Source organism: Pipra filicauda, unplaced genomic scaffold (assembly GCF_003945595.2).
Source record: "Pipra filicauda isolate LSUMZ 115617 unplaced genomic scaffold, ASM394559v2 scaffold595_size249610_pilon, whole genome shotgun sequence".
Classification (NCBI taxonomy): Eukaryota; Metazoa; Chordata; class Aves; order Passeriformes; family Pipridae; genus Pipra; species Pipra filicauda.
This window is the reverse complement of record NW_024104748.1, coordinates 26,327-96,276: the sequence shown is the minus strand read 5'-3', so window position 1 is coordinate 96,276 and position 69,950 is coordinate 26,327. Positions and strand designations below refer to the sequence as shown.

The window sequence follows — 69,950 nt, the reverse complement described above, 5'->3', positions numbered from 1 at the left end:
TTCCTAAGAACATCTGGGGTTGTCCCGTGCAGAGCCAGGAGCTGGACCTCGAGGATCCTTGTAGGTCCCTTCCAGCTCAGGATATTCTATGATTCTATGAATATCTTGCTCTAATTTATTTATGAAACATGACTCATTCTCTGACTGGCATTCATGGACAAATTCATCATTGTCAGCATAACTACTTGTGGGGGGGGAGCTTATATTTCCTCTGGATATCTTATAAGTGTTTTTTTCCTGCCTTTCTTTCCCTAATCAAACCAAGATCTTATTTATAGTCCTGCCATTTCTGTCTGGGTAAGCCCAGAGTGGCCCCAATGGCTTAACAGGATTTATTTACTCCAGATTTACACGGGTGTAAGGAACAGAGGGATTTGGTCCTGTGGCCCCAGTAATCCTCTTGGAGGTGGAAGCAGAGGCTTTCCCCTGAGGAACAGGAATTCCAGAGGAACAAATGAACCCCCCCAGGCCCTTCTGGAGGGGGAAGGAGCTGATGGCTCCCAAGCAGAGAGGTGGGTGGGGTGTCCCCAGGGCTGGTGCTCCCGTGTCCCCAATCCCCCCAGGGATCCCACTCAGGCTTCCACACCTTGCTGGTCCCTCCAGCTCGAGCTCTGCAGGGAAATTCGGTCCTGTTTGATAATCCAACATGTTTTTGGGCCTCAGAGCAGAGAAGGAACGAGGGAGGCTCAGTGCCCATCTCACACCCTCACATAGCAACAGCCTCCCGGGACACAGAGCCAAGGAAAGCCTTTGGGCTTTTATTTGATCAAAGATGCTGCTGAAAACAGACCATTTTCCAAGGAAATGGTCCTGAGAGGTGCCTGGAGTCTCCCTGGGGGCTCAGCTCCACATCAGAGCAGCCTCCACCAACAGGAAGATGAGCTGGAGGCAGCCAGGCTCCAGCAGGGTCCAGGTTTACCAGGGAAGCTCTTAAGGAAGGAAGCATTGTTTATACCTTTTTATTTTTAATGTATGTATATTTGGATCCAACCTTTTCCATGATGGATGGCAGAAATCGAGGCCTCTTTTGTGCTACAATTAACTCTGAGATCTTATTTGGTTCCTCAGTAAAAAAAAAAAAAAAAAAAAAAAAAAAGGGATTTATTTTTCTTTGCAGCAAAACACACCCATCTCTTATTGCAGTAGAAAAGCCAGTTTTGTTCATGACACTCACTGCCAAGGCTGCTGCCCCGATCTGGGGGAAATAAATCGTTCCTAAACCCTTGCTTTAAGTTTTGGAGCCTCATAATGATGCATCTGGAGTTTGCCCACGAGATTTGTCAGCGCTGGAGGAATCACAACTCACTTACTCGAGAGTAGAAGGGAATTTCAACTGGCTAAATAACAGCACAACACTCCTGACTGGTGTGAGAATGAGATTTAGTTCCTATTTTGTGCAGCTTTACAGCCCCTCAGAGCCCAGCAGGGGCTGGGAGGTGATGGGGTGGCTGCATTTCTGTGTGAGCAGGGCATGGAGGGGGCACAGGAGCCAAGAGCTGTGCTGGACACAGATATAGACAGAAAGATATACATATTTTATATATAAGATATATAAGACAAAAATATATATATGGTCCCTTCCAACACATACCTTTCTATGATTTTTATATATATATATTTATATATCTTTATATAAAATTATGTTTCTATACATTATAATTTATTATCATATAATAATAATTTATTATTATATTATAATACAGATTATAGATGTATTATAATATAATATATCATAATAGACTATTATAATACATAATATAATATTTTGTTATATATAAATATCAATAAACATATATAAATTTATTATATGTAAATAATATAAATCATATAATATATAATAATATAGTTTCTTATATATTATTCTATATTATATATTATTTACTACATTATAATAATATAACTTATGCATATATAATATATGCATATATTAGATAATAAAAATTATATATTTATATCTTCTTATGTGGTTTTATATATATAAATATATATTATATATATATAAAACTACATATATATATACATATATACATATATATATACATATATACTATATTCTATATACTATACTCTCTCTCTCTCCCTCCATACGTATATATATATACACATATAAAAATATATGAAATCACTGTTATTAGGTATCAGGATGGAGTCCAGGCAGTGTGGGCCTGGCATCCCCCCAGCCCCAGAGCCCGTGCCAGCTCCAGCAGGGACAGCTGCCCATCCCTCACCCCCAAACCCCAGTGCTGGGCTGTGGGGCCGAGCGGGCACAAGGGCAACACCCAGACCCATCTGCAAGCCCTGCCCATGCACACCAGTGTGTTTGCTTTCCTTATCTCCTGGGAGTTCAGTCTGAGGAGCAAATCCTGTCCCCTCGTGCCCGCCTGGCACGGGCACGGCCTCCTGCCCTGCTCCGCAGTCACCAGGGCAGGAAGGATCTCCAGGGCAGCCCCGTTACCACCAGCCTGACCCTGGCCAAGGGGCAGATAAACCCCAGAGCTGCAGGTTCCCTGGTTACCCAGGGCAAACAGTGTAATCAGCTCTCAGAACAGCCAGGCCGCTGACAAATGGGCCATTTATGGCCAGCCTGGTGTGCCAACCCCTCGCCCACACCGTGCCGTTTCCCCAGGTGGATGTTTCAAAGCTTGCACTCAACGACCCTTCCAGCTCAGGATGTTTGATGACTCTGCGATTCAACAGCTCATTTTTGAGAGTCACAGAATCCCGGGACGGAGAGGAGAGGATGAGCACAGGAGGTGCTGGCAGGGCTGGCGAACCCCGGTGCCTCCCCGGTCCCTCCCGGGGACGTGCCCCGGCAGCAGCACCCGGTGGTGACAGGACCCGTCAGCCTGGAATGCAGCACCTCACCACAACACACGGCACAGGCAGTCGAACAAGTGATTAAATGCCCTGATATCTCTGCGGTTTCTGCAACTCTGGAAATGCAAGTGCAGTTTTCTGTTATTAAGGTAACCTTAGGAGCTGCCCCCGTCACCCCACGAGCTCAGCACCCATCCTGGTTTGTCACACGGAGCAGGCGGTTCTTGGCAGACTTTTTGGCTGTTTTGAGTAAAAGTGAGATGTGGCAGATAAATACCCTCATCCCTGGCATGTTTGTTCCTTGAGAAAACAGCCCTGGGAGCACAGCTTCGTCCCAGCCCTCCCCACCCAGCAGGTACAATGCTGGGGACTTGCTCCTTGCTGCCTGATGGCTGGAGCTGGGCTCAATCCAACATCCACCCACCTATTTTTAGTGGGAAGCCAGGAGAACAGGTGCCCCCAAACCCCTGCTGTTTGCCCCCACACTGCTCATGTCATTGCTGGCCTGTGTGCTGTGGGGCCAGTGGCTCAGGTTTTTTCCCAATACCTGGCTAAATGCTGATACAACTTTTGCCCATGACATCTCAATCTTCCCCACTGTCAGGGCTACACCCACACCCTCATCAGTCACGTACAGGAGTTTGTCACTTCCAAGTGGACACGCCTCTGGAAAGCTGGAGGGTTTGGTGACCAGTGGAGAAGGAAATGAAAGCGCTGGGTGCGAGAACAAATGGCTGCACGGGTTTTGAAGGTCCGTGAGCTGAAGGAAAAGATCTTGAGGGTTTGGGATGGAAGGAAGGAGAGGAGCTGCTGCTCAGAGCAGTTGGTCACAGAGCAGTGCCAGCTGTAGCCTGTCCCGGGGTAAAGCTTCCTTCTCAGAGACAGACACTGAACCAGTCCTGCTGTGGGAGTTCAGAGTCACTCCTTGCAATATGGAAATTGTTACCAAGCTGCTTGTAGGCAATAACCCATTTCCCACCTTCGGGGCTCAGTTATTAGTCCTCTGAGGGGACAGGGGGAGGCTGCAGCTCCCTGGCCTGGCTGTGCTTTGCTCAGAGGGCTCAGGATGGAGAACAGCACTCGCCAGGCAGTGCAACAAAGGGGTCTCCAGGGCTGGCCCGGGGGGAGGCAGCGCCAGAGAAGGGGCTGGATGGAGCTGGATGGAGCTGGATGGAGCCAGCACCTCAAGCAGGGACATTCTCTAATGCCTGAAAAAAGCGGGCAAATAAACCATGCAGCACTTCGAGGATGTTCCTGCTGGCGCTGAGCCCCGGGAGGGAGCTGGGGGCTGCCCCGGGTGCCTCAGTCTGCGCGGGCAGCGAGCACCGGCAGCGGCTCCTGCAAACCATCTGCCGGCTTTCTCACTTCAGATGCGACTGTTTCCTCCTCGCTCATTTCTATTGCTAAACACGGGCTGGGAGACTGGGCTATTTGCAAACGCATCTGCTGTTATTTATGTGAACGCTTTCCTTCCAAAGGGCAGCAGAGGGAAGGTGCTGAAAAGCAAAGCACCCCCAAATGTTTTGAGGATGTAATTGGGATTTTCCACTGGGGATGCTGCTCGTGAGCTGCAGACACCATGAGTTTCCCCCTTCCCGTGATCTTTAGCTCAGAAAGGCAGATCAGTGTGTGCTGCTGAGGGTCTCTGAGCGCTGCTGGGTGACCTGCCCGGCCCTCGGTGGCAGGGGCAGCACTGACCCCCTGCCCCAGGGGCTCCAGGGGGAGAAACCTCAGGAGAAACATGAGCAAGACATTCAGCCCTTACTCAGGCAAAGTTTCCAGTCAACTGAGTCATAACTGGAGTGGAAATGACTCACGATCCGCTGAGGAGGCAACAGCTGACTCCAGGGATGAATTCACGGCGGCGTTGCCGCTTGGATGGGGACTGTGACACGCTGCCTCTGCCCAAAAGGACCCGGGATGACTGTGCTGAGATGTTCTCCTGGTGCCTTGTGTTCCCTTCTATTCACCATTTGCTTTACTGCTACCACTCCATAACAGCCTTTCTGTAGGAAAGCTCCTGCTCTTCCCCAGGAAGCAGCGTAAAGCCGGGATTATTCGCCAGTGTTCAGGAAGCAATCAGAAAACAAAGAGTGCTTTCAAAAGTCTAAGTGTTATTGTAATTGTAATTATAGTGGAGCAACTAATAAAAGAGCTGAGGAACAGCCTCTCCTGAAACAGCTGGTTTAAGACAAGCTCCCACTAACACCTGACAGCAGGAGGAGTGAGAGATGCTGGAGCTGCTGGAGGGTCTCCAAGGCCATGGGATGATTAAGTCCACTTAGGACAACACAGCAGCACTAATTAGAAACACACATCTCTTATCCAGGTCCAGGTGAGTCCATTATTACCTCACTGATGCCTTTACAAAGCCTGTCCTGCAGCCCTAGGCCTGGGTGTGCTGCTGGCCTGGGGCTTGGCTGAGGGCAGAAGGAGTGTCTGGAGAGTTGTGGTTCCTGCCATATCCAATCCCTGGATACTGGCAGTCACTAGGTCTGACCCTGGATGGGACCAGCTAGCCCCTGGGAGAGGTCAGGAATAGGTAATGAAGGAATTCCATGGATCTTAAAGGGCTTCCAGCCCCTGGCAGACAAATACCTGGATTGCTGCTTTTACCTGCTAATCAAAAATTACCCCTTGGCTACAATAGTCATTGTGTGACCATGTTTAAAGAAAACAAGTGTTTAAACTCCATGAAAGGAAAGAGGGGAGCAAGTACTGATTGAATTAGACATTCTCTCATTTCAATACATATGACATTTAATTTCAAGGCAATGTTTGTCTCATTGTGTGGCTACCAGCAAGCCTAAAGAGCCAAAGGGATGTCCCTGACTTCCTCTAGCTGCTAAAACATTAAAATTAGTTTTTATTTTATGTCTATCTTTCTTCCTTCCCCCCCATGCTTCCCTATAGTATATCACCTGAATTTTACAAAATAAAAGTAGAAAAATGGAAACTGCATCTTGCCCTAGAAAGGGGTGAGCCCAGCTGGCCGGACAAGGTTTTGGCACCAGGGTGACACACTGAGGCACCACCCAGCCACGGGGTGGGCGAGTGCCTGGCTCCCAAGAGCTGCACAGGAAGAAGTTGGGTAAGAGCAGAAAATATGTGGTTGCAGCTGCCTTCGAGCAGAGAGAGCACAGTTTGTCAGCTGAAAGAATAACACTTGTTATTGCTCATGTTGAGCTCCGTTGTCCCAGTTTTTCCTGCTGGAGACTGTGCCTCGATCAGGGAGCTCCAGTCCCCTCTCATGTCTCTTTGTCTCCTGCAAATCCAGCAGCTTTGATCAAGTCACTCTGCAAATTGTGGCCCTGGGCTGGGCTGTGTTAAGGATTTGTCAAGTATCCTACAAACCCCTGTCCCAATATGCTCCATTCCCATCAGTTATGGTGCTGGGAGTGAATCCTGGCTTGTTCTGCGTGGCCTTGTAGGGCCCTTGCCTGGGGTAACTCACTTTTCTTTCTATGGATGAGTAAAATCTTTTGTTTTTGTTGTCCTTTTCTCTTTGGCTGGCTGGCACAAGCAAGAGGGAGGTGACTTTCTGCCTGGCCATGGGGTAGTTCTGCTCTGGTGTTTCCCTTCTGCATGTTCACAAGTGGGCTGGGAGGAGGGATAAAACACCCTGGAGATGCATGGATACCAGATTTCTGGGAAGGCTAATTCAAGCATAGTTCCAGCACCAACACCTGTGATTAAAGCCAGGAGAGATGCACAGGCTCCTGTCTCTGCTCCTGGTTTAGCTCTCCAAGGGTCATTTCCTTGCCAACAGGCCCCTCTGGTAGTAAATGCCAGGCTGCTACAGCTTTGGACAAGCTAATTCTTGCTTGCAGAAAGCAAATATTAAAGGCAGCCCATTATGTTGTTGTTAGACTGAAAAATGGGAATCCCTGTGTATGATAATAAGCAGTTCCCTGCCAGAGCTGAGCAGCGGGAAGTGGGATTTGCACTTCCTTCCCCAGAGAGTTTCACAGCCTCCTATGATATTTATAAAATCCTTGAACCAGAAACCCCGATCAGGGCCTGCCTTTCTCCTGACTCTGCAGAATTGCAGGCACCAGACTGACTCCAGGCTTTTCTGGCCTCCTTGCAGGGTAGGAAGTGTTTGGGAAGCTGCATAAGAAGCCTCCATCCTACGTCCCTTCCAAAGTGACAGTCACAAAGGAGAGCCCAGGCTTGCTGGTGGTTTTGATAAAGGGAGCCCTGTTCCTGCCTCCTTACCCTTTCTGCTGTCCCTGTGCTCCCAAATGGGACATCTGTGGGGCTCAACCTGGAAAGCACCTCCATGTTTGCAGCTCCCAGTTGGGATTCAGCCTTTCCTATGTTTTCAGGCAACTTTAACCATCCTGGCTGAGCTGGGAGAGGAGAACGGCCCCGGGGTGGAGCTCATGGAAAAGCCAGTCCAGCCTTTCCCTTTGGAAACCTGTTGGACCTTTTTGTGGAGAACTGCCTTGGGACCAGCCACCCCTCCCCAGATTCCACCCCTCCCACCTCATCTGCCTAATTACCCGGTAGCTTCACCCAGGAGACAGCAGGGATGGAAAAACCCCGGGCGTGCTGCAGTCTGAGGAGGGATGGGGCTTTCAGCAGGGGAGATCTGGTCCTGTCTGCTCCGGGAACAGGCTCTGGAGCTCCCCTGCCTCCCCAGAACCGGGATGCTGGCGTGTGGTGAACGATCCGTCACGGTCACATCCCTGGCAAGGACGCGGCACCCTCTGGAATGTGGGATCGGGGCTGGAGGTGGGACGTGAGGTGTGTGCTCAGTGACCCTGCACCCACGGCCCCAGCCCAGGGAGGTGCTGGCAGCGATGTGGGTGCTCGCTGTTAATTACACCATTAAGTCATTACTCCTAATGAGACACTGCAATCTCATCTGTAAAGAAAATATTATGTTTGCACTTCAAAAGATTGTGCTGAGCTCTTTATAATGAGCGTTTCCCCCCCCCCCCCGATTCTTCCACGATTATAGTTTAAAAAACTATTATTTTAAGTTTAGAGAGGACCAGTTCCTTTTTTTTTTTTTGTGCAGACACTCAGAACAGCACCATCATGCAGTCACTACCTTTATTCTAACAGCTAGAGCAATAAAATAATGTGTTATTAGCCTGCATGGTGTCAAATACACTTTCATTTACTCTCCAGCCCTCTGATTCTATCAGCCAGGAATCCAAGGTCATTATGCAATCACAAATTGTTTCTGAATTTCATTAAATCAGCAAATGGGCCTTAGCTAGATATTTACATCAGCTGAACTTGTGATAATTTATCCAATTGGGCAATTATTATTTTGGAATCAAAGTAGTCCTGAGGGATTATGCTTCATTTTAATTTGTCTGCAGAAGTCTCAGTGCAACCCCTGCAACTTGGCTGCAAAATCAGGTGAAAAACTGCAATCCTGCTGCAGGTTTTGGGGATAAATAACGTTTTTCCTTTAGTCTTTCACTGCTGCAACACACCAGGAGTGAAATGCTGGTATAATTTAATATCAATAAATTTGAATTGGAAAGCTTAGAAAAGACATTCATGTGGAAACTCATGTTTTATAATAACAGAAGGGTTGTGATAAAGTACAATATTTTTTTATAACACTGCAGTGTGAAGGGTCACTGGATTTCTTGGGCTGTGTCCAGGACATTACAGGTTGTATCCTGTGTGTGACAGGATGTAGAGAATCAATTCTCTTTGCTTTATAACCTTGTGTTGCTGTTGAGATGGTGTGGAGCAGAAATCCACGCTCTGGGGATGTCAGAAGGTTTTACACCCCCCAAGCAGGTGTAAGTTGATGTCAGTAACACTCTGGATGTCCCAGAAATGATGGGATTTGTCATAAATTGGGAAATGCACCGAGGGAGAATCAAGGTGTGGACAAAGGATTTAACAAACCCTGTTGACAGCCTGGATTTGCTGACGAGCAATCAACTGTTGTACAAGAGATAAACTGTTGTACAAGAGATAAAGTGCAGCAGCTCAGGAGTGAAAGAGGCTCTGTCTGTGGGACTGCATTGTCCTGCTGAAGGAGGGCAGAATTTGGGGCTGGGACAAATGAAGATCCACTTTTATTCCCTGTTGGACTCATTAGGAAAAGTGCCTCTGATTGCAGCTGAACTTGGACCTCTTTCTCCTTCCCTTCTAATCGTTTCATAACCAGGTTCAGACTCATCCAGATCTAATTTCATGTACTTGCAAAGTCTGACTCAGCAATAAATGTTATCAGCTTCCACTCAAACCTGCAGAAAATGGGGAAAAAAGTCAACCTTCCCACAACAGCCATCAAATGGGAGCTCTGTCTTGCTGAGTCAGGCCCTGAGCGTGCCTGGACCCTCATTGTTTTGAAACTTAGAAGACAGTCCACAAGCCTTGCAATAGATAAGCGTGTGGTTCATTGGATACAATAAAACTCTTCAGACAGTGCTGAGTGGGAAAAAACTGCAAATGCGTTGATATTTGGGGCAAAGTTTATTAAACGTTTAATTTCAGAGGAAATTTAAAGTAAAGCCTTGCAGAATGCTCAAATATTTCCATGTACTCCGAGCCCCTCAAAGGAATTGAGTGTCCTTGTGCAGTTTCTGTCAGTAGAAATGATGTTTTTACTGACTGGCAGCTTTCAAAACACAAGTTATTGCAAATATTTTGTCTCTGCATGTTTTCCAGAAACAACCTCATGTTTTTAAACATCGAGCTTGTAACTTCCTAAGTTCACAGATTTCACGATAAGGTTTGTACTCGGAGGAAACAAGTTGCTCCACCACCAGTGTTGAATATCCTTCAAGGCAGATGATTTTGCCACACCGACTGTCCCTCTGTGAGGGGAGCAACTGAGCCTCTGCCGAGGCTGCCAAGTCCTGCAGAGACAGAAAATGTGGAAATCCCTCTGCTGACACTGCCCTGCCTCCAGCAACACAAATTAAACAGTGATTCACCTGCTCGCTCCCAGCACGGTGGTCCCCGGGGAAGGAGACACCTTGCTAGGACTTAAGCCATAAAAACAGGGATTTACAGATCAGTATCAGCAGCCACGAGTTGTACCTGGAAGCAAAATTCTCGGCTATTTATTCCTGCTGCACACAGAAAGCTGTGAGAGGGAGAACCAGAGCAGTTTCCTGTCAGTTAGAGAGGATGAGTGGGGACTCTCAGCTCTGTGTGTCTCCTGGCCACGCACTTGCTGGGGATTTTGGTAAATCGTTCAGTCTTTGTCTTAGTTTTCCCATCTGTAGAGCCACACAAGTACTATTTAGCATTTTGTTCTGGGTGGAGGGCGGTGTGAGAGCTAAAATATTGTTGCTTTTGCCTCAGACTTCAACAAATCTGCTCGTGTCCCTGAAGTCTTGTAAGTGAGGATGGAGGAGTGTGGGGAGGGCAGAGGGTGCATCGCTGCTGCCTCGGGCACAGTGCTCTGCAGGAGAGTCCCCGGGGATGGTGGCTGCAGTCCTCATCCTGTCCCTGGTTATGTAAGGAGGTGACACTGCTTGGAAACACGAGCTAAACCTCTGCATTTCAGGTAATGTCCATGGAGAGTTGGGCATTAAAGTCATGGACACAACTACAGCTCTTCCTGGGGTATTTATACACTTTGCACCAGAAACAAAAAAGCCCTGAAATTTATTAAGTGTTGACATTAGCTTTTCTTGAGTGTGTATTTTACAGCTGAATTATGGTTGAAGATGGGGCTGAGGAAACCATCTAACAGATCACGAGACCTCGTGCAGTGACTGCGCTGAACTTCTGACCTGCTCCTCTCTGTGTGGCTGCTGTCACTCCCAAACCCTCAGCCACACAAACCCACCACCGGGACATACATGTGCTATTTCCTCCTCCTGCGTTTTGCCTGTTTCTTCTTGGTTACAGATGCATTTCACGTCAACGTTACAGTTCTTTATTCTTTATGTTTTTTTTTTAAATAAATTAAAAAAAAAAATCGCACTATTAAATGCTGTGTTTGAAGACTTTTTAAGGGGTGAAGGTGATGTGATGCTGGTCCTGAGCCCCGCAGCAGTGATGTGTCAGTGCTTGGTGACCTCAAAGCTGCTGCTGCTCTTGTCTTGTCCCCTCTGTGCCCTGTGCAGCATCATCCCCTCCATATGGGAACACTCTCAGCCCAGTGATCCGCTCGGTCCCTGCTCTGTTTGCCGTCACCTGGTGACACTGTTGGCTGTCTCCATCTGTCCCTCGGTTGGGTGGTGAAGGGCAAGGAGAGGCCACGGCCAGGAGCTGCCAGGGCTCCCCTCGGGGGTCACCTTCACCTGAGGGAGGATGGGGACACCGGGGGGTGTCATAGAATCACTGAGAAAAAAACCTCTGAGATTATCGAGTCCACCCTGTGCCCCATCCCCACCTTGTCCCCCAGCCCAGAGCACTGAGTGCCACGGCCAGTCCTTCCTTGGACACTTCCAGGGATGGGGACTCCCCCACCTCCCCGGGCAGCCCCTTCCAATGTCTAATCACCCTCTCTGTGAAGAAATTCTTCCCGACGTCCAACCTAAACCTCCCCTGGTGCAGCTTAAGCCTGTGTCCTCTCGTCCTGTCTGTTGTTCCCTGGGAGCAGAGGCGGAACCCCCACAGCCCAATTTCAAGGAGTCGCAGAGAGCCAGAAGGTCCCCGCTGAGCCTCCTTTTCTCCAGGCTGAGCCCCCCCAGCTCCCCCAGTCGCTCCTGCTGCTCCAGCCCCTTCCCAGCTCCGTCCCCTTCCCTGGACACGCTCCAGCCCCTCCGTGTCCTTGTCGCGAGGGGCCCAGACCCGGACGGAGCCCCGGCGGTGCCGGGCACGGGGGGACAACCCCGCTCCTGCCGCCGCAGAAGCCGCAACACGAGGGGGAAGGGGGGAGGACGCGGCTGCCCCGCACCTGCCCCGGGCCCTTCCCCGGAACTTCTCCCGGGGCTCCCCGTCCCTGCCCGGCCGCCGGGGCCGCTCCGGCCCCGCCACCCCCGCCCGCCCCGCTGGCTCCTCCCCGGGGCCGCGGCCGCGGAGGGCGGAGCGGACGCGGCGCCGCCGCCGCGCAGAGAAGCGACCGAGCCCGGAGCGCCGAGCCCCGGAGCCCCGGAGCGCCGGAGCGGCGGCGGCGGCGGCGGGAGGAGGCGGCCCCGGGGGAGGCGGCGGTGAGCGGGGGCCGGGGGCAGCGGGGGGAGCGGCGGGAGCGGGGCGAGCGGCGGGTCCGGCCGCGGGGTGTCCCCGCTTTGGGCCTGGCGAGGCCGCGGCGGGGCGGGCGGAGCGGGGCAGGGGCCGGCGCGGGGTCCGGCGGGGTCCGGGCGGGGGCGGCGGGGACGCGGCGGGCGCTGCCGGAGCCCGGGCGGGCAGCGAGGGGGAGGCGGCTTCGCTCCGGCCCCGACCCGGCTCCGGCTCCAGCCTCCGGCCCCGTCCTGCCCCGTCCCGTCCCATCCGCGGCTGGACATCCATCTTGTGCAGCCGGGCGGGGGTGGCTGGCCCTGGGCGAGCCTCGGGGAAAATGACCGGGATTCCCGTGGTGTTCGGGGCAGTCCGGTGTGTGCGGGGCGTCCCGGGCTCGCTGCACCCCGGCGTGTCCGGGGGGACTGTGCGGTGCCGGCCCCCGGGACCACCGGAGGTAAAGGGGGAGAGAGGATGGAGGGTACCCAGGGTGGGCTGAGACAGGGGGATGGCAGGATGAGGGACAGGGGGATGGCAGGATGAGGGACAGGGGGATGGCAGGACGAGGGACAGGGGGATGGCAGGATGAGGGACAGGGGGATGGCAGGACGAGGGACAGGGGGATGGCAGGATGAGGGACAGGGGGATGGCAGGACGAGGGACAGGGGGATGGCAGGATGAGGGACAGGGGGATGGCAGGACGAGGGACAGGGGGATGGCAGGACGAGGGAGAGGCTTCACCAGCCCTCTCGCTTCTCCACCCCGGATGGACGGCAGGAGGTTTTGGGCAGGTGGGACAAGCCAAGGGGGCAGCCCCTCGTGAGCCATGTGGAGTGATGTGTTGGTCCATCCTCATCCTCTGGGTCCATTCTCGTCATCCTGGCCCACCTTCGTCATCCCAGCCCAAGGATCAGTTGTCTCAGAGCACATCAGCTCCAGAAAGGTTTCTTTGCACTTCCTTCAGTCGCTTTAAAGAGAAGCTGTTCTCTGCTTAGGGAAACTTTGGTGTTTTAGATACTTCTCGTTAGTTGGTGCCTTCGGTTGCGATATTTGAGGTGCAGTACGTGTGGTTTTGGTGCGAGGATTCCTGCGAAGCTTTCTCAGCAGGAGGGTTGGGGTTTGGACACACCGATTTTGACCAACACGGAGCTGGAATCAGCGCCTGGGTTTTGCTTTGCTCACTGGTTGGAAGGAGCTGCAAACAGGAAGGGCAAATCATGAATACTCTGGGTTGGTTTTTTTTTTCCTTTTGGTAGCTTAACAGGGGAGATAATATTTCTTAAAATAGTTGTTTGACTTGAAAACGCCTGTCTGCCTTTGGAGTATTGTATCAGCACTCTGTCATTTCTGTGGCTGTTGTGATTCTCTCTGAGTAGCTGTGTTGCTCCACGTAAAGAGACACCAGATTATTTGAAGAGTTGAGTTGAGGGAAGCGGCTGCTCAGTTGACAGTGCCTGTCTGCCGTGAAATGTGTCACTGCTGGGATTCGTGTCGTTGCTTTTTTCTTGCTGGAGTGGTGTGTCAGTAACTCCCACTGGTGTAGCAGCATTAAAACAGGGTTTTAATGTGGGAATTTGTGAGGCTTTCAGGAAGTAACGGATGGAGCTTGGAGAAACCGAAAGTGGTGCGTTAGCAGAGCTCTGTGCCTTCAACGAGAAGTTATCCAAAATCAGCCAACTTGAAGGGAAGTTCCAGATGGCACATTCTTACTTTTGCATTCATAGAAGCAACTTTTTGAGTTCGTAGAAGGGATGTATCTCACCAAGTATGAAATGCTGGCTGATTATTCTGACATCATTATCACGTTGCTATAGTGACTTCATTACGCTGGGAATGCCGTGTTCACATCCTGTTGCTATGGGGGGAAAAAAAAAAAAATCGGCGTAATAAATAAAAACATTTAACGTTCTGTTCATCACCGTGGCAGGAAAAAAAAGGCATCGATTTATTGACGCCAGCGAAGACCGGCAACATATTCCAACAGCGGCTCTTCGTGCCAAGTTAGAAACTGGGAAATCGTCACTCGGAGCTCTCGGCAGATTGTCCCTTCCCTCCCTGTGTTGTGGCAGGTAGCAGAAGTTGTGAAATCCCAGTTTTGGAGCAGGAGGGTGACAGCGTGTGCGCGTCGTTCTCCAAGGTGGAGCCGGCAGGAAGTGCCGCGCTCGCTGCTAAAAATAATCCTGTTTTCGTGCGCGGCGTTCGCCCCGCCGGGTCTGTGTGCAGCCACATCGTCCACACACGCCGAGTTAGCCTTAAAAACATATTTCTTACAGCCTTTGGGAAGGTGTGAGGCGCCCAGCGGGGCGTAGGGGGCTGGTGAAGGGACCACGGTGACGTTTGGAGGCCCAGCGGTGTCAGAGCGCAGAGTTGTCACTCTGAGGGCTCGCAGGGAGCTGAGCAGTGTCTGCCATCACGTGTCCCGGCTCTGGCGTGGCCGTTTTGAGGGTAAGTAGCTTTGCTGGAGGTTCTGAGAGGATCTGTGTGCCAAAAGGGCTGAATTACCAGCGCAGCATAAGTCCGGTGACACGTTAATGCTTTTATTTGGAGACTCGTGTTTACACAGCGTAGCAAAACAGTTTATATTTGAAACCATAAGCTGCAAATATACAGACATAGGTTATTAGTGATGCGTTTCGTGGCTGTTCATCCAGTCTGAGGGCTGTTCTTAAAAAAAAAAACCCTGAAAAGTAATTAAATAGCAGGAGTGTAACATGTGGACGTACTCGAACATAAAAGTTTTAATTGTGTATTGAATCATCGTCTTGGGCATAAACAACTCGAGACTTTGTGCTGTGTATTGCAGTGTTTTTTCTTGTGCTGTGCACGTGCACAGTGTACTCGGGGGCACTTTGAACTTGTGCTTAGCATCTAGGGAACAGATTGCTTCTGTGCAACTTCACAGGCTTCAAAAAATCATCCTGAAGAGGAATGTTAATATTCCGAGAACAGGAACGTGTTATCTGTTTTCCTGGAATAAAAGGAAGTGGCTCTTTTGAACATAATGCAAGTTCTAATCTTCAGTCTTTATATTTGAAATGTTTTTTACTTGTAGCTGTTTGAAATTCAGAATTGTCCTTGGTCTGGTGTTACTTTCAAGCCTTCAGAAATCAGCTCGGCTGGCTCTGGCTGTGGCTCCTGATGAAGACTTTGGGTTTTTAGGATAAGATGGGAGACTTCCTTTTTTATCACTTTGTTTTACTTTCTGAAGAGCCACATTAATGTTGAACATCAGTCAGATTGTAACCTTGTGTATTTAATTCTGCAGAAGCAGATTCATGAGAGACACAGCTTCTAAAACTCAGTCAAGTCCTGGGGTTGTATTTGGATTTTTTTTGGCCTTGATTTGGGGTGGGGTTTGGGTTAGTTTTTTGAAGAGATAGTGAGGATGGTGGTTAAAGTACAGCCTGAATTCATTTTATGCTGTGCTCTGAAATAGTTATTGATTTGCTTTTACTCTTTCATTTAATAGTTACTGGGAAATTAAACAGAATAGTAATGGAAGCATCTTCTTAAAAGGGTGCTAATAAATCCCAGGGACGAAATTTCACTTAGACATTTTGTGTCTGCACTTTGCAAAAACTTCTGCTGCTGGAAACATGACACCTAATGGCAGAGATAAGTAAGGATGTCCTAAAGTTTTCTGAAAGAAAAGTTAATCTTGCTGAACTGTTCTGTTTGGTCCAGTCTGTCTTGCTCAGGTGCTAAAACTTGGGTGAGGTGTTTTGGTTTGTTTGCTGCAGTACTGAAGTGTGGTGGCAGCCAGGATTTATTTGTGTTCCTAGACTGCTCTCTGGGTAGAAGTTAATGTCCTGAAAAGTTCACCTCCCAAACAGGTTTCTCCTTGGATTATATCCTTCATCGGAAGTAGGAAAGGATAAAGGAGGACTTGGCTTTTTGTTCCTACAGCACAGATTGGATCAACAGTAGAGCTGTGTCACCTCATGGCTGTTACTCAGCACACTCAAAATACAATGTGCTTCCTCCTGCTGGGATTGCAGATGTCGTGGAATGTTGTTAGGGAATCCCAGACCACCAGCCCAGGTTGCTCCAAGCTCCTTCCAACCTGGCCTTGGACACTTCTAGGGATCCAGGGGCAGCCACAGCTTCTCTGGGCACCCTGTGCCAGGGCCTCCCCACCCTCTCAGGGAAGGATTTCGTCCTAATATCCAATGTAAGCCTTCTCCCTGTCAGTGTGAAACCATTCCCCCTTGTCCTGTCCCTCCAGGCCCCTGTCAATAGTCTCTCTCCACCTTTCTGTAGGATCCCTTCAGGCACTGGAAGGTGGAATCCAGTTCCCTGTGTTTCAGTTAATGGAAATGGTGAAACAGAGCTCGAAGTTATGAAGATGAATTTATTGCAATCCTCCATACACAGGTGATAGGAGGCATTAGTCAGGCCAAGGAGAGAGGCACAATTTTCGTGGGGAAAACATGTCCCAGAATGGTTGGGCTCTGCAGTTACAACTCGTAGTAGGTTACTCACCCTCTGCAGCTGCACCCTGAGGTGAGTAAGGCAGGTCACAGATTGAACTCCTTTTTCCCCACTGTTGAATTTTTGTTCAACAAGAACCCAGCAGGAGACCAAGTGATCCAGTTTGGTGTCTCCAGCACTAATATTAGAATGAAAAAAGCCACCTGTGTTGGTTAAAGCAAGAGCTGTTGAACTATTATAGCAGAAGAGAAAGGCTTAAAATAAGTGTGAAGATGATACACTTTCGTTAATGGCTTCTGTGTAAGAAGGATATTTAAAAAAATTACCTAATGCACTTTATTTATATATAAATATGTTAAAATAGAAATAACCTTGATTAGCCTGAATATACACCTCACATTACATGTTGAAAAAATAGCATCCAGGCATATGACAGGAATTCTGTATTTCAGTGTGGCTTTTAGTTGTCTTCCCTAAAAGTCCTGTACTGCCTATGAAAGTTATTGCAGGAAGGAGAACTTATATTTTTATATTCTTTGATAGCTCAACCCAAATGTAGTTTAAATTTGTGTTTGAGACAAGTCTGTGCTCTAAATAACTGAGGATGTTGTGGCCTGGATTTAGTTTGATGACCAGTTTTGCTCTGAAGTGGCCCCTTCTCTGTTGTTTCACTACCTGTATTTATGTCCAACTTCCTCCTTAAGATTTCTTGATTTACATGTAAACAAGCTCTCCAGAATGCATGGTTGCTTTTGATTTATAAAATATACAAGATTTTAAATGCTGGCTTTTTTGGCCATACCTTGCTTTCTAAGGTTGCTGTTTAGCAAGTGGACCTGGTGTTCAACACAGCATTTATTCCAATAACATAAGATTTTTAGGAGAAACTTTGTTATAGCACATTAAAAAAACGATGTTTTGGTTGTATTTTATGGAGTATCACCAGGATTGAAAGCACCTACAAGGTTAAATGGCTTTAATGTGAGCTCTGAGGCTCCAACCGAGTGTGCTTGGAGTTGATTTGCTTTTGCTCAGGTATCAGAGCATCCTCCAAGGCCAGAGTGGGTTTGCTGTGGGTGACAGTCCTGGGAAGGCAGAGTAGGAAACTTGGGTTTCTGTAGGTCAAGGGTTCCATGAGCTAAAAAAAAAGGAGATTTTTTCAGATGGTATGTGGTGAGATGTGGCTGCCCAGGGATCTGTGTCATCAGAGAGACACAGAACTGGACTGGGCAAGGTCTTGAGTGACTGGTCTGACTTCAAAGCCCCATTTGGAGCAGGGGGGTTGTGGCAGAGGGCTTTGGAGTTCCTCCTCAGTGTGAATGACCCTCTGTTTCCTGGGATTTGCGTGGAATGGTTGTCCTGTGTGGGAGGGCGGGCGGGATGCAGTGGAAGCTCAGCGAAGGCAGAGCTGCAGGCTGTGATTCCATGGTCACCCCCCCCAGTGTCCCCTTTGCTCTCATCCTTGCACTGTACATGCTGAGGCAGCTCAGGGAGCTCAGCAAGCCGAGAACTGAGCTCATCCCAAAAATACAGACGTAATTTTCAACCAGCTCAGCTCTTGCTCTGACTCACTGTGCGGTTGTGGAGGTACCACTGCTGATGGAGGGAAGGAGCTGAGAGCAAGAAACTGCAGTTCCTGAGCAGGTCTGACTCAGGGCAGTGTCCTTTGCTCTTGTGTAGAGTAGGGGCAACCTGGTGGCTCAGCTTTGCCTGTGACAACTGGAAAGAACACGACCTGTGGCTTGTTCAGGGTGGTGGATAAATATGTGAGTGTTTGCTCTGTGTCCTCGGTGGTAACAGGTTGTTATTGGCAAGAACCAGCCTGCATTTATGGGAGTTACATCAAGCTGCCCTTCTGTTGCAACAAATTGAGGGTCTTCACTGCTTGTTTTTCAGCTGGCTTTGCTTGTTGGTGTTGGCTGTTGACGTGCTCTGTGAGCTGGTTTGACATGTCTGACTGAAACCCTTCGGAGCTAAATGGCTCATTACTAGAAGCTTCCTGTTCTTTCCTGTGATAGCATAATTTTGTTAATTAATGCCTATTTTCTGAGCTCCTTTCTGAAGACAGGGGGGTGCAGGGGGAGCTGTATAGACCCAGTGACAGCAGAGCATCAGTCAGGACACACATGTACCTGTTCAGCTGTCGGTGTTTCTGCTGAAGCACTTTGGGGCTGAACCTCTGATGCCATTTTACTCCCAGGTTTGCTATGAAACTTGTTCTGATCTGCAAAGGGACAGAAACTGGTTACTGAGAGATCACTTCTTCCCTTGCAAATACTGCAATAATTAAGGTTGTCTCAAGTAATCCATTTAACAATATTAAAATGAGGCGGCTGTGGGAAGGAGGGAGGAGCCACTGGGTGTTGCATTCCTGGTCAGAAATGCTGTGTTTAAACTTAAATTGCATTGATGTGCTGTGGGAAGATCCTCTGAGGTGTGTGTGTGGAGGGGGGAAGGAACAGGACACCAGAAACCACCCCTCTTTTGGATCACCAGTCGTTTTGGGGTTTGTAACTTCTACACTGGCAGGTTGCACTCGCAGCCCCGGAGCAGCCAGTGCTTCTGGTTAAAAAAGAGAGCTTTAAAACTCTGTGTTTCTGTCTCTCCCGTGGCAGCAGAGCCACAGGGCTCTTTCTCACCGTTGCCAGCTGCTGAAGCAGGTCGGGTGGCCCTGCCTGAATCTCGGTGTGGCCACATGAAGACGGTGTTTTGATGTTTTGATGTGTGTTCCTGCTCCTGCTGTGAGTGGTCCAGCAGGTATTGGGTGCTGGCTGTTGGGAAAGACCTGCTATACCTGAACAGGCACTTCCCCAGTGCAGCTGCAGTGGCTTGACCTGAACCCAGGGGGAGGCACGGATTGGATTTGATTTTTTTTTTTTTTTTTTGGGGGGGGATTGAGAAATCCAAATGCTGACAAAAGCAGACTCGGTGTGTTCTGAAAACTGCTGGTTGTTTGCTTTTGATGAACAAAATGATCTGTCTGAGGGGAAAGTCTGACCCTCCACAGGGCTTTTCTGGCAGGGAAGAAACAGGTAACAGGACAAACAGCAAAAAAAGAGTCCGTGGCTGCAGGTGGTGCCTTGGCTTTCTCACCTATTTCACTTTGTTTGACTTAAAATCTGGGGAGCCAGGCAATAGCCAATGGGCCTGTGGAGCAGGTGGCCTGAGTCATTATGGTCTGTTATTTATTTTGAATATTGATAAGCTGGAAAATATTTAAATCCAGCTGGGGCACTGAAGCAAGAGGTCTGGATATGCCCACAGCAGTGGCTGAAACAGATCTTTATTAATAATTAAATGAGGCAATCAAAAATACACCGGTGACGAGCAGGATGAGAGCTTCTGTAAGAGGTGGTTGTTGCCCTGTCAGAAATTACTGCAAAAAAACCTGCTTTTTGGAAATAACACTGCAACCAGCACCGTGTTTGTCAATGGGTTGTGTTGCATAACTGCTGCTTGCTGGAGCGTTACAGGAAAAACAGACACTTGCATTTCACTTGTCAGTGGCTACAACTGCAAATTCAAGGCTGGCTGGAATGTTTGAGGGTTTGGGGTTTTTTTGGGGTTTGTTTGGTTTTTTTTTTTTTAGTCGGAATATTTGTTGGATTTGATGATGATGTCGTGTTCTGCAGTGTTCTAATCCTGAAAACATTTGAACTCGTCACGTTTAAATCAGGGTTATTGCGTGTGAAGTCATGGCAGGGAGAGCTGCTCTGGGAAGGATCTGAGCATCTCTGGCTGCAGCTGGGGCTTCACTTGGTCCAAGTGGAAAATCTGTGTGGAATCAGGCATTTCTCACATTTTTATCAGGAAATAGACCTCTGGAAAGCCTGGAGAATGTGGGAGGAGCAGTTCAGCTGGATGTATGGGTTGCAGTGCCTTTTATGTTGTATTTTTATGTAATATTCTTTTCTCTCATGCAAATAAACTCGAAGTTGTAGGGAGGGGCTGCTGAGAAGAGGAAAACTTTCATTACAGACAGCTGACATGCAGAATAATATCTTTTTATGTGCCACTCACCACGTGATAGTTGGAAGTAACTCACAGTTCACTGGGTAAGGCTATTTCTGGTGCAATTCTCTGTTTTTTGGGTAAGAGTCTCATTCCAGCACATCTTGCTTTACCCTGGGATTTGATGTTAGTCCTGTGCTGTGTAACAGTGATTGGGTATCAAACCTGAAGAGCAGAAATCTTGATGGATTTATCAAATAAATACAGCTGAAGATAAATTTAGCCAATTGTTGCTTTCTACTTTGGGATAGAACAGTAATTGTAGTTGAAAATTACATTAAGATTAAAGATACAGCCTGAAGCGGTTCCAGACAGCCTTTGTCATGAAATATTTATGCATTTAGGGCTTTTAACTCATCAGATCACTTATAAAGTCATAGAGATTACAGTACTGTTATGGCTTTGCCTTGTTTTGTGAATACACTCCATTGACATATTGATCACTAGAACACAGTCAAATCTAGAGCAAAGCTTTTTCAGGAATCTCATTTGAAACGACCAAACAGATGTTTTAATGCTCCAGGGCACTTTCCTCAGTGGTGTGATTCCGAGAAAGTGTTCTTTATTCTGTATTTTCAGTACTTTGTAGCCTCTGTTAAATGAACTGTTTGCTCTAAACCCTTGTCATAAACACAATATCGAGTCCAAATCCATTTAGCACTAAGGCAAACTCGAGCTGGGTGATGGGGTGGCTCAGCAGGTGTCAGAAGAATTAAGTGATGTCTCTAAAGCTGAGATGCTGGAGCTTCTTTTGTTGTCCTTTACATGCCAGGTTCAGATCCACTGCATTTTTATGGGCAGGAGTTAAAATATATATTTAGGAACTTTTTTAAAGCGGTGGTGATGGTTCCCCTGATGAGCTCAGGGGTTTGGCTGATGTTGTATTTGTAGGTTTGCTGGAGAAAAAACAGTTGACTGGGAGTTTCTACTTGGGTGGGAAGTGTCCTCCCCAGCAGGGAAAGCACAGAAATTGTGGGTGATGGCAATTAACACTCAGATTAATTGTGGTGTGTTCTCAGGTCTTGCTCAGAGTGCAGAACCAGCTGTCTCCAGGCCGTGTGTTTAACAAATGGACATACTAATATGGGAGAGATTTTTGGTTTTCCTATTGCCCCGTGTCTTGTCATTGCAAAGGCACATTCCAAAAATCAGGCTTGTTTTTTTGTTCCTGTTTGGATGCTCTTGGTGAGGTGGAGGGGAAGGACTGGCTGATGCCAGTGGTGCTCATCTTGAAGGATGTGTCCTCCCTTCCGTGGGAGTCAAACACAGCTCTGGGAGCAGGAGCCCAACTGCCCCTGGGTTTTGTTTTTGTTGCTGTTTAAAGCCAGCTCTATAATAATCTATTTTGGTTGTAATCAAGCTTGACCTATAAATACTGAAATGGCTCATATAAAACTGATTAAACCATCAGAGCTATTTCCTTTAGTGCCACCTTTTGTTTTCCATAAAGGAAATTCCAGGATGAATTGGCCAAGTAGTTTTGCCCTTTTGAGCAGGTTCAGGAGGATTAAAAAAACTTCAGAGACCCCCCCCCAGTGCAGAGGCCAGATCTGCCAGTGGTTTGGTTATAACACTCCTGGCCTCATAGTTCTCACTTCAGCACTGGAGTGTTAATCACATATTTGAATATTCCTTCAGTTAAAACCTTCCCACAGAAGAAAGTTTCACTTTTCTTATAAAAGAAAACTCAGTTTCCACCCCCTTCTGCCCCCCCAGGAAGCAGCATTAAGGGGCTGAGCTAAATACTGGAGGATCAAGCACCATATTAAACAACTTAATTGCTTTATGAAAGGTAATGAAACTGTTACTTTTGCCTCTATTTTAAGCTAATTCTGTGCTTTTACTGCTATTCAGGCTCCTATCAAGCCTTAAAATCTGCCGTGAAACCCTTTCAAGAGGTGCAGTTGTACCTCACACATCCGTTGTTAACTGTGTTTAAGCCCTCATTACATGGATACTCGTTGCTGTAGGGGTTTTATTTAAACTGATAAACAAATGCAGTATTAATAAGTGGCCATATGGTCAGTGGGGCTTTTCATTCAAAAAAAATGGTTGTTAAAAGAGGCGTTTAATTAGCGGCGGTTGCGTGGGAACGCTCGGGCTTTGGTTGCTCGTGGCTCTCACACACACACAACTCACCAGGCATTGGCAACCTCAGGGCTGCAAATGCAAACCTGACCTTTAGATCAGCCCCCGTGGCCAAATCCAGTGTGTACACACTGATTGTCGCAGCTTTGCCAGGAAGATTTAAAGAATCTTAATATTTTCGGGAATTTGTGAATTAGTCTCCTGGAAAGCTGGGAAGTGGCCCGTGCTGACAGTGTGGGTGTAGAGGTTTGATGTTAGTCTTGGAATTTATGACTGGTGGGTAGAAATCATTGAATCACAGAATGGTTTGGGTTGGAAGGATTTTAAAGATCATCTGGTTCCACCCCCTGCCATGGGCAGGGACACCTTCCACTAGCCCAGGTTGCTCCAAGCCCCGTCCAGCCTGGCCTTGGACACTTCCAGGGATCCAGGGGCAGCCACAGCTTCTCTGGGCAACCTGTGCCAGGGCCTCCCCACCCTCACAGGGAAGGAATTTCTTCCCAATATCCAGTTTGTTCAGTTATTTAGAGCATGGTGTTCGTAACACCAATATTGTGAGTTCAATCCCTGCACGGGCCATTCACTTCAGAGCTGAACTTGATCCTTGTGGGTCCCTTCCAACTCCGAGTATTCTGTCAAATTTCTGTCAGTCTAAACCTGCTCTCTTTCAGTTTGAAATACGTTAAAAGAGCAGTTTAAACCTCTACAACTTGAGAAATTTCAAAGAACCCTTTACTCAGGGGGAAGCTTGTCTTGTTCTCTCCATCAAAGATTCGATGCTGGAGACCAAATAAAGGCAAACTGGGCTTTATGACCAGTGTCTGGGCACTGTTACTGCAGAAATAAAATAATTCAAGTGCCAAGCTGAAATGGCAGTGACAATCTACCCTGCCTCATGTCACTTATTTACTCTAATTATATAAACCAGGAAGAATAGTGAAGAACGTTGCCAAGCTACTATCAGCACAACAAATTGTTCTTAGCAAGTATAATGGAGTTGGGCTTTTGCTATGACTGAACCTCCTCGAGTCTGTCTGGAATTTAAACCATATTGTGAAAGGTCAGAATATTTTTCTCTCTAAAGAAAATGGAGAAAGCAAAAAAAACCCAACTTTATAGGACTTTAAAGTCAGTGGCAAGTTGGGGGTGGGGATAAACAACAGATGGAGGAAGTCCCATAAACGGCTGCTGTGTTTAATGGTGATGCCTTTTAACATTTACATGTTTAGCTGATGAGGAAGGGGGAAAGGAAGTATTTTTTCTTTTTTTTTTTTTTTTTATTTCCAAAAGAAGCTGTTGAGAACTCCTGAGTGGAGTTCTGAAATACTCAAGTAGGTCTGGATGAGAAGATGAGAAATGGTCGAGTGCGACCGTGGTGTCGCCTGGGAGGACCTGCGACCACACAAGGCTTCCTATAAGCTGTTTTATTTATATATATATGTATATATATATATATAAATTACTGAGAGAGACTGTTTTCCCCTCAGTCCTCCCACTTTGTGGCTGGCTGTCCTGTTTGCAGCTCAGTGCTCATTAGTATGAAATTTGCAGCAGTGCCGCAGTCGGTCCGGAGGGGCGGCTGCCAACTCCACCAGTGACGTGGAGGGCTGTTCTAATTTGGGGATGCAGTGTGTGTTGGCCTTTGAGTTTTGCTGCTGGCTTCCTTTCCCCTCTCTTTGTCTGCCTGGCACATGGCCCTAGCAACTTTCTGCAAGTGCAGACCAATAGGACAAAACATAAATTAGCCGTTTCAGCACGGCAAGGTTTGGCTGCCCAGAGCCCTTGTTCCCTTGCCTGGAGAGCTTCTATAGCAAAGCAATTCCCAATGAATAATTAGGCAGTCACTTCCATGGAAGTGAACATTATGTTGTTCAAAATTGCAGGTTCAGCGTGAGGCTGATGGCACAAAAGATTACAGGCTGAGCAGGATCAATCTCGGTGCGTCTGTGCCTGAAATGACTGTTTCAAATGACAGAATTATTGCTGTTTTTCCAAGAAGTTTGTTCCTCTGCCTTGTTTGTGTGGGCTGCAGTTAATTTGCTCAAAGCTCCAGCTCAGCACAACAGTGGAGTCGGAAGGACTCAGTCGCTGGAGGACTTTACTCTTCGCCCAGGCTTTTATGGCCTTGGCCCTGGATCAGGAACCTTCCCAGCCCGGCACAGAACATGGGGATGAGGCAGAAACGGGGGATTTGGATGTGGCTCAGAGGAGCACATGGCAGGGGCTTGAGTTTTTGGGAAGGGGTGCAAGGTTTGAAGGCCAGTCTCTTGCCTTTTCTGGTTAAACACTTCAGGTAACACCCCTGACCAATGTTGTTGTTCATTTGTGTTCTCAGATACCTGTTTGTTTATTTGGCTTGTCACCAGCTTTATTTTTTTGCCTGGGTACTTCTTGCTGTGTCTTTTGGGGTTTATTTGCTCCCTCAAAAACAATACAAAAAAAAAATCAATTTACTTAAATTACTGATTAGTTGGACAAAGTATGTCGTTAAAATCACAGGATAATAGAATCCCAGAATGATTTGGATTGGAAGGAATCTTAAAGCTCATCTCACTCCACCCCCTGCCATGGGCAGGGACACCTTCCCCTGTCCCAGGTTGCTCCAAGCCCTGTCCAACCTGGACACTTGGACACTTCCAGGGATGGGGAGTCCACAACCCAGAGACACAAATGTGGCTGCCCTCTTGTTGTAAGTTTATGAATTATTGGTGAAAGTTCTCTTTTAGAAATATTAAAATATTGTTATACTTTCCACCATCGTGGTGAATTCAGTTCATAATGCTTTTTAGGTTCAGGACTCGATGCAATTCCCAAGACTTATTGTAGGGAATTGGAACTTAGTTAAAGAGTTTCTTCAGTTCTTCAATGTTCTTGTGCTTCCCTCAAGAAAAGTCCCTGATCCCAAATACCTCTTTTCTAGTGCTGAAGCTGCTGACATATAAGATGGTTTGATTAGGCTGTGTGAATTCCTGCCTGGAACCAAAATGTTTTCTTTGTTTTTAAAAGAAATAAGTTTTGTCCTGCACTGACTCCAGAAGACTAAAAGCTTCTAAAGCAAGAGGGATGGGATATGTGTCCCAGCATCAGGAATGCTCTGCAGTGGGGTCATGACTCATCCTACCCCAGCCTTGTGGATACAGTTAATTACACATTTGTTGCCTTGATTGGTATTTGATTTGATGCTGAAAGCAGTCAGTGGAAATGATAATGATTTTACTGTTGAAATTAAAAAAATTGAGGCTGAGATTCCTGTCACAGAGTATAAAATATGTTTCCTCTTATGTAACATTAATATATAAAACACAATTACTTTGCTGTCAGATACCGCAGTGATAACAACTAATAAAATAAAATACAGTGTCTGGGAATGGAAGTTTGTCAAATTGTGCTTTAAAGTCACACTGAAGTCCTGCTTTCTGCTTAGTCTGGTCTTTTGGTCTTTTTATTTTCCTCTTCCCTCTCGTTTTTCTGGTGTTGGTGACCTCAGGAAAGGCGGAGGAGGTTTTCCGTGTACCCTAAAGCCAGGGAGTTTGACTGCCTTGGGCAAGTGAGTCCATGGCAGTGATTTTTATCAATTAACTAAACTCCCTGCTAATTAACAGGGTCATCTATGGCAGTGCTTGCCTTGCTGCTTTTCAGGGGAGGTGTCTGCTAATTAAGTGTGGGATTTCCAGCCAAACACCCTTTCATTTGGGATCCACCATCGCTGCTCCCTGTCGCTCTCGTGTAACAGTTGTGTAATTGCTGACAGCTTTGATGAATATTAGGGAAGTATTTAATGTGCTTTTGACTTCATTGAGTAATTCAATATCTAAGAACAGGGTGTAGAACAAATCAGGGAGCAGGTGGTGAGTGGAGCTGTTGTTGGGCCGTGCTGGAACTGGTTGAAGCCGAGGGGAGAGCCCTGGTCTTGTGTTTCCAGCCTTCTCTGCTGGATCATTCTCTTTGTTTGTTTGGATTTTCCTTTATTGTAGAGGGAATCTGTCAGTTGAAGTGTGATTTTGATGGCTGTAAATCTTCCCTTTGCAGAAGTGCTGGATTTGGGTTTGTTTTGCCAACACGGCTCTGAGTAATGAAGGGATTTTGGTGGAGTATTGAGCAATGTTTAGTTGACACTTTTAAAAAAAGAAAATCCAGCCCTTTCCATGGCCTAGTTTATAGTGACTGAAAAAAACTGGCACAGAGAACATTTACAAGTTGAAAATTAAACAGGTTTGTTTATAGTAGCCACGATCCAGTATTTAGCTGCCAGGATAAAAATAACCAGGACATGTGGCTGCAACATCCCAAGAATCTGCCTCTCAGCTGGGAAAGGGGATGGGCACGGCCACAGGGGTGGCACAGCCAGCCTGGGGTGCTGGAGTTCACACAGGCATCTGTGCTTCTCTCCCAAATCTGCGAAATCCTGGTGGCACATTTCCCCCTGGAAATGTTCAAGCTTCTGGTTCCCGCTGGTGAAAATCAGAAAATGGGAGGTGGGGGTGATGAGCAAGCAAGGAGTTACTCTCTTCTCTCTTCCTCAAAGCCAGGTGAGTGATCCTTGCTCCCTGCCCCTCTCTCCTCTATCCCAGGGACACCTTTCCCTGTCTTTCTGTATCCCAGTGCATCTTGCTGGGGCAGAGCCAAGCCCAGCTCAGCTGAGCAGTGCCCGTGGCAGTGGAAGCTGTGCCGGGAGCGGCTCTTTCACAGTCTCTGGGAACTGCTGCTCTGGTTGCTGTGCTTCCTTCTGTGCCTCACTTCTTTCTGTTCCTTTTCTCTCACTCTTTTTTAAGCTCAGGCTGTGCCTTGTGTTTTTTGAGGGCCAGTGCAGTCGGTGCCCTTGTCTGTCCCCAGTCCTGTAGCTGGGACTGGCAGCGCTTTCACTAAAAATCAGGGAATCCCAGACTGGTTTGGATTGGAAGGGACCTTAAAGCCCATCTCATTCTACGCCCTGCCCTGTCCAACCTGGCCTTGGACACTCCCAGGGATGGGGCAGCCACAGCTTCTCTGGGCAACCTGTACCAGGGCCTCCCCACCCTCCCAGGGAAGGATTTCTTCCCAATATCCCATCTAACCCTGCCCTCTGGCAGTGGGAAGCCATTCCCCCTTGTCCTGCCCCTCCTGACCCTTGTCCCCAGTCCCTCTCCAGCTCTCTTGGAGCCCCTTTAGGCACTGCAAGGGGCTCTCAGGTCTCTCTGGATCCTTCTCTCCTCCAGGCTGAACCCCCAGTTCCCCCAGCCTGGCTCTAGGAGAAATCCCTGTTTTCAGGTGTGTCCAAATTGGACCCAAGCAAATACCTACAGCAAGAGCTGACTGAATGAACTCTGCTTTGCTGGAGACTCACTTCTTATTATATCTGGGAAAATGCTTGACAGGGGTTATGACATCCATTATCAGTTTCTAAACAGTTTTGATTTCTGTGGCTCCGGGGTGGTTCTGGATTGCTGGGTACAGAGCTCTTAAAAGGAGATATTTTCAAAAAAGCAACTTAGCAGGTTTTCATTCGAACTTCCTATGATTCTAGAGGAACAACTGATTCTTTTATGCCTTGAAAAGAAAGGATGAAGTGCTGAACCTATAAAAGACAGAGGACCCTTTGCCTGTCGTAGCAGCAGGCAGTGCTGTGATGACTGAAGTACCAGTGGTGCTGCAGTTCAGTTCCTGAACAAAGGATTGGGATGCTGCAGGTGTCACAGCCTCCTCAAACACTTGGATAGGAGCCAGAGGGTTCCTGGGGGAGGAGGATGGTGGTGCAGGGAGTTGTCCTGCTCTTGAGAACTGTCACAGAATCCCAGAGTGGTTTGAGTTGGAAGGGACCTTTTAAAGCTCATCCCATTCCACCCCCTGCCATGGGCAGGGACACCTTCCTCTATCCCAGGTTGCTCCAAGCCCCGTCCAACCTGGCTTTGGAGACTCCCAGGGATGGGGCAGCCACAACTTCTCTGGGCAACCTGTGCCAGGGCCTCCCCACCCTTTATAGTAAAGAATTTCTTTGCAATCTCTACTCTCACCCTGCCCTCTGGCAGTTTAAATCCTGCCAAGATGCTCTGGCTGTCGAGGCACCCCCAGCCTGGGTTCCCCTCTGTGCCCTCTGCTCTGCCCTCAGCTCTTCCCACAGCTCGTAGCTGCTCTTTGAGTCGTGTCCCCCGTGTGCCACCTGCTCTGCCCAGCCTGTCCCCTCCATCCTGCTGCTGCCAGGTGGCTGGGGGAGGACTCGAGGGCACAGCAGGGCTGGGGGATGTGGGACAGGATGTTGGGCTGGTTCAGAGGGACTCTGATACCATCAGAACCTGCTGCTTCTGCTTCCTGTGCCTGGCACTGGCGTGTGCTGCAGCTCCCCGGCTGCAGGGCAGACACACAGGCTTTGTGTGTGCCCTACAGGAAAGAAACTCAGTGGATCCCTAAAATAATTCTACTTTTCAGGTGTTGTGTTGAATTTTACCAGGGCAGTGTTGATCAGGAGTGATGGTTTTTCCCCTTTAACGTCACTCAGGTTGTTGGGCTGCTCTAAACATCTTTTTCCTTTGATAGTACTTTCTGTAAAATGCATTGCACACTTGATAGAGTCTCAAGCAGGGTTAGTTTGACCTCAGTTTGTCTTTTTTAAGTGAAGTCTTCCAGAGAGTATATTGGGAGGGAAAAGTCCACAGGAACATGGTGGTTTGACTTAAACCCTTCAGTGATGAATTGCAAATGCTGTCTTTGAAAGATGATTAATTATTTTGATATTTTCTGGTTTTTTTCAGTCCCTTGCGGGGAGCCTGGAGGACCTTCAGTAGAGCTGCTAACACTGATGAGAGATCTTTTATGCCAAGGTAGGAGCTTTTTAGTGTTCTCAGAATATTTCAAATGCAATTTCTGTGAACATAGGAGTTGATAATGGATAAGTAAAGCTGTTGCACCCACTCTCTTTTTCAGTGCTGTGTTCACTTATCTTTGTTTATGCTTCTCTCTCCTCACCACCCGAATTGTAAACTTCTGGATGAGCTGCTGAAACTTTTGTAAGAGGAGCAGCTAATTTTTGCATCAGGTTTGTGTCCTGAAGGGCCTCAGCCCTCCTCCCCCACCACCCTCCCCCAGCTCCTTCCGCTGCTTGGGAAATACCCTCAAAGTTTTGCTTCTTCCTACCCCCATTTGGCCCCAGGGCTGCAGGAGGGTGAAGGATGATTTGTGCATTTAGGAGAGTGCACAAGGCTTTGGCTGAATAAAGATGCAGGTGAGTGGGTGCTCAGAGCCCCATTTCAGGTTACAACCCCACTTGTGTTTGCTTCCATCCTCTGGTCCTTCTCAGAGACCCCCTGCCTTTCAGTTTTGCACATTAAAACAAATATATTGCATCTTTTCTTTATTCAACATCTGTTACCAGAATAGAGCCCTTCACTTTTGCCTCAGGAAGGAGCTGGGCATCTTGGGGCTGATGCTGTGAATAGATAAACATCCATTTCTGTTGCTTCCCTGGCAGGGTTGGTGACAGTTAGCAGCAGAGAAGAGATGCTCCTGTTAAAGAACAAAGAAAAGAGATTAATTCTGATGTATCAGCTGTTTCACAGTGTAGAAGCAAAGGTTTTTGATGCTTATAGATGACAGAACCCTACTGATTTATTACCCTGCAGGTGCTGGGTGGTTTGGAGGGTCTGGCAGGGAAGGCAGGAGGGAGTTGCTGCTGCTCAGGGCAGTGGTGGGTTGTGTGACACGAGCTCTGTGCCCCGTGCTTGTCCTGCTGGAGCTTGGTGGGGCTCTGTGTGCCTGGGAGAAGGGAGCAGGAGCAAGGAGACAACGCTCAGCTTTTGCTTTATTTCTGCACCTCAGCGTTCAGAACTAATGAGAGCACTTTCACAACATTTACAGTTATTTTTTCCACGCTCCTTAGCGATCATCCTCTTTTTTTTTGACTCCAAAGAAACGCTTAGCACCCATAATTTAATTCCATTTTGAAATGGAGCCCTTGCTTCACGGCATGTGACTCCACTCCAGGGAGCTCTGGAGGGAGATGAATGCTGCTGTGTGTGACTGTATTTAGGTGGGCTTCAACAGTTGCCAAATGAAAAGTTGGCTGGGATGCAGCATAGTAATTTCTTGAGCACTCTATTCAATGTTGTATAAACAGATAACATTAACATACTCGTGAAAGAGCTACAAGATAATTAAGATGTGTGGGGTTTGCAGTAATGAGGCTCGTGTGGTTCAGGATCTTGGTTTCCTGTTGCACCTGAAAAAAAAAAAAAAAGTCAGCAAATACTGTAGACAAGAAATGAGAAGTTAGTCTTGTACTGCTCCCAGCTGAAACTTTCCCACAAGTGTTTTTTACTATAAATAAGAAGTGAAAGAGTTCACAGCTAAATTTAACCCTTAGCTCGGTCGCTTCCCAAGTTTTCCTTGGTGGAAGTGACTGTGGAGCTGGAGGAGGAGGAAGATAAACTGGATCAATAAGTTGCATTTGTGCTTTATAAAAAATGCCTTTTAATTTCTAGGGATGATCAAGGGGGAAATAATTGTTAATTGGACTTTCCCTCTCCTCCCCATCCGAAATTGTGATTTTTGGAAGAAAGGAAGTGTTACTTCTCAGGGAAATGTTCAAGCAGAAGAGCTCACAGTTCCAGAATTTTAGCCAAAACCACTGTAAATGTCCTAGAGTGCCTAGACCTCACTGGCTCTGCTTTTAGTCAGCTTCTGGAAAACCCCTTTCAGTTTGACTTGGTTTCACAATTTTCATGAAGTTAAGCAACTGCAGCTCACATGGGCTTCAAGAGTTGAGGAAAAACCTCCTCAAGGTGCTTAAAATGATGGGCTGCACTGATAACTTCAGCTTTATTCCCTCTCTGAGGCTTGGGTGAGTGAAGGGCAGCTTTGCTACGTGACTCAGCACGGGCAAGTCCTTTATTTCTGTTATTCTGACTTAAAAATGAGCTTGAAGTCGAGCTGAACTGGACACAGAATTTGCATCTCTCTCCAACTGCACGTGGGATTTTTTTTGTTTTTGTTTAAACCTGTACTTGTGTCACATTTAGACCATAAAACAGGCTGTGGTTGAGGGGTGAGGGATAAATTAGGATGTTTAGGGAAGGTCTCAGTGTTCAGCAGCTGGTCCTGATGCAGCTCCGGCAGGGACTGGAGCTGGGTGAGCAGCAGCACGTGGGTTTCCTCTTCATCCTCTGTTTTCCAGCTTCCCTTGGGAATTGAAATGATAGAACCTGCCCCGATTTAATGATTATATAAACCTGAAACACAGATTGTCAGGGAGTTCTCCACACTGCAAAGCTAAAAATACAATCCCTGCTCTCCGCAGACCCGCTAACGGCAGTCGACAAGGTGATACATTTCTCTATCAAACTCCTTGGAATATGCTTTTATTTTTGAAGGCTGTAGCCAGTGAACCCATAAATCCTGTGGTAATGTTAGTTTGAAATGCCTTTGAGGAGTGGAGCTTGCCCAGGCTCCTTGCACTCGAGGCTCTGAAGCCTTACTTGGGAAGGAGGCTCTGTCTCGCTGGGAAGGGGGAATTCGCTGCTGAGGTCATTGTTTGCTTGAGCTCCGTGGCTCGGGACAGCCCAGCCTGCCTTCTAATGTAAACATAGTGTAAAATGTTTATCACCAGCTTTGTCATTTGCCTTATTTGTCAGGGACTCTGGAGGAGAATGAGGAGTTCTCTGGTGCTGCACAGGGAGTCGAGGGAGTCGCAAGATTTCCATAAAAAGGCAGAGTCGGTGCTTGGGCGAGCAGAGAGGTTCTGCCTTGGCAACCCTGTGTTGGGGCTGACCTTTTCCAGAGAGAAAACACTGACCTAAATCCTTCCCTGCTGGGAGTGGAGAAGAAACCTCTCGGTTGCATCTTTCTGATCTAATTTCCTTGTCCAGCACTCGGTGGTTTGTGCTGTGAAATGCTGAGGCAGCAGAGGACGCGCAGGGGCAGCTGGAGTGGGCACGTGTGGCTGTGCCCTGTTTGTACCATGTGTGTCCATCCTCTTCCTCTCTGAGCACCATCAGGCTGAGCTTTGGGCATCTCATGTAAACTGGGGCTGTCAGAGGTGCCACCTGAGTGTCCAGGTGGAAAAATAAAAACCATAACTGTGCATAAAGACATCCTCGTTCTCAGGACTGCTTGCTGAAGGGAGCGTGTTGCTGCTTTCAGGAGACAGTGCCCTGAATCCACCTGTGTTTTTAACTGGTTTTTTTTCCTGCTTTGCAGATTGTTGCTGTCTGAACAGGCCACACCATGCGTGAGTACAAGCTGGTGGTCCTTGGTTCAGGAGGTGTGGGCAAGTCCGCTTTGGTGAGTTTTGGGGAGCGGTTCTCAAACTGACACACCAACTTCCAACTGTCTCATTGCAGACCATGTTATTAATGCTTTAGGAGATCTGTATGGCTTTTAGTATGTGCCATGGCTTCACTGTTGCACTGCTGAGAGAGCTGAGGAGGTGTGTCATGATTTTGGAGAGGTGATTAATCACTGTTGCAGTAGCATTTCATGTCTGCTTCCTGCCTGGGTGTTGTGTTGTAAAACACTGAATGTCCGTGGCCAAGTATTAAAAACCCAACCTACACTGGAACAGCAAGTGAAGTCTGGCTGTGCAGTGAAGTAGAATAATGGAATTAGGGGTGGTTTCAGCCCTGCACACCTTGAATGCTGCGTGTTGTCCATCCTGAATGAGCAGCCTGGGCTGAAAAATGAGAATTCACCTCCAGGGTGTGTGCAGTGCAGAGGGAGAAGCAGAGTGATGACACTTTGCACTCCTTAAGTGCTTGTGTTTGTTTCTAAGAAGAGGTTTACATAGCAGAGTTGATAGTCAAGCCTTGTAAGAGGGATTCCTGTCACCCATTTATCACTAATCAGTCCAACAGCTCCCTGCAACAAGAAAGGCAAAGAACTGGTCAAGTGTAAAGTTATCTCCAACAAGGAACTGCCCTGTGTTCCTTGTCACAGGGGGTGATAATGGCTGAGCAGCCTTTCATGTCCTGCACCCTTGTTTATTCTGCTGATACAACCAGGTAATAATCCTGATATATCACCTGCAGAATCCAGATGAACAGGAGGAAAGATTATTCAGTTGTGTATCAAATTTGAGGTACTCTCTCAGAGATCCCATCCTAATCTTCACAAGGTGGAGGCATAATTTCTTTATAAGCTCTGTTCTTCCACAGCAACTTAAGCAATCTGAGTTACTTTTTGCACCAGCACCTCCTTGATTATCTCACTTTTGTTATGTAGCATTGACAGGCTCACTGGGTAAAAGAGGCCACTTATTAATATGCTGTACATAAGAATTACTCAGCATCTGACATACCTGAATTTCCTTATTTGCCATTTGAAGTCTGAGTCAGCACCATCACTGCCCTTTTTTAACAGCTGAAATGCAAATACTCAGTCTGGTAAACAAAAGTTAAATTCTTTTTGGCAGTCTGGGTGCTAAATCAGCATATTTTGTAATTCATATGCCACATAGATCCATTATGTTTGTAACAGCACACAATAAGTGCCAATTAGCAGCTGAGAGTGGATAATATTTAGCTTTCAAGATAACTGTTTGCTTATTTACAAGGAGTAGTTACAAGGTGGGATTTAAAATAATATGGAGGTCACTTTAAATTTCGTTCTTCCAACTGTATAAACTGAACTGTCCAACAAAGAGGTTGGTGTTGATTTTCAGTTCTGTGTTTTCATGAGAGTGGGGATGACAATATGATGTTGTTTTACTGCAGATCCTCCTTGTTGTTTTAACTCTTCTGTGCCAGTATGATGCTGATTGTGCTTTTGGTAACGATGGCGGAATAGCAGAAAGCTTTCACAGTTATTAAGGCACAGTTATTTTGCAACTTTTGTTTCCTGTTCAGCAGTTTTCTCCCCATTTCTGAGGCTAAAAATGCTCTGGAGTAGCAGTGGGTGACAGTATTACAAGAGTGTCCAATTGTTCAGAGTCTTACATAGAACTGGAAACTAAATTTGGATGCAGAACCCCAAACTAAGGGAAAGTTATGTGAGTCTTGGAGCTACACATAACCCAAAACCACCCCAGATTTGTGTCTTCTCCCTTGGCCTTTCTTTTGGTCAATAATCAATAAAAATAAAGTTCATCAGAGAGTAACAATCTTACATAGCAAAATAGGCTGTGGATTAAGGTGACTATAATCATAATTAGGATTGTAATTGTTGTCTGTGTGAACACACAGCACCAGTTGAGAGAACAAAAGTTAGGACAGTGATTTATCAGCAATAACACATTTTGAGAAGAGAATACATAGGTTCAGGTAATCTTCCTTCAGAGTAGTGCTGCAATTGCAGATATAAAATAAATCTTGTGGGTGTTATAGAAGAAAGGTTCAGTGTTGTGAGTGATTTGTTGGATTCTCACACTCAGGGTTCACAAAGCTCCCAAAATAAAGTGGTGCAGATGTGACCAACTCCAGTGCTTATGTGTGAGCCTCCTGGCAAAGCCTCCTGGTCAGCAGCTGGGCTAACCTAAATATCCTAAAATGCTCAGTAACAGTCCTAAAATACAATCTGTAACCTACAATTCTTGCTGTGGGGTTTTGTTGTTGATGTAACCCCGTCATCCACATTCAGTGGTTTCTTACTCTGGGATGATTTTGCTGAGATCTCTTATCTCAGGCAAACTGGGACAGCTGTTCAGTGTGACAAGAAAATACCAGGGAAGCTGAGACTTTGATCATTAGAGTGTAAAATATGTTTATTTAGTGATATAGAATGATTTTTAAATGGGGTAGATTGTCCTAGAAGTCGTTTCTTCTTATGTTAAAAGAAAGCAAATCGTGAGGAACTGCTCAGTTTCCAGCAAGGTGTGTGATAGGAGATGAGGGAATGGCTTTAAGCTGAAGTAGGGTAGATTTAGATTAGATTTTTAGGAAGAAATTCTTCCCTGTGAGGGTGGGGAGGCCCTGGCACAGGTTGCCCAGAGAAGCTGTGGCTGCCCCATCCCTGGAAATGTCCAAGGCCAGGTTGGACAGGGCTTGGAGCAACCTGGGATAGAGGAAGGTGTCCCTGCCCATGGCAGGGGGTGGCACTGGGTGACCTTTAAGGTCCCTTCCAACCCAAACCATTTTGGGATTCTTTGTTCTCCATTGTCTTCTGCCCAAACAAAACACGATTTCTTTAAACAGGGAGTGAATTTGCAGAATTTGGGTATAAAACTTGTGGAAAGTTCAGTTGGCAGAAGGTGTTTGGTGTGGTTGTTGGTTTTCCAGATGCAAACTGAACCACTGGGATCTCAGCTCTTAGTTTGACAAACAATTACCAATATCAGTGAAATATTCAGACACTCCTGTGCTGTTCTACTGCAAATTGTTGTAGGTGAGGGTAAAAAGGGAAAGGGAGCTTTGCCTACAAAGGAGAAGGAAAACTGTGGCCAAAACACCCCGGGCACAGAGCTGGGATGTCCAGAGCGGGGCCACATCCGTGTGACAACTCGGTGGGAAGTGTTTAGAGTAGATTTGCTTTGAATAATTATATGGGGAAGAAAGATTTCCCCTTTGGACTGAGTGGTGTCTCCTCCTTTAATGGTTTAACAGAGGTTGAGTGGCTGGAGGCTCTCCAGGTTTCACTTGTCTGTGCTCTGGGGGTTTGATCCAGAGCAGCCCCACTGTGGCTCTGGGATGATTTGGACCAAAATGTGGATTTTCCACAGTGGACAGGTTGCCAGTTCTTCTGATGAAATTTCAGGTCTTCCATATTTGGTGGGGTTTTGTTCTTCTGAAGTCCCAGGCACTGGAGTAAAGGCATTTTTGAGGGTATCATCTTTTATGAGAAAAGCAAGCAGGCAGTTCACATGCAGAAAAGTTTTGAAAACGTGCTTGAATAAAGTGATCTTAATGGAACAGAAAATACACAAATTCTGTTTTAAAAATTAAAATTTTATGTCTTTTTTTTTCTGGTCCCCACTATTAAATTTTAACAGTGATTTTTTTGTTACTTCTTGGTAAATGTTTTGTGTTCAGTTCACTTCATTTTTTTTTCCTTCTCTCCTTTCTCCCCAGACTGTACAGTTTGTTCAGGGAATTTTTGTTGAAAAATATGACCCAACAATAGAAGATTCATACAGAAAGGTAAAATACCATCATTTTTGTTTCTTTCAAGTCTCACAGAGCTTTCTTTTTAATAATACAACAAAAGCTTGTCAGGATGAGAAGGGTCTTTTCTAAGGAAATGTGCTTGGAACAGCAGAAGGAAGGGGATGCATGGGAAAGCATCAGCCTTGGAAATGGTTTCATGCAGGTAGTTTCCTTTGGCTTTCCAGAGTATTTTACTGGCTTAGGGCCTCTGAATGCAATCAGACAAATTGTGTCAGCTCCTGGAAAGCTGAATTATCAGGGCACGATGATGCCATGAATTGGGCTGTTTCCTAACTTAGTTAAACAGGAAGATTAAATCTCCATTACTCCATAAAACAAGAGCTTTCATGTTGTGTCTCTGATGACTGGGGGCAGTTTGAGGCTGCAGCTTCTCCACTGTTTGCTGTTTATTCCTCAGAGGTTACTACACCTGCCCAGAGAGAAAGTTGGTGTGTTTTCCTGCACCATCACTGATTTCCACCTGTACTGGGCCATGAGCTGTGCTGGTGGCACTGCCCATCCTCCTGCCAGGGCTTCTGATTGATGCCTGGGAACAGCAACAGCTCAGCCAAAGCAGGGTCAGGCTGTTGCTCAGCCCTGTTTGCTGTAATTTGATTTATAGTTACTTCTTCAAGACAGAAATCTGTCAATATTTGCCCTGTGTGTGCTCTGTAGACGTTGTTACACAGGATATATCCCTCTAATATATCAGGTTGTATTGCTGGAGCACAGCACTTGCCTTGTGTTCTCTTTCAGGAATGGCTGTTTTGCCACTTAAACATGTTCTGCTTGCTTTGAAGGATATGGAATTCTTTGGGGCTGTTCAGGATGCAGGGTTGGAATTGCTGAGCAGGAGTCCTTGTCAGGATCCCTGAGCTGTGGTTCTCTACTTAATTCCATCCACAGAGCTGCTTTCTTCACTGCACTGATGTCAAGTGACCCATTGTTTTAGGGATTAGCATAAATGTCACCATCATTAAAGGCACCAAAACATAAAACAAAAACCGTTTTTGCCCCGTGACAATCAAGTGTAAATTGTGGGATCAGTTCTGCTGTTAAATTTACTTGACTCTCCTGGAAAATTACCCTTGTTGGATCTGAGAAACTTCTCAGTGAGTGGAAGATTTGCAAAGTCTGACTGTGAGGGGCCTGAAATATTTTGCTTTTTCTTTTCTTCCTTTCCTCCCTTCTCCCCCAGCAGCAAAGAAAAATTCAAGTTTTAACGTCCCTTGATTTGGGAGAGTGGATTAAGTTGGGATATTTACAATCTCACTTAAGTTGAGATGTTTACAGTGAGCTGCTCATTTAAGCCTTTATAATGAAGGGAGTCCTGGAGCATGTGAGCTGACCCAAATGCCTGGCTTGGGGCATAATTAATCCTCTAAAAGCAGTGCTGCTCAGCCCTGGGGAAGTGCAGGTGCCTGGTTTGCTAAGGGAGATCTTTGTGGGGGGGGTAAAAATGAAGCTGAGATTCCTCCTGCCCGTCCCATTTGGGATATTTTAGTTCTAAGTGTTTGTCTCTTCCCTTTTTTCCCCAGCAAGTGGAAGTAGACTGTCAACAGTGTATGCTTGAGATCCTCGACACAGCAGGGACAGTAAGTCTTGTTTCTTTTTCTGATGGCTGTGGAGTTTCTTTGTTAAGAACCATAATCCTGCCCAAGCAAAACCAACAAATCAGCTGCAGTGATTTAAATGGAAGGATTTTGTTAAATAACCCACACCCAGTGTGGTGAATGAGCCCCTCCAGTGGTGGTGCCCCAGTGCTGGGACACAAAGGTTGGTGCCTCCTGTGCCACTCACCTTTTCTCTGCCATCCACTGTCGTCTGGCTTTCAACACTCTGGCACAATTTGAATTCTAAACATTAAGTTTTCGAGTGGCCAGAAGGCACAGACACAGACTGAAGCCAATCCCAGGCACAGGAATTGCCTCCCACATGTCACATCAGCCTGGTGGCACCTCCCTGGCACTGCCTGGTGCTGCTTTGGGAGGCCCACGTTGTCCCTCCAGCAGCTGGGGTGAGTCCCTTTGCTGTGCCAGCGTCACCTGCAGCCCTGCAAAGCCCTGGCACTGAGCAAACAAACCCTGTGATGGTCGAGTGAACATCACAGGAGGGGAGGTCCTGCTCCCTAAAAGTTGGATTGATTTAGAAAGCTTTGAGAGTGACCAAGAGCAGAGGCAGAAATCGTCGTCACTGGTGGCATTCCTGTCCCAGGCTGGGACAAAGGCAGCTCTGAGCTGGGACACACTGTCCAGCCTGCTCTGGCATTTCACTGCATTGAACCTCTGAGCCACTGTCGTGCTAGAGATGGTTGGAATTAAACTGTGCACGTTCAGAGGTGACCAGGCAGTGCCTTCCACGCAGCAAATCCTGAGTGTGTGGCACTGTTTCCTTGTATGAGAGGAAAAAATTTGAATTTCCACTCCCTGTCTGTTGTCTGGGGAATTGGTTTGATGGCAGACTGGTGCTTAGCACCTTATCAGCAAATAAATGCAAGATCACTGCAAAATATATCACCCAAATCTAAATACTTTGTGGTTGGGACATACAACAGTCCATCTGCAGAGATGTTTATTGCTACTCTTTGTATAGAAGAAAGCCTTTTGTCTATTAGGGGGGAAAAAAAAAACACACAAAGGGAAAGAGATGTGTTAATGCTTTTATTAAATTTCCATGCTTCAGTGGATTTCTGAGAGGGGAAAATATGTAAATCCACGTTGTGTGACACTATATTCTCTCCTCCAGTATAATAGAAGTATTCCTTTGTAACTGCTCATCAGCTGCATTCACTGGCTAATTACTTTAAAAAAAATATTTGATTACAGGAGCAATTTACAGCCATGAGGGATCTCTACATGAAGAATGGGCAAGGGTTTGCACTAGTATATTCTATAACAGCACAGTCCACGTTTAACGACCTACAGGACCTGCGGGAACAGATTTTACGGGTTAAGGACACTGAAGATGTAAGTGGAATATTTTTGTTTTACTTCTGCAAATGGTTAAGAAGTGTTTGTGATAAACATACAGGATTTGGAGAGCGAAGTTTCTTTCAAAGAATGTTCTTGGTTTGTGTTGAATTAAGTTCCCTCAGCGTTGTTATTTCAGTGTTGTTGTTTGAGGCCCCACACCTGCTAAGGGGCATCATGAAACCAGATTTTCCCATGTCCTGGAAGTCTGACAGTCTTTGGAATTGGTGGGTGTTGATTGAAAACAACATTATGTCTTTTTTCTCCTTTTAACTCCTTTCCAGTATTTGCATTTTCTTTCTTCTCTGTGCTTTAGCAAAGTTAAGGAAAAATAACAGCTGAGCTCTCTGCTGCTGATGTTGTTGGTAGATCTGCAGCTGTGGAGACTTAACCTCGCTTTTCCCAAATGTATGAAGGGGAAACTGAAGTCCAAAGCTGCCACATTTCCCAGAGGTCAGCTGGGAATTCCCTGGAGCAGGGCAGTGCTGTTCCCTGTGCCCTCAGGGGCACGTCAGGAGCCAAGCTGATGAACTGCAAATAGAAAGGAGTGGTCAACTTAGTGACCAGGCTGTGCTGTGTCATTCCAGTGTCATTAGGATTAATAGCCTTTTTTTGGAAATCACTGAGTGTTCCTTGGCTTTCATGTCTCCCTGTGAGGGGCTGGGGAGCTGGGCTGGGAGCCTGACCCTGAAGTGGCCCTGGGTCTTGTGGCCTGAAGTAGAGATTCCCTTGGAGTCATGGAATTGTTAAGGTTGGAAATGACCTCTGGGATCATCAAGTCCAGTCAACCCAGCAGCACCAGCACGTTCACCACCCTCCCTGCAGCTGTGCAGCCTCCTGGTGTGTGGGCTCTACTTTTATGGGACGTTAGGTTGTTGTATGAAAATGTGCTTGGCCCTTTCTGAAGGAAAGGAGGATGTTCAGGGCTCTGTGACTCCTGTGACACATGTGTGTGAGCAGGGATGGTCCAGCTCTGCCCTGCAGCTGTGCCTGTCCCTGGCAATGGCACTGGGAGCACCCTCACAGCCCGAGGCTTTTCAGCTCTCAACAGTTTTCTTCAAAGGAGGTCACAGAGTTGCATGAATTAAATAATTAAGACTCTCATGAGAGTCTTAGCCAGTGATGCAAGGTTGTAATTTTAGTTGCTTAAAGCCCTTTTTAAAATAAGGAAAAATTACATGTAGATGGTTTGCATTCAGTGCTGTTGGACAGAAGAAAACCATGCACCATATTTCCAGTTCAGGCCCCAACTCCTGGAACTCCTTAGTGGGCCCTGAGTTCCTAAAGGTGGGATGCAGGTGAGGTTCCAGGTGGCTTTTGCCATGGAGGCTGTGTGGGAACCCTCTCTCTGTGTAGGCATCCTCCAAAAGAAGCTGGGAATGCATTCAGGTGTTTGCCCTGAGGACTGGGAAAAAGGTTGCCCATGTTTTTCCACTGACAGCTCCACAGTGTCCCCTGCCTTTGCTGTGGATCCCTCCGGGGTGGTTTGGGCTGGGCTGGGCTCCCCGAACTCTTGCCCACAGGGCCAGGACACCTATTTAGGCCAAATCCTGGCTAAGCCACGTGTGTTGTAGTCAAATCTCCATCCAGGAAAAGGCAGTTGGAGCCACCCAGGGCGACCTCCCAGGGCAGCTGCTTCCCTGGGCTCCTCCTCGTCCCATAGCCTGGTTCCCTGGCTTTGCAGGGCTTTGCTTCCCTCCTTGGTTTAACAAGCTGAACTGCTATTTATGCCAAACTGCTTTTCATTTAGGCAGGGATTATTCTGGGGTAAATCCCTGGTAACAGGAGTCCTGGATTGGCCTCACTCTCTGGAGGGAATTTGCCCCCTAAGCTGGGCAGGTTCATCCCATAATGGGCACTGTGGCTTTTCTTTTTACTTCAGTGATTTAATTCTTAAAATGCATTTATTTCTTTTGTGATAGGGGGATGTTACTCATTGAATCCAAGCTTGAGAACCTTTTGAATGTTTAAGCCACATTCTGCTGAGTTACTACCTACACTCCTTCCTGTAGGTAGTTTCAGAATGTGTCTTTTTAAAGTCCCAGTGCATAAACCATTAAATTATCTATGTCTGGCAAAGTTTAAATTCCAGTCTTCTATGTGAAATACTAAATGATCAGAAGGTAGTTGTCCATCAAAGTCCATTTTTGACTCTGTGATAAACAATTAATACCTTTTGAAATAACCTTATACAGAGTTTCATGTCTTTCAAATCTATACTGCTTACCCATCACTTTTTGCCCTATTATTTCACACCTTCATATACTTTTATTTTTTTGCTGAACAAACACATTTTCACGTTTTGGTATGAGAAAATTTCTCATAACCATCTAGAAAACAGTAAGGAAGGGGGGGATTAAGCTGATATAGATGTAAATATCCCATAGATCTCTGATTTGAAATGAGCTTTTTTGAATTTTTTTTTCATCTGTACTGTGACTCCAAGTTCCTGATGTTGTATGTAAAACTTTAGTTCTCCAAAATAAAAATGTGATCATTTTCTAATGGGTTTTAAACACAAAAATGAATCCTGAGCGTGGTTGTGTCGGGAAGAGACTACAAATGCTAACATTGAAGTCGATTAAAAACACACAGTGTGTTGCAAATTACCAAAGGAAGCGGATAATGATTTATTTTCCAGCTGGAAAGTGCTCATTTTCTGTTCAAAGAATGAAATGTCTGAGGAAATGGAGCGGGTGCACACCCTGATCAGCAGTTCTTTAGGGTTTTTTTTCTGCTCCTACCCCTGGTAAGGGAAACAGGATGCTGCTGATGCTGCTGCTGCATCTGAGGGCACGTCCTGCTGTGGTCTCGCCTTCAAACCCACCTCAGCTGGGGCTGTCTCATCCCCTGAGGTCTGTGGGGTGCAGGATGTGTAAAAGCAAATTCAGACATTCCACTGGAACCCGCAGTGCTCAGGTGCACAAAGTCCTGAACTCTGGGGGGCTGCCCCTCAGGTGGGGTTGGAGCTGGGACCCCCTGGAGGGACAGGCAGTGAGGGGGATCACGTTTGGCATCGTGTGGGTGTGGAAATGGCACCTGAGAGGAGGTGGTTTCAGTTGTTATCGAGAGATTTTGGGGTGTTTTGAGTATTTTTCGTTTGCTTGTTTGAGGTCTTAGAGAATCCCAGACTGGTTTGGGTTGGGAGGGATGTTAAAGCTCATCCAGTTCCACCTCCTGCCGTGGGCAGGGACCCCTTCCACTAGCCCAGGTTGTTCCAAACCCTGTCCAACCTGGCCTTGAACAGTTCCTTTTCTACCTGGTTGTGACATGTTTGTGACATGTTTCAGACAGCCGTGGGACAGGCTGTCTGAAAACAGAGAAAGCCTTCTGAAATGATCTATCAGGACATTCTCTCTCTAGAAGTCTTAGTGCTGGTTTTAACTGAACTTTTTGCCTGATTTCTTTCTGCTGAGGGAGTTTTAACTCAACATCTAAACATGACTGAGGGAGAGCAAGTCTAGAAAAGAGCCCCCAGCTTTTCTGTTGCCCCTTGTGCCATTTATGGGGGGGGTGCTGGGCAAGATGTGTCAGGAGTTGTCAGGCTGGAGCTGTGTCAGGGAGGGTCAGGTTGGATCTCAGGAAAAGGTTCTTCCCCCAGAGGGTGGTTGGCACTGAACAGGCTCCCCAGGGCAGTGGGCACAGCCCCAAGGCTGCCAGAGCTCAAGGAGTGTCTGGACAATGCTCTCAGGGACAGGGTGGGATTTTGGGGTGTCCTGTGCAGGGCCAGGAGCTGGACTGGATGATCCTTGTGTGTCCCATCCAACTCAGGATATTTTATGGTTCTGTTATTCCTCTCCCTGCTGCCTGATGCCAACACGTGGGTAATGAGCATTTACTGTGGCCAAGGTCCTTTTCCTGCGGTATTAAATGTCTGGTTTCCTACAGGATGTGTCACCAGGAATATGGCTTCCCCAAGGCACTTTTTTCCTCATGAAGGAACAAGAAGGTGACTCACCCAGACACTTTAGAAAGCCAGTGGCTTAAGGAGAGGGGCAGATGCCATTTCATCATTGTCTTGAACAAATCATTTGCCTGTATTTGCATGATGAGTCCTTTGAACTTATATCAAGTGTTTGTTTTGATACTGCGTGAGATTACTTTTGGGAAGTGATGTGCTTTCAGGAACTGAGCTGGTGGGTGGTCACTAGCTGGGCATTTTAATTATTCAAAGCTAATAAATATCGAGCAGTGTTTGTGCCTTTTGTAGTGAACATCCTGTGTGTGTGTGTGCAAAACGTGTCAGTGGGATGAGATTGCATTGGGATGGGAAGGGCAGGTGGGCTTGTGCTCAGGGCTGTGGGAATACTTGGCTCCTTTTTATTCCACATCCAGGGCAGTGATTTTTAAAGGTGTTTCCATTTATTATTGTGTGGTTTGGCAAGACAGGTCAAAGGGGCTGAAACATAGAATATATGCCTGAAAACACGTGCTGTGTGTGCTGTGCAGACAGAAGTTGTCTGCTGTTGGCAGCAGCTCATCCTGCTGTCACAGGGAGGCCCTGAGATGAATTTCAGGAGTAAATTAAGTTTTGCACCAGAATGGGGTGTCTCAGAAAATCTCACTGGCTTAAAATTCTGCTGAAACATTATCATTCGGGTTTACATGTGTTTAATTTAGTGCCCCAGGGTGTCTGTGCTGTGCACTTTGTTCAACCCTTTCCCAGCAGGCACCTGAATTCCAGCCTGGTCCGTCAGCTCTGCAGAGCTCATGATTGTCAATGTTTTTCATACTTGATGCTGTATTTTTCCTGCTTCGTTTCCTCAGTCTGTGAGCCAGTTGTGCAGCCCACACTGTACACAAACTTGATGTATCTCTCCTTTCTTCCTTGTTCCTCTGCAGGTTCCCATGATTCTGGTTGGCAATAAATGTGACCTGGAGGAAGAGCGAGTCGTTGGCAAAGAGCAGGGCCAGAACTTAGCAAGACAGTGGTGTAACTGTGCCTTTCTAGAATCATCTGCAAAGTCTAAAATCAACGTAAATGAGGTAACTATCAGCTGCTCCCCTGCCTTTCCAACTCGAATGTGACATCAAACCAGCACATCTCTCTCCTAATTGGGAAGATTCAGGGTGATTCTGAATTCTCAGCCTGAGAAAGGTTTGCCATGCAGTGTATTTAGCTACTTTCTGTTTGTTTTAAGGAGATCTGCTCCTTTTAGTCTGTAGAGGGTGAGTGACTTTCCAGGTAAGAGTTTTCTTACTGGGAATAGCAGAGGGTCCTGAACAAGCCTGGTGAGCTGGATGACTCTCAGCTCAGATAAACTTTATCTGCAAAGTGTATTTCTTCAAGATAACTGCTGCTATTCTGGACGTGGCTTATGCCCCATTGTGTTGCTTGTCCCGTTGTGTAGTGCTGGCTGGTTTTGAACTATTTGCATTTCACATTCCTGCTCCGTCTGGCTGCTCGAGGAGTCTCCCCATCTCTCTAAGCCACCAACTCGCTAAGACTGTGCCCAAACACAGATCCAAGCAGCTCCCCAACTTTAAATGAGCTTAAATGAGCTTGGCTCTTGCCCTGGAGTGCCTTCTCCTGCCTCCTGGGGCCGTGGGGTTGTGCTGAGGGAGCTCTGCTCCGCGCCGGGCCCCAGGTTTTTATTCAGCGCCGCGAATTATCTACCTGTGACAGAGGCCAGGTTTGCAGGCACAAAAGCTAAGGTGACCCCGTGCAGCGAGGCTGGTTTGGTGCCAGCAGATAACTGGGAGCGTTTAGGAGGCTGGGAGATAAGCAGGAGCAGCAGGATCTTGGCCTGGGCCCAGGGCTGGGTTGGCAGCCGGAGGGACGTGCCCGCGCTGCATCGAGCCGGCTCAGAGGGAAGGGAGCTCCAGGCTGCAGGAATTGCAGCTTCTGTGGCTGGGATTAGCCTGGCTGGAGAGCACTGATCCAGCCCAGGAAACAGGGCTGAGCCACACTGCTGCCAGGAGGGGTTTATCTCTGGGGGTGTGTGGCTGAGCTGTAGTAAAACTGTGGCTGTTAATGAAGGAGCGAGCGGCTCTGCCCTCAAACACCCCCCCAGAGCTGGGTTATTTGTGTTTCTGCAGCTGGTGGTGTAACACTGACCTCTCATCAGCCAAAGGTGCCTCAGCCCAGGGTGGGAAAGGGGGTTCTGTGGTGGGCAGAGCCCTGAGCTGTCCCAGCTTTACATCCCCCCATCCCTGACGGGTGAATCCGGGTCTCCCCGTTTCCCCGCAGCCTCCAGTGAGATCAGATCACAGAGAGGAAAACAATTGTCTGGAAGATTAGCTTCTGGTTTCATTGTGATCTTCATTTTTCTGGGTTCCTGCCAGTTTATGTTGTCTGGTTGTGAAAAGTGTAAAAGCTGAGGAAATCAAAAGAGGAGAAACACTGTGAATGAAGCAGCTCGGTGCTCTGGTTGTTTGTCCTGCTGGCCTGTGGGCTGAGGGAGTGTTGGCATTACTTTGGGTTTTGTTTTTGCTTTCTTGCTACTTTTGGACTTTCTAGCCCTTGTTAAAATCTGGGTGAAGGGTGCTAAATTTCTGTGTGCATTTGCTGAATGTGAATCAAACCTTTCATCCAAATAATAAAGCTTTTAATCCAGAGAGTGAGTCTTGGTAGCAGCACATCAAGTGTCCTTCTGGTGACCTCTGAGATGTTCTTGCACCACACTGACTTTTTTAGGGATGGTGGCATTTCTGAAACCTTGTTGCAGACTCCTGTACTCACAGTCAGTACTGGCACTTAGATAATCCAATTTATTACAAAGGAAAATCCTAAAATTTCCAGTTGTTACATTATGCTATAAACTGTTTCTTTGTCTTCTGAATTTCCTTGGAATCAACAAGAATTTGTGAGCTTTCAGCCACTCCAGGAAGGGGAAAAAAGTAAACAAGGACAAGGGTGGAGCCTTCTGAAGGTTGAAATATTTCTCCTCAGTGCTGTGACCCAGCTCCAAGCTTTTTTGCAAAGCTCATTTCGCTATAAATGGGTTGAGTATTGCTGGGAAAACAACTCACAGCAAGAGCCTTCACAAGAAACTCGTCTCTGCAGCTGAAAGAGGGCCCTGTAATCGTCCCCTTCTGGAAATGTCGGAGTTCAGGGCAGATGTTTGGAGGGAGAAAGCCAAGGAAAAGGGCTGCCTGCCCTTTCCCTGCAGTGGGAATACACTGCTGCTGGTGGAGCAGTGCTCTGCAGACACTCCCCAGCCCGAGGATGCCAGTGAGAAGATGATCCTTAAGGATATTATGCCAGTCTTAAAAACCCTTTTGTTACTCCCCGGTTTTTTCCCACTTTTCCAAAGTAGGGAAATCGTTTCCATTTCATTGCCAGGCTCTTCTGAAGCCTTTGGTCATGATAAACTGAGTTTACAGCTCCCTTATGTTCTGCACACTGGTGTGAGCTCTGTGTCTCTTGTTCCATAAGCAGCTGCTTGAGAAACATGGCTTAGTAAATTCAGACACTTTAATTGAATTTATGCAACTGCAGCCACCAGGAAAGAGTGGCAGCTCCCCAACCTGCCTCGGTTGTGACACTTGGTGTTTTATCACTTGGGTTTTTCAGCTTGTGTTTTTCATTTTCAGATCTTTTATGACCTGGTCAGACAAATAAATAGAAAAACACCAGTGGAAAAGAAGAAGCCTAAAAAGAAATCATGTCTGCTGCTTTAGACTCCCACCATGCAGCAGCTCTGAGCCAGGTAAGAGGGGTCTGAATTCTACCTGTGGCTCAGGTGATTGGTGAGCTGCTCCTAACAGAAAGGACTCTCTCCCCTTCCCTCTGCTCCTCTTCCTTCTGTCTGCTCCCAGATAGGGAATTAAAAAGTCACTTTTGCTGACTGACCTGGCAGAGAAATACCTGCTTCTCTCCCTTTCCCCTTTTGCTTGGGTTGATGTGACAGAGCAGGAGCTTCCTTTTGACTCCTGCAGGTTCTCCCTCTGGGTTGTGACAGGGAGCTCTGAGCCCCCATGGCTCAGTTTTGCTTCCTTTTCATCCTCTTGATGGCATTTGGTAGCATCTGTGGAACTTCTGTTACTGTCTCAGTCCCGGGTGCTTTGGGGACAATTAAAATCGGGTTGGGTGGGACGTGGCTTTCAGTGGCACGGAAATAAAAAACTGCCCACCAAAAAAAGAAAAAAACAAAAAAACCCAAACACACACACACAAAAAAAAAAAAAAAAAACAACCACCCAAAAAAACACCCCAAGGTTGGACAGAGCTAAAAATAATCTTCCTGTGTATCTTGGCAGGGAACTCTGTGTGCTTACAGCTGTTCTGTCGTGCTCCTGAAAGGAAACAGCAGCTCTGTAGCTCCAGGTTTTGGACAGAAATATCCCTGTTTGGAGGCAGAGCAGGGAGCTGGGTAATGGCCCATCTCTGCCACGTGTCTGTGTCACCATGGGCTGCACAGGCTGTCACCTCAGGAGGGTTTCTGTGACCCAGCAGAACCTCTGTGCTCTGTCCTGTAGTTGATCAGAAGGCACAGTGAGCTGGCAAAGCAGCTCAACTGCCCTTGTCCTACAGCATTTAAGACAAAGCCGTGGTCTTAGAAGGATTTCAGGGATGAATTCCTCTGAAGTCCATGCTGTAGGTGGTCATTTGGGCAGCCTGGGTGTGACTGAGCAGCAGAGGTGGAGCTGTGCAGGTAACCTGGCTGCTGATGGGCTTCCCTGGGGGATGAGGCTCTTACCTGAGCTCTGGGCTCCAGAAAACAACAGCTCAGGGCTGGGGGGGAACAGTGGCTTTAGGAATAGAAATGGAAGAGTCTTAAGTGGCTTTTCCTGTTGCTCAGGTGATCATCTGAATTGAGTTGGTGTGGTGTCAGGTTCCCCAGCCCAGGATGGGACCTGCTCAGAGCTGGACTGGCACAGCTCTGCCTGGGATCCTGCACACAAAGCCCAGCCCAGCAGCAGCTTGGGACTGGAATACTGGGAACTGCTGAGGGAGTTCCTGCATTCAGTCAGTTATCCCAGAATGGTTTGGGTTGGAAGGAACCTTAAACCTCCTTCCACCCCCTGCCATGGGCAGGGACACCTTCCACTAGCCCAGGTTGCTCCAAACCCCATCCAACCTGGCCTTGGACACTTCCAGGGATGGGGCAGCCACAGCTTCTCTGGGCACCCTGTGCCAGGGCCTCCCCACCCTCCCAGGGAAGAACTACTTCCTCACATCCAACCTAAATGTCCCCTCTTCCAGTTTGAACCCATTCTTCTTCGTCCCTTCCCCGTATAAAAAGTCCCTTTTCCTCCTTTTTAGAAGCCCCTTTGGGCACTGGAAGGGGTTCTGAGATCTCCTGGAGCCTTCTCTTCTCCAGGCTGAACACCCCCAGCTCTCCCAGTCACTGATGCCCCTTCACTGACTCCTGCCCGTGCCCCCAAATCCGCTCTGGGTGGTCAAAATCCCACAGTGTCTCCCTCACTCTTCCCAAATCTCTTCCCAATTCCCTGCCTGTTGTTTGCAGCTGGATTAGTGCTCAGGTCTTTGGACTCATTAGGCTTTAAGAGCACCTCAGAAATACAAAAGCTGAGATCCCTCCCCCCCTAAATTGTCCATCCCTGGGTGAATTCCAGCCCCCTTTGCCTGTCTCTGCCTCACAGGGTGGGTGCTCCAGGGGCACCGGTGTTATCACAGCAGTGACACACGGCTGCCAGTTGGTTGTCACTGCTTTGTGGCCCTGATAAAACAAGAATATCTTTCTTAGAATTATGCTTTCCAAAGTCTCTTCGCTGCCTGTACCCAGGAACAAACCCCAATTCTGGGAAAAACAAGCTCTTCTGCTGAAGTTCTGTGTGTTTTACCAGCCTGGGCACAGGAAACTCTCAGGCCTTTGGGGTCATTCATCTCATCAGTAAAATAAAAAATATCCCTCCACCATTTTTATTTTTTTTATTTTTTTTTACTTTCTCCAGAGGGAGAACTGTTGCCTAAATGGGAACAAACCCCAATTCTGGGAAAAACAAGCTCTTCTGCTGAAGTTCTGTGTGTTTTACCAGCCTGGGCACGGGAAACTCTCAGGCCTTTGGGGTCATTCATCTCATCAGTAAAATAAAAAAATATCCCTCCACCATATTTTTTTTTTTAATTTAATTTTATTATGTTTTATTTTATTTTATTTTTTTACTTTCTCCAGATTGCAGGAATGAAGAACTGTTGCCTAAAAATGGAAAGTGCCAGCATTCCCGACTTCAAAAACCTTATGGAAATTAATGACATATCGGAAGAAGCTTCTCCTGTTTGTTTTTTTTTTATATACTACGAGAAGAATTTAGATCTTAAAAAAATGGTTTGCACACACAGTCCCTGGAAAAAAAGAAAAAACAAACAAAAAAAAAAAGGCAATTGCTCTGTGTATATCTCTTGGAAATTTAAGCCAATATTCCTCCTCCTTTGCAATAGCAATTAACAGATGTGAAAATAAATATAATTGACTCTAGTGTATGATTATCCCAAGGAGCATGGATGCATTTCAAATGTTAGAGATTGCTACTATAATTAAAATTTCATATTGACCATTTTATCATCATTTCTCCCCATCAAGCACTAAAAATGTTCCACTGTTATATTTTATATCTATAACTATAGATATATATTATGTGAAATCTCCCTTTGAACTCACCACAGCAAATAACTTTTTGAGTCATTGACTTCATTTTATATTTAAAAGTTACGGAATATCATTATTTTCATTCTGCCATTATATTCTAATTAAAAATGTTTGTGCATAATGCTTTGGAAAAAATGGGTCTTTTATAGGAAAAAAAAAAACAAAACCTGGGATAACTGATTTCTATGGCTTTAAAAGCAAAAATATATAATATACTAAACCGACTCTAATATTGCTTCTTGTGTTTTCCTGTCACAGATTAAATTACAGCTTTTATGAATGATTAAATTTTAGTACATTTTCATTTTTTTTGTTTCTGTGTTTTTGTTACGGTTTCCAGACTTTTGGGTTGTTTTTGTTTGTTTTTTTTTAATCCATGTTTTGTGAATTCCTCTCCCATCCTGGCAGAGTTTGTCACGACAGACCCCGCCCTGTCCTCGCGACGTCTCTCTGGGTTGGACGTGTACAGAAAGTACAGCAGGCAACTTGAAATTAATTTGGTGCGTCCTTCTGGTTGTTTAAAGGTTGTATTTCTGCTGGAGACGTTTCCTCTGTACACTTATTTTTTGCTATGTACAAATTTCGTGCTGTACCAAGGCCTGACTTTGACGATGATTTTGGTTTCACCCCTTGTTTGGGGACAGTCCCTGTTTTGGCTGCTGGTCCCTGATCAGCTAAAAGGAGGGGTTTTTAATTTAATTTTGGGTTTGTTTCTTGTATATTTTTATTTTTTTTTTTAAATACCTGTTGGTTTCATAAAGCTTCAAAGAGCAGGATATGAAGAGAGCCATGGGTGCTCCATCCTCCTGTCTGTGTGCAAGTCAAAGAGCCTCCCGTGGGACCCAAATCCCAACCCTGCCAGAATTCCCACAGGGCTGGGGGACTTGCTCCTGCTTCGCTTCTGAGTAAGTGAGAAGAGAAATGTATCTTCACAGTGGAGAAAACTCAGGCCAGGCCTTGTCCCGCTGGTTTAAACGGGAAATCAAAGTGTAACAGATGTTCCTGGACCCGCTGTAGAGTTTTATTGGAAACCGGGGGGGGAGAAATTTCTATAAATAGGTTTTTTTCTAAAACTGTGTTCCTGATGCAGCTGTTGAATTATACAGAGATCCCAGTTTCTAAAAGCAGCCCAAATAAGACTGGTTGAAAACATCTGGATAATGTGAAAACATCTGCCTAACTTACAAGCTACTAGGACAAACATAGTTACTTTAGCTGGTTGTCTTCAACCTTCCTCTGTGCTTCCTTTTTCGGGAGGAGCAGGAGCATGGTGTTTGCAGGTTGGTTATCTTTACTAAATGTAAAAATATTTTAGTAATAAAGTAATTTTAATGAACATGCCGATTGCTAGATGTGTCTCTTCTATAAAACCAGAAACTTAAAACCTTAATTTTTTTATATTTTTTTTTGAGGTGCAGGGACGGTAGGGAAGGTGATCAAAATAATCTCGTTAACGAGAAACCTCGTTTCAGAAATGTGAAACCTCATCTCAAAAATGTGAATCTTCATTTTATAAACTTTTATAAAACCTCCAGTGTGTTTTCTGTGGCAGAACCAGCTGCTGGCAATGCTGGGGGTGCTCAGCCTTCTGGCACTTCTCCACCTCACTTCTCAGCCTCGTGTCTCCCAGTTTGGATCCTCCCGCAGTTTAACTGGTCAGGCTGGTGAAGGCAAGTCCAGCCTCTCCAGTGGCATTTTTTCCCTGTCCCAGGATCTTCCTGGAGTGCTCAGGACCCGCTCCCAGGCCCCGATCCCGCGGTGGGTGTCTGAGGGTCCCCGTGATGGGGTTTCTGCTCCATCACCTACAAAACCTGGAGGGGTTTGCAGTCGATGGTGGCTTCCCAGGAGCGGCGGGAATGGCAGGATATGCATCCCTGGGATGCAAAAGGAGTAGTAAATTGGGTGTAAGGGATGGAGGAAGAGGTGGGAAGGCTTCCCGAGCCTCTCGGCTTTGCCACTAGATGGTGGTGTCGGAGAAGCTCCGGGCTGGTGGAGGCTCCGACTGACGTTCCACCGGAATTCGGGTTATTTGCAGGGTGAAGCCCCGTTCCCCATCACTCCCCCAGCCCCGGGACCCTCGACGAGCTCCCCTCTGCCTCACACAACTCGTTGTTTTCTCACTGGCTAAAAAAACCCCCAACAAATCTCTAATGGATTTCAGCACAAAAGCCCCAGTTCTGCCCCGGGACACACTCGAGCCGCCGCGTCGTTTCGTGTCAAACAGAAATGTCCCGGAGCACGGGGTGGTTAATGTTTCACCGGGTTAAGGACGACTTCACTGAAGAATGTCCTCAAGAAAGGGTGAAAGGAAAACCTCCCAGGAGGAGTCACACGCTGGCTGCCTTTGACCATCCAGCCGAGCAAAGCGACGCTTTGCTGCGAGCAAAGGAGCGCATTTGAAAATCTCACTGAAGCCCCAGAGCCATCCAGCTCCTCTCTGAGCTGCTGGAGTGTGCACAGATTCCACCAAAGTGATGCCCTGCCCTCTGTACAAATAGGCTGCTCTCGAACTCCTCAGCCTGTGTTTATTTTTTGTGTCGTCTAAAGGTTGTTTTCAATCACGTTTTCCCACCCGGGTGTGGGTCGGATCGGGTGGTAACAGCCCGGTGCCACATGTCCTGCCTCTCTGGGAAGAGGCAATTTGGGTTTTGACCCAAATGCACCAGCAAAATGTCATTTTTGGAGAGTGTGGAGATGCTGGTGCTCCTGTGGTTTCAGAGAATCATGGAGTATTTGGGGTTGGAAGGGACCTTAAAGCTCATCTCAATTCCACCTCCTGCAGGGACACCTTTCCCAGGTTGTTCAGATCCAGTGGGCTGATGTGGGAGATCTCACATCCAGCAGCCACTTAATGAGAAACTTAATTCATGTGAAATTCAGCATCAACCTTTGCAAAATCACCCAAACTAATGAATATTTCATTTATTTTGCCAGGACCAGGCACTGAGGAAGCGAAATCGGATTTTCCAGAGGCCCAGGTGCCGTTTGGTGAATTGCTGGCACGTGCTGGCTGCCCTGGCTGGGGCTAAATGTCCTTCCCATCCTGCTGGCTGGGGCTGGGATCTGGCACTGCTTTCCCTGCAGCAGCTGGTCAGTGCTCTGGCTTTCAGCCACAGCCTTGTCTTTCCCCTCGGAAAGAAAAGCCCCGAATTTGGAGACAAACCCTGTGCAGGAGGAGGGAGAGGAGCCACCCTGGAGGATCCCCAGCAGCCTCAGGAACAAAAAAAGAACGTGCCCAGCAGTGAAACCAGGGCTGGGCTGGGTGCCTGGGGCCTTTCCTGGCTTTTTAACTTGGATTGTTGCCAGGGAAGGCCTCCAGCAGCCAAGGTACTGCGTGGGCTTTTGTGCTGGGGTTTTGTGCTGGTTCCCTCCACCCCTCACCTGGAAAAGCAGTGTCCCTTCCAGGAGGGTGGTGCTGTGAGCAGGGAATGCTCCTGCCTGTGCCTTGGAGGGGTTCCTGCTCCTCCTGGGCCCCGCAGGAATGTCCTGCCCGTGGTGGGAGCTGGGGATGGGCAGCTCTGGGCAGTGAGTGCCCCTGGAGTGGGGGGCTCGGAGCTCAGCAGCCCCAAGCCAGGGCTAATCAGCCCTTCTGCAAGCTCAGGGCAGCCCTGGCACAGAGCTGCTCCTGGCAGGGGCTGGGCTCTTTAGCTCAGTTACTAATCCCAGGGTTGGGAAACGCTGTTTGTGTTATCCTGGGACTGAAACAAGCCTTTTCTCCCTCGCTTTGCAGGGAAGTGGCACAGAAGTAAACTCAGCTCATTGCTCATGTCAGAGGCCAGAGCAGTGAGTGGCACCCCGTGATCCATGCTGTCCTGGATCCTCTGTCCATGCTGGCCTGGATCCTCTGTCCATGCTGGCCTGGATCCTCTGTCCCTCATCTCCAGCGGGATGCACTTCAGAGGGAGCAGCACCAGAGGAAGATGAAATCATTTGGCAGAGATTTTGGACAAGTCCCTGGTGGAGCTGGAAGTGCAGCCCCTGCTGGAGTCGGAGATGCCCATCCTGGCCTGGCCCTGCCAGCTCTGGACTCGACCCTTTTTGCCCCACAGGCTTTGGGGACAGGGGGATTGCTCAGATGAGCCCTTTTCCCCCGGGCTGGCCCCGGAGTTCAAACATCCCTGGCATTTTCCTTGGGTGGCACCGACGTTCCAGGCCAAGAGCCAGCCCAGGAGCCAGCCCCCCTCTTCCTGGCACGGCTGGGGGTGCACAAGGAGCCCGTTGTGCTGCCAGGGAGGATGCTGAGGGAGGATGCTGGAGTGCTCCGTGCCCACGTGGGCGGGGTGGCAGCGCAGGGGGTGCGTGGTGGCAGCTGCTCCTCCTTCCACGGCCCAAAATCAAGGAACAAAGGACAAATTCATGGGGCTGGGAGTGGCTCCCCATGGGCTGAGCACACTTGGAGCATTGTGGAGCTGGGAGAGGCAGCGCTGGGCAGCCCCTCACCCCCCCAGTGGGTGACCACCCCTGTGTCCTGCACCTTTGCTCGCAGGACTCTGCCGGAGGCTCCCGGGATCCATTTCCATGGAGGGCTGTTTTTCAGCCAAGAAACCTGAGAAACCCCTGGCTCTCCTTCAGAGCAACCCCATGGAGAGCAGTCCAGCTCCCCTGCAACATGGAAGTTTACCATAATCCTGCCTTTTTCCCCCCTGCAGGTGTTTCACATATAAATCAAGTTTCTCGCTCCCATTTTGGGGGAGCGATGGTGGAGCTGAGTGAAAGGAAGCAGTGTTGGAGCTCTGCTGCCCTTTCCTACCCAGGTGGTTACAAATCACTGCATAAACTGCCTTCAGCTCCCTTCCACCTCCACTCACCCTCCCCGTGGTCAGAATGTGGATCCAACACTTTGAGAGCCGCAGACATCCAGCATCCTACTCCCATTTTTCATTTAGCTCTGGAAATAAGCAGTGTCAAGCTGCTGTGTCAGTTTGGCTTAAATTCACAGGAGAACTCATTTGATTTGGAGCCGTTTGCATTATTAAATATGACTGCACGAGAGCCCCTGGGGGAATAATCCTTTATGATAAATGATGTTTGAAATGAGGGAGACCCGATCCCGGCCGGCTCAGGCTCCAGTCACAGCTAATCTGCAGCAACAAGGAAAGGCACAGCAGAGCAAAGGGCAGGGGCTGAATGTGGACAAACCAGCAGCTCAACCTGCAGCACCATCAGTGTGACAGCAAAGGCACAACATCTTTCTGGATGGTTCTTTCTGGAGCATCTTGCTGTGACACATCCCTGGAAGTGCTCAAAAGCTCTGTGGATGTGGCACCTGGGGATGAGGGTTGGTGGTGGACCTGGCAGTGCTGGGGGAATGGTTGGACTTGGTGGTCTTGGAGCTCTTCTCCAACCTCAGTGGTCCTGTGATAAAGCCAACACTTCCCTACCTGAGGGTTTCTCTCCTGTAAATGCACCTCGGTCCACTCTCGGTATGGTTTAGTGCAGAAGCACCAGAAATCTGGCAAGAAACCTCAATGGCAAACAAAAGCCTCTTGTTTCCTGAAATGCCTTTGGAAATGTACGTGGGTTTCAGTGGAAACAAGGAAAGCATCCATTTTCTGCAGGACTCCAGCACTGGGAGACACTTATTTGTCCTGTCACCCTCTCACAGGCTCTGTTTGAGCCAAGGGTAACACACCTTTTGCTGGCCTTGGAGGGAAGTTTTCTCACCTGAATGTATTGATTTGGTTCTGACATGGAAACCCCTGGTGCACAGGGAGGATAAATGCACAGAAACAGGCACCTCAGGTTTATGAGAAACTGTGGTGAAAGTATAACCTTGGTATAGTTTGGGACTTCAGGGGTTAACTCAGTGCCCTCTCTCAGCTGAAAACTACCCCAAAGGAGGTTTTCTCCAAGAGACTCTCAATGTGCTGTTTGTTAGGAGTTGTTTAAAGGGTTTCCTGGTTGCCAGTGAAACCTCAGAGCTCTTCTGCCTCCCTCCCCAGGATTTCGGGAGCACTGAGCAACCCCAGACGGGCTCAGGCTAAAGGAGGAAGTGAGGAAACGTCTCTCCTGGCTGGTACTTGCTCTGTGTGCCCGAGCCAGGCTGCTATTTTGCTGTGTTAAAAATGGCTTTCTAACTGTGTCACAGCTGGGTGCACATTTCCCACCGGCTCCTGCAGGAACAGGGCCTGGATTTGCTGCCCTGCTGAGCTCAGGGTGTTGCCATCCATTCAACACTGAGATGCAGGGGCTGATTAGCAGCCAACAGGCAGCTTTTGGCCCTTTCCTTCTGAAACAATCAGTGTTTAGGGCTTGACTGAGAAGGATTTGGTGTGAGATAAGCTTCCCAGAGTGGGGCCAGGACTGAAGTAATAATTGAATAAGTGTGAGGTGGTGAATGAGACACGTAGGGATGAGTCAGAGCCAAAGCTGCCCTTGGGAAGGAGGGAAAAGGCTCCTTGGTGTCTCCTCTGCTGCCTGCCCCTGGTGGGACTGAGCTCCTTGAGCTGCTGGAAGGAGATTTTCTGGGGGGAAAGGCCAGGGAGGGAGTTCCCTGTGGGCTGTGCTGGTGTCCTGCAGCTCAGGGTGCTTGGCCACAGGGCTGAGCTCCTGTGTTGGGATTCTGCCTCTTCTCCCTCATCCTTGCTGAGGTTTAGGGTGCCAGGGCAGTGAGGGAGGGACAACATCCAGCATGTGGAGCTGGAGCCCAGGACCAACCTTGTTCCCACCCCTGGAAGAAAACACATCCCCGTGTGTTTTCCCCTGGCAGATGTGAATTTATTTGCTGCTGTCTGATGTGAGTTGTGCAGTCCTGACAGACTCGGGGCTGTGCTGTTGCCATCTCACTTCCCTTCTGTTGGATTTCCCACTTCCTTTAATTTTTTATCAGTTTGGTTGCTGCTCTCAGCAGAGGCAGCTCTGTGGGAAGGAGAAGAAATCAAATGTTTTATTTTTAGACGCTGCCAAAAGAGTTCAACCCAAGGCAAATACAATTACTTCAGGTTGTGCACAGGCTTCTGAGAAGCAAAGGAGGAATATTTTCCAAATGGGAAATGCCCTAAAACCCAATGCCACGAAACCACTGGGCAATCAGGGCATCATGAAGACATTTGAGGACCACATTTAACCCTAGTGGAAGGTGTCCCTGCCCATGGCAGGGGGTGGAATGAGATGATCTTGAAAGTCCCTTCCTAACCCAAAGTATTCTGTGATTCCAAGGGGTGGGAGGTGTTCCCAAACTATTCTGTGATTCCAAGGGGTGGGATGTGTTCCCAAACTATTTTGTGATTCCAAGGGGTGGGAGGTGTTCCCGTTGCCTGCTCTGGACACCCCACTGTTGCCTCACATCCCACCCAGCCCCTTGCTCCTGGCAAAGCCCCTCCAGCTCTGCCAGCCTGCCTCTGTCCTCTGGGATGTTTTCCTGCTGGAAGGGGCCTCCCAGATGCTATTCCTGGCCCAGTTTTAGGGCATCCACTGCCTGAAGCTTCCGCTGGGCTGTTTCTGGAGAGCTGGTGGCCGGGGCAGAGGAGCAGGGGTGGCAGGGAGGCTCCTCACTGGAAGCTTTCACTCTGTAATTAAGCTGAACAAGAGGCTGAGTTAAATCCCTGGTTCCCTCGCTCTGCCTGAGCAAACACAAAGAGCAGAAAAGGCCTGAGCCAGACAATTAAAACAAGCAATAAAATTGCACAGAGAGGTCCGTGCAATGATTTTTTTTTTCCTTGACACGCTCGCCCCCAACAAGTGCCACATGTCCTGTGTATAAATAGCAGCTGCCCAGACTTGCTTAATCATCCCATTGTTGCTTTATAATATTAATTAAACATTCCTCTGGGATTGTTTGCATCCTAATTAAGTGGGGAACTTACAAAAGGCAGCGAGGAAACCAAACAAGTGTGTGCTGGGGGTGCTAAACTGTGTGCGACTGGGGTTTCAAAAAAACCACCAAAACCGAAGTTAAAATCGCAGGACTGTGGTTTAAAGGCATTTTTAGTAGTCACCAGTGCTGGGGACTGTTTGATTAGTGGTTCTGGGGGGGTCAGGGAGGGGCAATGAGGGGGGTCTGGGGCACTGGAAGGGATGAGTGTCCCCCCCATCAGTGTGACAGGAGCGAAGCGTCCCTGGCAGGGACCCACCGGTATCAAAGGGCCAATTAATCCGCAGCTGCTCCGCTCCGAGGGGAGGGGATGGCGGGAGACAAGGACCTGCTGGAATCGGCAGCTGGGAGCCAGGGCCACGAGGAACCCTGGAAATCCCACTGGGCAAGGGAGGAGTCCTGAAAAAAAACCCCTCTGGACGAGCAGGGCTGAAGGGCCAGGAAAGGGTGTGAGGCTGAACCCACGCGTGGCAGGATTTTATGGAGCGGGATCCTGATGGCTCCTGAAACCTTCCCCAGGGGACACAACCCCACAGCCCCGGCCCCCTGTCTGGGCTCATCCTCCCCATCCCCTCCTTTCATGTAGCCGGGAAGACTTGAGCACATTGTTCCCGGCTCAGACTCCTGCACCCTGCAGGGATGTGCTGTGAATTACCTCCCAAATTATGTGAGTAATTAAAATCAATGAGAGGGTATCCTGTTAAATAACGTAATTAGATGAGCACAGCGAGCAGAGATGAGTGCAATAGCGTTTTTGTTCTCCTGCCTGGAGACAGCTTTTAACTCTTTCCCTCTTGTCTCTTCCCTGGGAAGGGCAGGGAGGGCTCCTCGGGGTCGTGCCCCTCTGTGCCCTCCTCTCCTCCCAGCGCTGAGGTTTTTCCAGGAAAAAACCTCTCCCTGCTTCCTCCAGTGCTTCCTTCAGACCAGGATTTTTTTCCCCTCCCTCCAATCTCCAGCCCTGTGTTATGTTGCAACCTCAGGGCTACAAACATCTGAAGCTCTGAGAAAACAGAGCTGCCTTTAAATCCACTCCGGGGCAGAGGCAAACACGTCTCGTGCAGCAACTCCTGCAGCCGAGCTGGAAACGGAGGCCCCACGGAGTGGAAATGGGAATTATCTTGATGTGCATAATGAATTGTCTGAGCCTTCCACCCCCAGGTCCCTGTCCCGGGGGCAGAGTCCCAGCCTGGGCGTTTTTCCATCGCCCAAACCGGGACATGGGGCTGGGAGGGATGAGCAGCAGCACAGAGCTCAGGCTGGAGCAGCCAAACTCCAGCTCTCCATGAACACGTGTGCGTGTTTACTGAGGCACAAAGGTTTGATGTGTTGCCTTAATTCCAGAGGAAACTAAATGGCTGAGGAACCCAAGTGCTAAGAGTCATTTTTGTTCCATTCCTGCTGGTTCCCCGGGCAGGGAGAAGCCTCCAGTTCCATTAAGATCTTGGTGGATATCTCGATCCTTGAGCATGGAGTGCTGTCAGCTCTGAGGGGGCTCTGGTAAGGGTAAAGGCATCTGGCCAGATGGCTCTCATTGCAGGGCTGGAATCTAAATAATTAATTTATGGTATCGTGTTCAGGACTTTGCTGTCTCCCAAAGGAAGCCCTGAAAAGTCCTTAACTTGGTGCTTATTTTTTCCAGCTGCGACGCACAGAGAGATGTTGAGTCTCTGCATCCTGCTGGATTTTAAGCTTGGCCGTGATTTTTCCGAGGTGGTGAATTGTTGCAGAGATGTGCCACATCTAATTACACTTGTCACATGAAATCATATTATGGCAAAGGACCTGAGCCCCTGCTGGGAACGTAATCCCCTCGGGTAGGGATCCGGGGAAACCTACCTTTGACGTGCTGCAGGAGTGACAGGTTGTTCTAGAAGGGATTTAAACACACACACACAAAAAGGCAGGAGCACACCCTCACGGAGCCTGGAGCTCCTCCCGGGTGGGATGGCTCTGGTGGGATGCTGGAGCCATCACTGCCATGCTGTCACCCTGCTGTGCTGCCCCCGGGGTTGGGCTCCTGGAGGAGATCCAGTGCTGGCACGCAGCAGGCAGGGCTGCACCCCTGTTCCTAAGCAGAGGAAGAGGAGGGAGGAGGAGGAATTGCCCTCTGGGCGTCGGAAAGAAACCACAGGGTTCGCTGTTTTATGGGCAGGGTGTCTTATCCTGTCCATCTCTGAGTGATTTAGAGGTGCCATAAAACCTCTGTGGAAGGAGGACTTTTGCTCCACTTTCCTGGCAGTGCATCTTATCTCCAGTGGATTTCCCAATGCTCTGCTTGTTGCTGCAAATAGAATGTTTCTCTTGGGAATAAATACGAATTCCTCTTAGGAATATATATGTTATTTACCTCAAAAAGGCAAATAACACATGAATCCTGTGAAAAGCTCAGATCCTCTTGCTGGCAGCATCAGCCAGCAACACGTTTGAAAACCCAGGCAAGCAGTTAAACAGAAAGTCCCCTTCTTGAATGATTTCAAATCCAGAGGATCTGGTCTCTCCTTTTTTTTTCCCCCAAGCAGAGCTCAATTCAGGGCACAGGAAACTCAGCACAAAGCCTGCCCTGAATGGTTTCCACACCATTAGCATGAGCGCATGCAGATCAGGCAGCTGCAGCATCAACGCCTGGCTGGCTGCCTTTGGGTGCAAACTCCCAGGAATTGGGCTGGAACAGAAAGAACAGAGGAGGAGGAGGAGGGAGGAAGTCTGAGCAGGTAGTTCTGGAGAGCTGCAGCTGAGTGATCCCAGGATGGGGCTGAACAGGAGCAGACTGAGCAACACGCTCAGAACTGGGCCGGGATCCTCGGGATCTGCGAGGACGGGGGTGGCTCCTGGGATCCTGCTCCTGGCCCCACAGGGGAGAGGGAGAGACCAGCCCCCCCCCAAGTCCCCAGGACACTTTTCCTGCTGCTTTGGCCATCTGCACTGTCTGGGAGCAGAGTCACTGGACACGTGGGTGTGCTTGGAGAGTTTGTTCCTTGTGTTCCACCACTGCCTGTCACAGCCTCTGCCACTGGGACCCCACTTCGTGCTGCCCTTTGGAGGGAACTGGTGCTGCAATGCCCTCGGTCTGGGCCAGAGTTGAACAATACTCTGCCACATTCCTGCTCTCTGCACACACCCAGCCCGTCCTCTGAGGGGACTCTTTCAGCCCCAGAAGACACAGACAATACAGAGAATAAAGAGAGCACAGAAAATACAATGTGGGGGCCTGGAGTGACCCTCCAGTTATCCCAAGCAGGCAAAGGGAGGTTGCTGGTTGCTCTCAGCACACACATTTAAGAATAAATCAACTGCTTCATCAGGCAACTGCTCATGTCAGTCCCAGAATCTGCTCCTCTGCCCGTGGAGCCTTTGGAGGTGACAGTGCCCTGTCCCTGCCAGCCCTGGCCAGGCTTGTGGCTGTGGAGGCAGAGCAAAGGGACTAATTAACCCTGACAGGACGTCACGTTCGTTATCTCCGGGCCTGAAATGTCACATCTCCAACTCCAGCCCAATGCTGGGAATGCTTCAGAGCCCTCTGGGAAGGTCCAGCGTGGATTGCTGGGCTGTTAATGAGGGAAAGGATCTGCCCCCTCGTTGCCTGGGCAGTGGGAGCCCCACGGGCAGCGTGGAGGTGCTGGAGCAGCACAGGATCCATGTGGGAAAGCTGGGTGAGGCAGCTCTGTGCCACCAGCTCTCTGTGCCAGGGATGCTGCTCTGCCTGCCCGGGGACCCCACGTGAGGAGGAGCAGGGGCAGCACAAAACCACTCCACCAAGGCTGGGGCCATATCCAGCCCCTTCCCCCAGGTGCTAAGGATGGAGTGACCGTGAGCTGGGACCCCACAGCCTCCCCTCCAGATCCTGGAGCTCGTGTCCTTTCAGCTCCAGTGGGATTTAACATTTACAGCATGTTGGAAAGTGCTTTCTGAATTAACCTCCAGCCTGCCCAAGGTGAGGACTGACACGGGATCGGGCGTTTCTTCTTTCTGGGATATTGATTTTCCCCCCTTTCACTTTCCTGTTCAGCCAAAGACAGGAAATCTGAGCCAGCTCAGAGGCTTTGCTCCGTACTGTTATTGCAGGAAATGCTCCCAAAATGAGGAGGGGTCGCTGGTCCTGGCCAGGAATGACCTCTCCAGCTGCAGAAGGGCCAGTGAGGAGGTTGGGGACATCAGCCCTGTCCAGCCATGCAGAGCTGAGCCGGGGGGGTGACGGGGCTCCCCCAAAAGCTGCCACAGCTCAGCCTCGCTGAGGCAAATTGTTGCAGTCAACTCATTTTTATTTATGCTCCAACACCAGCACAGGAGACTGCCTGCCAGCTGGAAGGGGTACCATTCCCTGATTAGCAATGCCACGTGGATACAAATGAACTTGAACAAAAGGGAAGAGAAATAAAACACAGCCTCCTCTGCGGGGACGTGCAGCCCGTGCTGCACAAACGCTGCTCAAAGAAGTGGAAGAGCTTCTGCTGCTGTTTAAGAACACCAGGAAGGTGATGGGGAATGTGCTGGAGGGAATAAACCAGTGCTGGACTTCAATTAAAATGGATCTCAGTTCAGCCAGGATGTGGTTGTTGGTTTCTTTCCTGCTGGATTCAGTAGGAGGGGAATTGAGGGGATGTTGTTGTGTTGGCTGATCCATGGTCAGAAAGCCTTTTGGGTCAGCTGGGCACATCAGCACGGATGAGCAACGGGGCCAGAGCTGAGCATCATTTGGGGACAGGAGCACTGGGAGGCCTCAGCAGCAGTGCAGGTTTGCAGGGCACAGGAGACCCCCAGTTTCAGCAGGTAAATCCCGGAATCCCACAGTGGTTTGGGTGGGAACAGACCTTAAAAATCATCTCAACCCACCCTCTGCCATGGGCAGGGACACCTTCCACTAGCCCAGGTTGCTCCAAGCCCTGCCCAGCCTGTCCTTGGACACTTCCAGGGATGGGGCAGCCACAGCTCCTCTGGGCAACCTGTGCCAGGGCCTCCCCACCCTCCCAGGGAAGGATTTCATCCCAAAATCCAATCTAAACATACTCTCTGTCAGTTTAAAGCCATTCCCTTCTATCCTGTCACTACATAACCAGCACAAACACCCCGTGCCAGTGGCAAAGGAAAACCCTCCACGGGGCAGCGAGCCCGTGCTGCCCTTCCCTCCTGCCCAGCCTGAGAAGCCCCATCTCGCTGTCAGAAGAGTAACCTGTGAAATGGGTTTGAAAATAAAGGCTTTTTAATTGCAGGCCCATTTGTGAGCCTTCTGGAAGCCATCTGGCTGGGAGAGCAGGGTGTCAGCCTGGGCACTGGGCAGGGAAAGCCCAGGGAGGCCGAGCAGGGAGCAGCTCCTGGAAAAGCCCTCGATTAACATTAAGAGCTAAATCCTCTCTGGACATTAAGCCACACGGGCCTGATCCAGCTCCTCTCCATTCCAGTGGTGCCAGAGCAGTGCTGGGTGCTGTGGGCTTTGGGTGTGCTGCTCATCCAGCCCCTGGATGAGATTGGACAGAGATTTCTAAGAATGCCAGAGCTGCATTCCCTGGGACAAGTTCACAGGGAACCTGTTCCTGTAATTATTGTCCCGTGTTTAGGATTAACCACTTCTATCACTGATGCACAACACAGCCAGGGCCTCGTTAGAGACTGTCATTGTGCTAATTAGGCAGGTTTCAGACTTAATAACAAGGAACTATTTCATGGCAGTTTCATGAAAAAGAAGTAAAAAAAAAAAAAAAGAGGAGTAAAAGCCATTATAATTTCAGGAAAAGTCCCTGGAGAAGTGAAATGGTAATTCACAAATCCAGCTCTGATCTATTAGCTCTGGAGAGTAAATTAGGAAGGATGTCTGGCTTGGATGTTATTATCTATTATTTGAATGTCTATAAAGAATATTTATTAAATATTTTTTCTCTGAAGAACTTTGAAACGCAGCTACATTTACTCACCATTTCCAGGTGCCTGTTTGAAGCCAAGATCCCACTAAATTTGCCCCTGGAAAATCCTCTTTTGATGCAAAACATGCTTTGAAGAAACACTTAACAGGCAGAAGAGAGAACATAAATTCGGAACTATGTTGGGTGTTTGGTCAGCTGTCCATGCAAAGTGCCCAAATAGGGTCTGATCCTTTGGAAAAGGAAGAAATTAAGGAAACCACTGTCCTCAGGTGTCCACCCTAGAGCTGAAGGGAGGAGCAGTGGGTGCTGGTGGGCTCTGTCCCTGCCACAGGGATGTGGGTGGCAGCGGGCACGGCCTGGGCAGTGCAGCAGGAGCAATTATTTTGGGTGGGAAAGGAACACGTGGGTGGCAGCTGGGGCCAAGAACTGCCCTTTCCACGTGAAACTACAAACAATAGTCCCTCCTGGGAGCAGGGCTGGGCCTGGCAGCTGATCCCTGAGCAGCAGGAGCACCCAGCACTGCTCTGGGGGGCAGCTGTCGGGAGCACGGGGGGCCAGAGGGGCTTTTCCTCCAGAGAAACCTCCTGTTGGTGCCTCAGGAGAACCCCGTGGATGGGGGAGAGGCCCCACAACAGCTGCTGGGGTGTGGGATCAGCGTTTATGAGGGACCACTTGTGCTGGGAAAGGGGGTCTGAGTGTCTGAAGCTGCACAGGCTCTGCAGGGAGCTGGAGGTGGGATGGCACCCACGGGTGGGGGGAAGTCCCTGAGAGCAGCTTCCCAACGTGCATTTTAAGCTCCAGATGTCCCTGTGCGCTGCACAAACACATCCTGTCCCCTGGGTAACACAAGGCCTTGCAGAGGGAGCCACCTGCAGAATTGTACCCAGCACCTCCTCTTGCCCCAAGTGCCCCCGTGGTCGTGCCCCTGTCCCTGCCCCACCTTGCTCAGCCTGGTGCCCACCACACCCAGCACAGCCGAGGGCAATGCCAGGGACAGGCTAAAAAAGCCCCTGGTGGGTTTGTTTCCCTGGGCATCTCCCCATTCACACTCTCTCCATGGGGCTCAGCCTTTGGTGCCAGTCAGGAACGTGCTCCTGGGGATGGGGGTGCCCAGGGTTGGGTCCCCCCAGGTTGTGCCTGGGCTGAAGGGAAGCCCAGGGGTGATGCCACACTTCCAGGACTGAGGCTGGTGCAGGAAAAAAGCTCTTGCTCTCTCCAGAAAACTCCTTCTCCTCTTTGCTGACCCTCTGGAAAAGGGGCAGGGAGGGTGTGTTTGCACCAAACAGGATGAACTGCTGATAAAAGAGGAGGAAAACAGAATGCTTTAGAAACAGCCCTTCAGCATTCAGAGAAATTGGGAAAGGGGGGAAACAACCAGCCCTAGAGCCTGTGAGGAGGAAAAACAAAAGCCTGCTTGCAACTCAGGTTCCTGAAAAAGTGCTGAGCACAGTCTTCGGATGCTGCCCTGCTCCTCTCCTTGTATGGGCACAAACAGGGCCTGCCTTGTGCCTATATTTAATTTGCAAGGGTGAAAAAAATTCTCTCTCCATGCCTCTTGCTCCACTGGCCTCTCTCTCTGCCTGGGGAAGTCACAACAGGAATAGAATTGCACGTTTAAAAAAAAAAAAAAAAGAATAATAACGCCACAGCTCACACATAAGGCCTTCCTAAACTTGGAGTGAGTGGAACAGGTTTTTGGAACATAACACTGTGGCACACACGAAGCATCTGGTGAGGCTCCTGGCTGATGGGGAGGGGGGGCTGCAGTGCAAGCCACAGGCTCTTGCTGTCTGCACATTCTTGTGGCTCTGGGAGCTGCCAGGGATTCACCTCAGGTTGAATTCCTGGAGACTGGGGGGGGACAGGAGGCTGTGGCAGGACCCCCAAGGCCCTGTGCCCCTCCACAAATCAAGGGCTGTGTGGCTCTGAGGCTCTCTCCTTGGCAGCAGTTTCTCCCCCAAAGTTTTTCCCCTCGTGGTGCTGGGGGAGGAAGGTGGATGTTGAAGTGTCACCTGAAGGCTCTCAGGGCTGTGCCTGGGCTGCAGTGGGATGTGCCCCTGGAGCAGCGCTGGCACCCTGGCAGGGACCTCTCTGCCTGCAGCCCTTCTCCCTGCTGTGATTTACAACCTCTCCTTGAATGGAAACTCTCCTGGCTGCTCCCCAAACTCCCTGATCCCAGCTGGGAACAGCCTGACACGGACCACAGGCTCCCAGTGCCAACCCCCCCCAGATGTGTGGTTCCACGATGGGGAAAACCCCAAAAGGAGAGAAGCAGGACCCAGGGTGTCCCACACTGGAGACAAAACTGATTCCACTTTATTGGAAACTCTTGGAGAGTCGGACACTGAAGAACTTGGTTCTGTCAAGACAAGGTTTGTACAACAACAGCAACAGGAAACACAACAATAAAGGAAGTTTTTAACTTTGCCTGTGAAAACTCAACAATTAACTCTTGCAATGTTGTATCTGGTGCAACCTGTGGGGATGAGGGGAGGGGAGAGGGGCAAACCCCACCAACACCCAAGGGTCACAAATCCCCCTGCAAGGAGCCTTGTGCCCTGCTGGTTCAACTGGCAGAGGAAGGAGAGGTGCTGGGAGCACACTGGTTTAAGTGGAAAACTCCCCCAAGTTGGGGTTTCACCTCCCATTCAGCAACTGTTCAAGTCTTATAAATTCAAACTTATTCCTTTCCATTTAAATAACAAGTGCTTCGGGTACAAGGCTTGGGCTGCCTGGTTTATAACCCAGTTTCAAGTGCACACAAGCAGGAATAGATTTTTCTTTGTTTTAAAAAACTATATATATATTTGCACACTCACACACACACACAACACACACACACACACACATGCACACAGTGGATTTTGTGCTGCAGCCATTTAGCTGGAGATGATGGAATGGGCCTGGAGTGGCTGTCACCAGCCTAGGCCCAGGAGCTGGTCATCCATGGCACCACTCACCCTAAAGCTGCTAAAGATTCGGATTATTTTTGCAAACACCAGTCCCCAAAACTCTGTGTCAGCTGCTGCTCAGGCTGTCCCTGAAGATGCACTTGTCCAGCAAATTCTATCTGCGAGTGAAACCCTCAGCACGTTTTGCAGAGGACTCATCTCAGTCCGCGTGGAGAGCTCAGGGGTCTCCTGAAAAGACAAGTGTGGCCCCCAGCTCCTCTCTGGTGTGGGACAAATGCTGGGCAGAGCAGAGAACACGGACAAACTCAGACCCAAACAGCTGTGTTGATGTCAAACCCAGACTGGGTGTAGTCTCTGGACTCGTGGACTTTCTTGGTGCCCGTTTTGGGGCGCTCGCTGTGGCTTTCTGCCTTCGGGCACCTCTCTGCTTTGCCGTGGTGGCTCCCGTGGAGCGGGAAGTAAAATGTCCCCTTGAGTTTGTTCATCTTTTTGGATCTCTTGGAGATCTCGGGCTGTTTGTCTTCGGGAGGAAGCCAGCAAGGCTTCTCCTTGAGCAGCCTGTCTCGGTCCGGCCGGACGCTCCTCAGGAACTTCTTGAAGATGTTGGCCGTGAGGGAGAACTTCCTGCAGAGCTCCTGGGACCTGCTCACGGACAGGGACGCCTCGCTCTTCTCCCCCTTCTTCTCCAGCTCTGGCAGGTCCAACCAGTTCCCAACCAAGTCTGCAAAGATGTTGTCCCCCAGCACCAGCGGCTGCCGGTTCCTGCTCTGGGACATCAGGGAGGACGTCCAGTCGTGGCCGTCGTCACAGCCCGGGCACTCCCGGCATTCCGGCCACCCCCCGGCCGTGCCCTGGATGCTGCACTCCAGTGTCCTGGGGCGGACGTGCTCGGCTCTGCTGGACACACAGGACGGTCCCGTTGGGGCATAAACACCCTCCCCACAGAGGCTGCTGGAGGAGGAGGGGGTGTCTCCGAGGTGGTCGCTCTCCAGGAGCGCGGTGGGATGGGCCAGCCCCGCTGGATGTGGGAAGGACGTGGGGCTGTGCCCCTCCACTGACGGCTCCCCCGGCGGCCGCTCGTCCTGCCAGGCCCTGGGAACGTCTCCCCGGCTCCGGCAGCACCGGTGCTGCTCCACCCCACAGCCGGGGCTGCGGCTCCCGGAGATGTCCAACTGCTCCAGAGCCGTCTGGACCTGGAGCAGCTTCAGCTCCTGCAGGGCCCCCATCATGCAGTTCATCTGCTCGTGCAGCCCGTCCCCGACCTCCTTCATGGAGAGCTGTGGAGGGAAGGAAGCACACGTTGGATCAGCAGCCCCAGGAGCCAGGAGAGAGCAAGAACATTTGGAGCAGCTTTCTGAACCACCACCTCTTCCTACTGCCTGCATTTTCCATGCACTGCCCTGTACTACATCCATTCCACTGGATTTTCCTTAGATTTTTCTAGGAGTTTCCCTCTAGGAATCAGAGGAGCTGACAGAAGCGGGTTGTTTGACCTGACAACAAAAATAAATAGTCTGAGTTCCCATTAATGGCTTGGCAGAAACCCAAGGTGTGGAACTATGAATGGGTTTTGGCTGCCGCCAGTTTTAGCATATTCTTCTGCTTTTGTGCCTTTTGTGCCCTGGTACCAACTGAAACCAGGAGCCAGAATAACGAACAGAGGTGCCTTCCATGGAAAACCTCGTTCCTTTACCTGAAGTGCTAAAGCAAACTAAAAATAAACCCCACGCAACACATCTTCAGATCTGAACACCCTCCCTGCAGCCACCTCTCGCTAGAGGACAATCAAAGACATTTCACTGCACTGGTAATTTCGTACAAAACAACCAACAAACTCTAAAATTACTTACAATCAACTAGGAGTTCTTTGATTCCCAGGCTAGGACCTTTAGCAGCAGTTCTGCTTTATCCATGAACCTCACCACAAAAGACTGAACTTTCTACACTAGACTTAAAATAAGCAAGTTATTCTCCAGAGCTTCTCAACTCCCCCCTCTTCTCTTTCGCTCTGCTGCTTTCTCTCTCTCCTGGAGGATCTGGATCATATTCCCAAAGCGGCACCATAAAACAAATGGGCTCTACTTTCCAACAGCTGCCACTTATTTTTTTTTTTTTTGGTTTTGTTTTCCAGCGGGGAGGGGGGACTGGGGACTGGGCAGGAGAAGGGAGGAACAGCAGGGCACAGCAGGGCTGGAGGTGAGGCCATGTCACACTGATGGAAGGTGGTTTGCACGAGAGATTACCACTGTCTAGGAAAGCTCCAGCCTACGCTGCCACAAAGAGTTTAAACGGCTCAGCACCATTTTTGTGCAGCAAAAGATCTCAAGATTAGAGTGGGAAAAGCCCATTTTTTTAAATTCTTATGCCCAGCTTTACATTCTCACGCTTTATTTTCTACGTCTCCTTCATTTTAACTAAGTTAGTTCAATCACTTGCTCCATTTCCATCTCTGCACGTGGATGTGAGCAGAGAGAAAGAGCAGCCATCAGAACCCCTGTAACAAGCCAGCTCTGTAACTGCTCAGCAGTTCCTGACCACAAATCTCTATTTCAAACCCCAGAACCTAAAACTAAACAGGTTACAATGATTTTTCAGAGCTCTGCTCTCAAGAAACTTATTTATCAGCCAGAACGAGCACACAGGCTACGAAAACACAGAAAATCTGTGTTTAGCTTCCTGCTTACACTGAGTGCCTCCAGCTCTCTCATTTTTTAAGATCAGCAAATAAACTACTTCTGCAGACATGCAAATAATGTCCCACTTCCAGCCTAACTGCACCCTGGCTCCCCACACCAAGCTGGGGCCATGTGCTCTACCAGCCTCCGACAAAACTATCACCTTACCTCTCCAGACTGGCTGCAGTGCTGCTCGTCCTAACCTTTCTTGCCTTATTAATGGAAGCCTGTTTTATCTGGGGCTTTGCAAAAAGCTGGATTTGGAGCCGGCTTGGCCCCTCATTGGCCACTTCCCACCAAATCCCCTGGCTGGTGCAGGGCTGTAATCGCTCCGTGGGGAGTGACGAGGGTCCTGCCGTAATGACTGGGCTGATCAAACCCCCTGGCATCTGCTGGGCGGCTCTTGTTCACCTCATTGATTCAATTAACTCCCCCCCGGGATGGGTGGGATCCTCACAATTCCTCAGCCAGGCTTTAGGAAGCATTAAAATTTCATAGGCAGCGTTTGGAGAAGCGACGGTCGCCGTGATTGCTCTCCTGTGATTGCTCTTTGCAGGCAGATCCAGTCGCCCCCGACAAGAAAAGACCTGAAAAGCCCAAAATCCAGCACTTTTCTTCCTGAACAAAGGAGGTGGATCTGCCAAAGCTGGTGCCAGCACCAGCCTGGGGAGCCTGAGAGCCACTGGAA

The 69,950-nt window shown here is 48.6% G+C and overlaps 2 protein-coding genes across 4 annotated transcripts in view; one reads left to right on the top strand and one right to left on the bottom strand.

The window, feature by feature from the left end:
• Positions 1-11,865: 11,865 nt before the first annotated feature.
• Positions 11,866-51,343, top strand: RAP1A (RAP1A, member of RAS oncogene family). 3 transcript variants are annotated; one of them, XM_027725777.2, is made up of 9 exons: positions 11,866-11,906; positions 29,169-29,237; positions 32,608-32,691; positions 36,408-36,476; positions 38,021-38,077; positions 39,308-39,448; positions 44,294-44,437; positions 46,988-47,103; positions 49,534-51,343. In XM_027725777.2, exons 3-8 carry the CDS (start codon positions 32,635-32,637, stop codon positions 47,072-47,074), a joined length of 555 nt encoding a protein of 184 aa, XP_027581578.1. In that variant the 5' UTR covers positions 11,866-11,906; positions 29,169-29,237; positions 32,608-32,634; the 3' UTR covers positions 47,075-47,103; positions 49,534-51,343. The 3 variants fall into 3 exon arrangements, with proteins under 3 accessions (XP_027581578.1, XP_027581577.1, XP_039243798.1); XM_027725776.2 differs by lacking the exon at positions 11,866-11,906 and adding an exon at positions 13,863-13,982; XM_039387864.1 differs by lacking the exon at positions 11,866-11,906 and adding an exon at positions 14,066-14,358.
• A 14,608-nt stretch (positions 51,344-65,951) lies between these two features.
• INKA2 (inka box actin regulator 2) overlaps positions 65,952-69,950 on the bottom strand; it is an 11,711-nt gene continuing 7,712 nt past the window's right edge. The window contains exon 2 of the mRNA XM_027725769.2: positions 65,952-67,864. Coding sequence (XP_027581570.2) covers positions 66,893-67,864 — 972 coding nt within the window. The 3' untranslated portion in view covers positions 65,952-66,892. The remainder of the gene's footprint in view (positions 67,865-69,950) is intronic.

Coding starts and splice junctions, on each gene's coding strand:
- RAP1A (XM_027725777.2), top strand. CDS start 32,635: ATGCGTGAGTACAAGCTGGTGGTCCTTGGTTCAGGAGGTGTGGGCAAG. Junction 32,692..36,407: donor GTGTGGGCAAGTCCGCTTTG/GTGAGTTTTGGG, acceptor CTTTCTCCCCAG/ACTGTACAGTTTGTTCAGGG. Junction 38,078..39,307: donor TCCTCGACACAGCAGGGACA/GTAAGTCTTGTT, acceptor ATTTGATTACAG/GAGCAATTTACAGCCATGAG.